This window comes from Amblyomma americanum, chromosome 1 (assembly GCF_052857255.1).
Source record: "Amblyomma americanum isolate KBUSLIRL-KWMA chromosome 1, ASM5285725v1, whole genome shotgun sequence".
In the NCBI taxonomy this organism is placed as follows: domain Eukaryota; kingdom Metazoa; phylum Arthropoda; class Arachnida; order Ixodida; family Ixodidae; genus Amblyomma; species Amblyomma americanum.
Window position 1 is genome coordinate 112,542,538 of NC_135497.1, and position 72,089 is coordinate 112,614,626.

Sequence of the window (72,089 nt, forward strand, 5' to 3'; positions counted from 1 at the left end):
CGCATAGAAGGCACGCCTGCCGATCAAAAAAGTCGTCACCGAAGATAAACTCGGAACCGCAGAGAGAAACGGCCGGAGTGCAGACGACAGGGGGAAAGCGAGAGGCGTAACAAATGCGCGGCGATAATTATCTATAGGATATATGTACGCCGCAGTTATTCCTTCCGCCGCGTCTTTTGTTTCGCTACTCGCTCTGCAGTCGTGTTTTCGTTGGCAATTAGCAACCGAGCCGCGCACGCTGTCGGAGCCACTCCTCTGTTTTCGCTGCCGGTGAACCTAATTCGGTAACGATCGCCGAGCGGCGGCCGGCCCTCTCTTCGTTTCCTTTTCGCGAAAGGCGTCAAACGCCTTCCGTAGCGGCACGGACGCCACACCCGGCGGCTGCGAGACGCGAGAACTGGCGACTACCTTTGTGCGCTCGAACGGGTCGAAAAATAGTCATGGGAGAGCGCCCCCCCGGCTGGCGTCGCTCTTAGTACCACTCTCGTTTTTCCCCCACTGTTTAAACGGCACGCGCCTGCTGCATAATTTATAAACTCATTCGATGCTCGAAGCGCGCGGCGGGCTACACACGAGGAAAGTCGTGGGAGAAAAAAAAAAGCAAGTCGGAATCGTGTCAAAAAGGCGCGTCCGCCTTTAACGCGGGGAGCGACGGGCGAATCGAGATGATCGCGATAAAAGCGGCTGTCAGGGAGGCGGCAAGGGAGAGCTTACGTTTCTCGGTACACTGCGCGCGCTGCTATACGAGCCGCCGAAAGCGAAGACAGGGAAAAATGAGTGCGGAAGGATAAACATGAAGACACTCATAGGTTTCGTTTTTTGTTTTTTGTTTTGCTGCATTCTTGCGTAATACCGAGCGCCCGGTATTGCCGCACAGACTGCGGGCATTTATTCCTGAGTGTATATAGTGCTCGCTCCTCTGCGCAGTGGAATGCCAGGCACTCTAACTACAGCGCGGAAGCGAATGCCCTCATGCTGAAGAAGACGAATAAGGAGTCCGCAGAATGTGCGTAAAAGCAGGCTTTACCCTGATGTCGCTGAGGGGTTTTCCTTTTTTTTTTACGTGTCACTGGGGAGCTGGTTACGAAACGGCCGCGGGGGTAACGTCGCTTTCCGTGTTTCCCTGCTGAGACTCATTACCTGGCGACGTTCACTCATCGAAACCAGCAATTAAGCGAGACTTCATTGCATTGCTAAGCACGTACTGGTGGGCGAGTTGGTTCGACATCATTACGAAAAGGCGCCAAAAATAAACGGTTGACGGAGAAGAAAAACACACGAGGCACACACGTAGGCGCACTAACAGCTGAAAGTTTATTTCTTGTTGTATTGGGCGCTTAAGAATAGAATTATCGAAAAACAAATTCGTTGTTTCAGAACACACCACACACCGACAAAGTCCATGCGTGCCTTCCCGTTGTCCCAGCGAGGCGTCAGTGAACCGTACCTGAGTACGGCAAAGGTTTTGAGCGCGAGATTCGCCGAAGGCTGCGTGTAAACTATTCTGGTCTGACTATTGGTTCACTATGCCACTGACACATGACGCAAACTTACGCTGTCAAATTGGCTACTAGGAAGGCCAACATATGGGCCAATCTTGACTCATTTCGACAGAGGGAAGGAGGGAAGATGGAAGCGGTTAGAAGTGGTCTTTGATTTTTCCTTGGCATTTGCTTGCTCAGAAAGTTGTCATCGTTTATCAAGAACATGCCTGCAAGGTTGGCATTGTGCTTCAAAATAAAAATGCGCAGAGTGAGTGGCACTCACAAAATAAAAACTTTCAAAAATAGCTAGAGTTAATGTCTGTGTCTGCGTACTTCATATTCTAAACCCACTGCGGCCGATAAAGATTGAGTTCGAGATCGCATTGAGCCGTCAGTAAAACGTGGTGACGAAGAATCTGTCATATATCATTTGGGGAGCGAAGAAAAAGAGTGGCATTGTCGGAAACAAGTCTGCGGCTGTTATATTAGAACATTGGCAGTGCATATTACGCCAACGACGCTAAGAGTACATTTCTCTAGACAGGTGATCTTGCGGTGGCAGGCAGAGAACTAGGACGCGAGCTTGACATTTCACGGACTACTGTTTCTGACATTTAGATAGGGGGTTCAGGCATTAGGTAACCCTAGCTGTAACGGTCCGGTTACCGGCAGCTCTGTCACGACTAACCGCCTGTCAATGCACATTTCGTGGACAGCTCCCTCCCCCCCCCCCCCCCCCCCACCCTTTTTTTTGTAAGTCATGGCGTCACCTAGATCGGTCACTCCGCCTCGTATACCCAAGGGAGAGCGGGGCAAAACAGGAGACAAATTTATAAACCTTCGTCTTATTTTTGTTATGCACAGCTACGAACAAACAAGTGTTACGAAATTATTTGTTACTGTCATGGCATCGCGTTCATTAAATATGAAAAGACCAGCTTAAACGGAACGTAGTAAATTTTCATGATATTAAAAAGGTCAGAAGTCTCGTTTCACCCGACCCCTTGGCCAAAATGAGGCAATTCACGGACCAAATGAGACCTCTTTCAAAAATTAACACATTGCTCATATTCATCCTAGCAGTGAATGCACAAGAAGCTGGCTCCCTATGCACCGGCACTATCTTTATGAGCCTGTCATCTAGACAAAACAGGTCACCGTTTTGTTGCATGACTCACTGCAGAGTAGGCAGTTCTATATACAGCCAGGCTTTGCGTGTGCCCTGGCTACGCGATGCTCTTGAATTTGCTGCCTTCTACTTTTCTCTGCGTTAGTTTCGCAACTGCTGCTCTTTCGTTTGGGCGCACTCGAATGGCCATGCGATTTCGTTCGATTCGTTGTACGTGAACGTGAGCTTTCGAAAGTGATCGTAGGTCAGACCGGGCTTGCGCCATGGCCAGAATGCGTTGTACAAGTAGCCGCCCTTGAGCGCCGGAAAAAGTGCGCCGTTCACGTTTAGAAGAAATGCAATTCCTGCCCTAATCTTGCTTCACTGTTCTCCAGGTGGGCGTCTTTAGGAACACAAAAACGAGTAATTCCCTCCGGAGCTTTCTTTATTTTTTTTTCGCACCAATAGGGAAAAATAAATGTTCTCTATTCGTACGTTCGGTCGATCCTAAAGAGCGATGAAACAAGGCAAGAGCTTTGGAGCAAGATATGAAACCATTATCTTTACTTTAGGTCCATGATGAACATCACGATGACGCGCTTTGCCTTGCGTGTAGCTCGCTGCTAAAATAGTTGTCCCGTAAGAACGCAAGGCGCGAACATTCTTAAACTCTGCGTAAAATGAGACCAATAACCATTCGTAATAAGTAAAGGCTTATGTTGATCCGGAGCCCTTGGACAGTCGAGCTGCACTGTACAAAAAAAAAAAAAAACGCATGGTGTCAGAAAGTCGTGCCTTTTGGCCGCTGTTCCGTTCACTAAGGCCCATTTCGCAATTTTGAAGCGAAAAGCTTCACTACGCGGGTCAGTGCCGAGCTTCGCGTGAGCCGAAATGGTGAGTTATGCGCATGCGCGAAAACGAGTGACGTCACGCGCCGCGCAGGTGGTCGCTCCTCGCCGCTGCCGCAGCCGTCGCTGCCGCCGACTCCGTCGCCTGACCTTTCGGCGCAGCCGCATGCTACTGCACATGTGCGTCATATGCATGCACAATGAGGCTATATAATGCGCTTGCCAGAGAATAGGCGTGCGCACTCGACATGGAAGGGAAGGAGAGTGCGGCTGCTGCTAGGATACGCAGAATAGCTGAGAAACTAAATTCGTCCGATCCAGAAGTACTCGCTTGGGAGTTGGCTGCACAACAGCGAAAAAATGATAAAGCCAAAGCTGCACGTGCAGCCTAAACGCCTGAACAACGGGAAATACGCCTTGCTAAACGACGTCGGAAAGAAGCCGAAAAGCATGTCTTGGCCGCACCTTCTGCCAGCAGCGTAACTCAAGCCTTTCGCTTGTACATCCAGGCTTAACCAGAGCTAAGCCACTGCCTAATTTTTTTTCTCTGCTTGAAAAGAACCCATATTGTCAGACTTATGTGGAGTTAGTTGTATGGGTGGCCATGGGAGATAAATATCCAATTAATTTGATAGCACATTTATATGTTAAATGGCGCTAACTACCAAAATGTCGCATTTGCGTTTTGCCCCACGCTCCGCTCCGCCCTCTACAACTGCAGCTATAGTCCGCAGGCTTCAATAGGCGCGACATTCCCGACCACTGAAGGGATAAAAGACGACCATCCCACCCTGCGGTATCGTTGGAATTTGAGGCACGCTTCAATAAGTGAGGCAAACGCTGGGTGGAGTGCGTGAACTCCCAAGAGGAGTACCTTGAAGGGGAGCAAGGAGTCACTGCTGAAGGTTTCCAAATTTTACAAAATACAAATTTTACAAAATAAATCATTTTCATGTAGTACTTCCCGCACAGGCCTCGTGCACTCAAAGTGATGGGCGTGCGATATGTTGCAATCGATGCTCACCGGACCAGATACCGAACCAAACCTAACTAAATCAGCGTTAGGATACAGCTTATGTCTAGGTTTCTGGATCATCACAAGTGTGAAAGAAGAAACAATTACATATAGCAAATATAACTTTTGTCAAAAATATACAGCCTCCACAGATGGGATACCCACGGGATATCATGTCTACGCCGAAGTAAACCCGTGGTGGTTGTACAAAAGCTCTGGGTGTATAGCAGCTGTTTTTTTTTAATACTTGTGGTGATCCAAGAGCCGAGACGTGCTGTGTACTAACTCTTATTTGGTTGGCGGAAGTAGGCGGAGTGGAGCACCTTTGTGTACACTCGAAGGACACGGGTTGAATCGTTAACTCGAAACCTTTTATTTTTCTTTGAATGTCAGATGGTCAAGTATACGCCAGCTTTTGCAAGAATGTTTTGTGACTGAGTGTTCAATATACTTAGCCGATAGAAAAATACGTTTATGATTAGAAAAGCGTCCGCTGCTCTTGTATCCGTGTAGGAGGAGACTCCGAATAACATCGTGCAGTACGTCGGACTGCTTCATGTGACTGTAGAAGAAAAAAAAAACGGCGATATTTTTTTTACCTCAGTTTTCTGTGCCGGTGTTTTTTTTTCTGTCCAGGCAATCTCAGGACCAGTTGATCTACAATGAAGAATACTAATCTATTTATAAGCTCAGAAGGGCGTGCTGTCGGGATGGTTGGTGCTGCATATTGCAAAAAAAAAAAATTAGCGCAAAATCAGAGACAAAGCAGAAGGAAGGAGACACATATGACAGTTAACAAGCGGTACTACCAACTGTTTTATTGAGTTGAAAAGCAGAGAATATAAAGGAAAATAAAAGCATGCGCAAAGAAGGCGAGCAGTACAGGCACACGCTTCAAACAACCGCAGTTTGATTAGGCAAATAAAACCGTGGGTGCGTGATGTGTGTACCTGTACTGCTCTGCTTTTCACCTCAATAAAACGTATAGTAGCGCTTGTTAGTCGTCATATATGTCTCCTTGTCTTTTGTCTGTTTTTGCGCTAATTTCTTTACAATATGTTCTTATAACCGCACACTGCAACCCACATGGCTGCGTAGGTAGGCGGAAAGGTTATCTATTTTATCGAAGTGAGCTTAAAATAGATAACCTTTCCGCCTACATATTTTATCGAAGTGACCTTGTTCCCGGGTTAGAACCCGACCGCGGCGGCTGCGTTTTTATGGAGGCAAAAGGCTAAGGCGCCCGTGTGCTGTGTGATGTCAGTACACGTTAAAGATCCCCAGGTGGTCGAAATTATTCCGGAGCCCTCCACTACGGCACCTCTCTCTTCCTTTCTTCTATCACTCCCTCCTTTAACCCTTCCCTTACGGCGCGGTTAAGGTGTCCAACGATATGTGAGACAGATACTGCGCCATTTCCTTTCCCCAAAAACCAATTATTATTATTATCGAAGTGAGCTTCGAAGAATAATGTGACCGTTGGTAGGAGGAGGTTATGCCGAAAGGAGAGGCGCGGTAACTATCGCGCAACGCGCTAACTGCGCGCTCGGGCACTCAAGCTCGATGGTGCTTAGCGTTGCGAGGAGGAGGAGGAGGAGGTTTAATCTCGTCGAGCACTCACGGACATTTCTGTCATTTTTTCGTTGTAAAAAAATTTAACGCTCACATACTCTCCAGCTCAACAATTTCTGAGAAGACACCAGGAAACGCAATAGGCTGGTATAGTTGCTTGTGTTTACAGGGACCTTCCTAATTAATGACAACAGTGGCAACTGTCGTTTAACAAAGTATGAATAAGGGCCTCTAAAAAGCTAGAAGGTTTAAAAAAAAAAACTATCCCGTCGCAGTACGTCACAAAAGAACTGCGTGTGTTATAGTGACGTTGTGGCGCCTTTAGCTTCACTTTACGTATGCCACTGTCCCTGTTTGTTTGTTTTAAACAAAATAAATTTTGCCGCAAGGGAATCTAAAAAAAAATCAGAAAGAAAGGGAAGTTGAAGAATAAAACACCACGAAGTGGAGGCGGCCATGGAATTTGTTTTTGAGAGCAGGAGAAGGACCGAGAGGAAAGTTCGCAGCCTTTAGCACGACGAAAGGAAGTGCTGACCTCGGCCGCACAACAGCACGAAAGAAATTAAACTTTTTGCCTGATGTGCTCGCGAACGTGTGTATATTGTTACGAGCAATTCGAAGGATAACCTGCGGATAAGACACGTAAAACTGCGGTGGTCCCGAGCGCGCGAGGGAGAGAGAACCATCTTCTTTTTCTACGAATGCAGGCGCTTCTTCTTCTTCCACAGTGGCACGTATCACTGCCCCCTCTTCTGCAGAATCGCCACGATGCGGCTAGGAGGGAAATGTCCGCGAAAACACAGCTGCAGTGAACCGCTGTTCAGTCAGGTAGTCTGTCGTGGTTAGGCTTCATGCGAACAATGTACACGACTTCAGTACGGTGCGACCGGCGCGATGAGCAAGCCGCTTAATTGTGCGGGAGCAACTGCATAAGACACATCACTGATGCGGCGCACTACGTAAGGGCCGAAGTGTCTGCGCAGCAACTTTTCAGAAAGGCCGCGGCGACGAACAGGTGTCCAGAGCCACACCAAGTCGCCAGGCGCGTAACTGACGAAGCGACGTCCGAGGGTGTACCTAGGGGCGCCAGTCTCCTGTTGACGGTTAATTCGCAGGCGTGCCAATTGCCGCGCTTCCTCAGCACGCTGAACGAAGGCGTCTGCATCGAGGTCAGCGTCAGAGTCGCAGTAGGGGTCAAAGGGCAACGTAGCATCCAACGAAGTGGTCACTTGCCGACCGAAGACAAGCTGAAAGGGGGTCAGTCGGGTTGTGTCCTGCAGGGCGGTGTTGTTAGCAAACGTTACGTACGGCAGAATGGTGTCCCAAGTTCGATGCTCGACGTCAACATACATAGAAAGCATGTCGCCTAGTGTGCAGTTGAGTCGCTCTACCAACCCGTTTGTCTGTGGGTGATAGGCCGTAGCACGTCGATGTCTGGTGTGCGTCAGAGTCATCACGGACTAGGTTAAGCGGGCAGTGAAGGCAGTTCGCCGGTCAGTAACAACAACAGCGGGGGCTCCATGACGCAGGACAATGTTGTGGGCGAAGAACTGCGCCACTTCAGCATCAGTGCCTTTAATAAGGGACGTGGTCTCAGCGTACCGTGTCAAGTAGTCGGTGGCAACGACGATCCAACGCTTTCCAGACGAAGACTTCGGAAAAGGGCCAAGGAGGTCCATGCCCACTTGGTGAAGAGGGGTCTTCGGTGGATCGACGGGGTGAAGAAATCCGGCTGGTTTCAACGGAGGAGACTTCCGACGTTGGCAGTCACGGCATGTTTTTACGTATAGGCCCGCACCGATGGGAGTAACCTGGGCCAATAATACTTTTGTTTAATACGCACGAGTGTACGACTTACTCCGAGATGGCCGGTGGAGGGTGCATCATGACAGGCACTTAAAATCTCTGGCCGCAACTGCGATGGTACGACAAGCAGGAACGCTCCTTTGTTGCCGGCAAAGTTGCGCTTGTAGAGAACACCAGATTGTAAAGTGAAGGTGTGGAGCCCACGACGAAAAACACGCGGGATGCGAGCGTCGACGCCTTCGAGGTAATTGATGAGCGGCGCGAACTCCGAGTCCGCCCGCTGAAGCTGCGCCATTCGGATGGTACTAACAGCGCCCAGGAAAGGAAAATCATCGGCGGGTTCTTCGGGACCGATTGTGATAGGCGCGCGGGACAAACAGTCCGCATCCTGATGCTTACGGCCCGACTTGTAGACGACTGTAAAGTCGTATTCTTGCAAGCGTAAGCTCCACCTAGCCAAGCGTCCTGGGGGGTCTTTGAGGCTCGCCAGCCAGCATAAGGAATGGTGGTCGCTCACCACACGGAAGAGTCGCCCGTAGAAGTACGGCCGAAACTTGCTGATGGCCCATATCACTGCAAGGCACTCTTTCTCCGTCGTAGAATAATTGGTCTCGGAGCGCGTAAGTGTTCGGCTGGCGTAACTGATGACTCGTTCGGCACCGTCTTAATAGCCACTGTATCAGTACCGCACCAAAGCCAACATTGCTGGCATCAGTGTGGATGTCCGTGGCAGCGTGTTCATCGAAATGGGCGAGTATCGGAGTGCGTTGTAGACGGCTGCGAAGCTCGACAAATGCAGCCTCTTGGTCGCTTCCCCGCACGAAGGGCGTGTGGTCGCGAGTCAGTGAGTCTAACGGTTCGGCGATTTGCGAGAAATTTTCAACAAAGCGCCGATAATACGAGCACAGACCCAAAAAGCGGCGAACGGCCTTCTTGTCAGTTGGGCGCGGAAAACCTGAGACGGCAGCGGTCTTGTCAGGGTCCGGGCGAACACCTCATGCGCTGACAACGTGACCAATAAAGCGAAGTTCCTCAAAGCCAAAACTGTATTTCTCAGCTTTGATGGTGCCCGGGTTCGAACCAGACCGCGGCGGCTGCGTTGTTATGGAGGAAAAACGCTAAGGCGCCAGTGTGCTGTGCGGTGTCAGTGCACGTTAAAGATCCCCAGGTGGTCGAAATTATACCGGAGCCCTCCACTACGGCACCTATTTCTTCCTTTCTTATTTCACTCCCTCCTTTATCCCTTCCCTAACGGCGCGGTTCAGATGTCCGACGATATACGAGACAGATACTGCGCCATTTCCTTTCCCCCAAAACCAATTATTATTATTATTATTATTATTATTATTATTATTATTATTATTATTATTATTATTATTATTATTATTATTATTATTATTATTATTATTATTTTGATTGTGAGTTGTGCGGATTTGAGCGCCTGTAACACAATGCGCAACCGCTCCAAGTGTTGGTCAAACGTGGTCGAAAATATAACGACATCGTCCAGGTACACAAGGCAGGTCTGCCACTTCAAGCCGGAGAGAACGGTGTCCATCATGCGTTGGAAAGTGGCCGGTGCTGAGCACAGATCAAATAGGAGCACCTTAAACTCATAGAGGCCGTCGGGCGTCACGAAAGCCGCCTTCTCCCGGTCTCTCTCGTCCACTTCGATTTGCCAGTACCCGCTTTTAAGATCTATAGTGACGAGAAGTATCGGGCGCCCGCAATCGGTCGAGCGCGTCGTCTATCGTGGGCAGTGGGTAAACGTCCTTTTTGGTCATGTTATTAAGTTTCCTATAGTCAACTCAGAAACGCAGGGTGTTGTCTTTTTTTTTTACTAGAACCACTGGCGATGCCCATGGGCTGGTGGACGGCTGAATGACATCGTCCGCAAGCATTTCGGCAACCTGATTCTGAATGGCTTCTCGCCCCATCGGGGAAACACGGTAGGGGCGCTGGCAGACGGGTCGCGTAGGCTCATCAGTGATGATACGGTGCTTGGCGAGTGGAGTGCGGCCGACGTTCGAGCACGTAGCGAAACAGTCCGCAAAATCTGCCAAGAGGTCCGACAGATCCTTCTAAACCGATGGCAGGGCCGGATTTATTTTGGCTGACTGAAGAACGTGGTGTGGGCCAGCATTGTCTCTAGTGGGTCCTCCCACGGTGCACAAACCTGGGACCGGGACCTCAGAAACGTAGTGGAGGAAGGCAATAGCCGTGCCTTTGACGAGGTGCTGATATTCGTTGGAAAAGTTGGTCAGAAGGACATGGGTACGGCCGTCACATAGTCGAACGAGACCTCGGGCAACGACAAGGCCCCGCTCAAGCAGCAGTGGAGTATGGCCGTCCGCCAGGCACTCGTAGTCGTGAAATAGATCGTTCCGCACGAGCACCAGGACACTGCAACACGGCGGCACCATGACGTCATTCTCGACAATGCGCAGAGCGTTGCTGCAAGAATCTCGGGAGCCAGAGCGGGCCACGGCCTGTTTGGTCGAGAACGTGACACGTGCGTCCTTAAAGTCAATCACAGCACTGTTCGCCTGCAGGAAGTCGATCTTCAGAATCAAGTCTCTGGAACACTCGGAGAGCACGACAAATTCACCAACGTAGGTGAAACCACGAATTCCAACTCTAGCCGTGCACTTGCCAACAGGGGAAATTAGGTGGCCACCAGCGGTGCGCACGTGGGTCCCCGTACACGGTGTCAGAACCTTTTTAAGGTCTCCAGCAAAGGCACGGCTCATAACAGAATAACCAGCACCGGTATCGAGCAGCGCGGTAATTTCAGTGCCATCTATTGTCACCCGCAAATCGGATGCAGCGTATCGGGTACTGTCGCTGCCGCTCTCTGTCCAGGTATCGTCGGCTCGATGGTTACGCGATGCAGAATCTTGACACGTCTCGACGTCAGCGGCCTTGCCTGCAGAGGTCACTGGTGTTAGTTTTCCCGACGCGGACTGGGCGAGCGACGGCCAGCAGAGCTACTCTGGCGGCCGGGGCTGGAAGCACGATAGCGGAGAGGCGAAGGCGAACGGGACTCGCGCCTTCCAGAGTAAACACGGTTCTGGCGCGCCCAGAGATGCTCCGAAATCTCTTGCGGTCGTTCACCGTTCTGAGGACAAGGTGCGTCGGGACGGAAACCTCGAGGACCAACTTGGCGGTACGCGTAATAGGCTCGGTAGAGATGACCGGGCTCCCCACAGTGGTAGCACAGAGGCTTACGGTCCGGTGTACGACACAAATCCGACTTCCGAGGACGTGGCTCAGCTGCAGCAGGTGCGGTTGCGTGACATGTTCCGATGCTGCTCATGTCAGGCGTCGGAGTAGGGGGACCGTAGCTAGCCGTGCGACGTACAACAGATGCGTAGATGGGTCTGGAATCGAACTGGGGCGGCGCTTCGGGAACAGGAGGTGCCTGCGCAACCTGCCGCACTTCGTCCCTGACGACTTCTGTCAGCTCTGCCAGCAGTGCAGGCGCAACCTGGGGCAGACGGAACCGTTGGAGTTCCTCCCGGACAACTGACCGAATCAGTTCGCGCACGGTGTCTGCACTGCCGCCGAGGCACGACGAAAAGGTTTCGGGCACAATGCTGTTGAAGTCCCGATTGTACTGGCGGGCCCGTTGTTGGAGGGTCGTCTTCATGGTGGTCGCCTCGGTGAGAAATTCCGCTACAGTGCGGGGTAGGCTGCGTACGAGGCCTGCGAAGAGCTCCTGCTCAACCCCTCGCCTGAGATGGCGAAGCTTCTTCTCCTCCGCCATGTTGGGGTCGGCCCGCTTGAATAGTCGGGCCATGTCCTCGATGTACATGCGCACACTTTCGTTCGTGCGCCGATTTCGGGAGTGCAGCGCAGCTTCAGCCTTCTCCCGGCGGTCGGCGTTGGGGAATGTAGCCAGGAGACTCCGGCAAAACGTCTCCCAGGTGTGAAGGGTAGTCTCGTGGTTTTCAAACCACGCCCGGGCAGACTATTCCAGAGCAAAATATACATTGTGGAGCTTGCGCTCGTCGCTCCAGCTGTTGTAGCGGGCGACCCGCTCGAAGGTCTCCAGCCAATCCTCAGCGTCTTCGAACACGTCACCGTGAAAATATGGCGGTGTCTGCGGTGGGTGGCAAAGGATCGGCGCCAGGGGCCGGGTGTCAGTGGCCATGCCAGTTGTACTCAACGGGCTAGGCTGGGTCGGCGCCGGGGACCTGGTGTCAGTGGCCATGTCGGTTGGAATAGGTGGCCGAGGCTGCGTCGTTCTGGTGGGCGGGGGAAGGGGCCCAAATTCAGGCGACTCTCCGCAGGTACGGCGGCTGGGTCACTGGTGGACAGGTGTGAGTTCGACAGTGATGTTGTGTGGAGTGCGGTAGTCGGGAAGCGTACTCACCACTGCTCCACCAAATGTTACGAGCAATTCGAATGAGAACTTCCGGAGAAGACACGTAAAAATTCGGCGGTCCCTAAGTGGTTTATATATAAGTGCTTTGTATATATATATATATATATATATATATATATATATATATATATATATATATATATATATATATATATATATATATATATATATATATATAGCACTGTGATGTCACCAGTTCCTTTCTCAGCTACAAATAAACCGTTTATTTGTTACTGAGAAAGCATCTAGCCGTGATGGCATCGCCACTAGATGCTGTCGCCCACAGAGACTTTGAGAGGATATGGGCAGCCATAAAACATTTTCGTTGGTTTATAAGGTCTGTACTGTTCTCTTGGACTCCCAACTAGCAGAGTAGAGTTCACATAAACCGTGTTTAGAAAGACCACTGTCGACGCGATAAGAGCAGTATACTTGTCGAAACGTTAAGCATTATTCTTAAGTTTCTGTCTTGCTGAAGCTCCAGTTGTACTAATAACTCATCTTTGCTTCCTTCTGAGTTCCGTGGTAGTGACGTCCGTCGGGGAAGGAGGGCCGAAAATGAGTAGAAAACCTGGAGGTATTGTTCAGTAGGCGTGAGCGAAAGCTATAAAAATAAACTGACACATTTTGAACAGCCAATGCCGTCTCAATGGAGAAGAAGGTATCCACACCCGGCCCGCTTGACGCTCAGTCTAGACAACGTGTACGATCGTGTATGTGACATCACTCGTCTCCACGGACAATGATGTCACGTTCATTCACCGCGTCTGCACGCGAAGGACATTGTACGCATCGCAAGATATTTACCAGCGATCTTTTTAAAGGAATGAGGCCCATGCATTGATTCGCGCGTTTGCATCAACAAAGAAGTGGGCATTATAGTGACGAGTAAGGTGCCTCTTTTCGCAGGACCTGCGGCGATGTTACAGAACTGGCCCATTCAGCGTCAGGGCTTCGCTTACATTCATCGTAGCTTACCTGTGTTGACTTGATTCACAAGCTACATTATGTTCGCTGAAGTAGTTACCCCAGAGGAAGCAGCCTGCCAGCGGCATCATCGCAACTCGGTTCTGTAGAGAATCTTGGCTCATTGCAGCGTAGGGGCGACGATTCCAAGGTGACCTAAGGAGCTGGAGCTGCTCACAATGATGAAACATCATCCACCACCCACAAACCCAGCTCTACCCTCCACAAGCGGCACCCACCACCAGATCACCTACCTCCACCCACCACAGGCCTCTTCTCACTATAGAAGCCCGACGAAATGCAATCCATAGACGCAGCTGGACAGTCAGCTGCCCTCCAGAGGCACCATCCTTAAGCCACCACCCTAGCTGCAGGGCTGACCGCCCACCAGTAGTCACCCTCAACCCACCTCCGCCCACTTAATAAGATTTGGTTGTTGGGGAAAGGAAATGGCGCAGTATCTGTCCCGTCCCGTATATCGTTGGACACCTGAACCACGCCGTAAGGGAAGAGCTAAAGGTGGGAGTGAAAGAAGAAAGGGTGAAAGGGGTGCCGGAGTGGAGGGCTCCAGGATAATTTCGACCACCTGGGGATGCATACTGTAAAGGTTGGCGCGGAACAACGAGGACAAGCGAGACAAAGAAAGACGAGCGCTACTCACAACTGAAGGTTTATTCCAGACAATGCTCGAATAAATAGTGAAACCAACAAGAACAAAAACAAACAAACGTCATGAACACCACATGTTACCCCGTGAATCCCAATGATTTGGTTAGGAACAGATACTCCATATCAGAGAAGCGGACGGAAGTCTGACTAATGCACTTATCGCCACTGATGCGCATATGAAAGGCTTCCATGAGCTCACGCGTGAGTTGCTAAACTCCGACCTAAACTCCGGGAAACAGAGCGACCTAAAAAGTCGCGACCTAAACTCCGGGAAACACAGCGTCGAAATTTTGCAGTCATACCATATACGTGCACAGATTGGCGCATGGACTGAAAAATGTTGCCGGACGTTATCAAATTCCGATTGTGTTCTCCGCCCCTCGGAAGTTGGGAGCAATCTGTTCACAGGTGCACAACCGGATGGAAGAAGGGGGCGAAAGAACGGTACGAAAAACAAGAATTAAATGCAGCATCAAACACAAAGCCCCGTTCGTTACCTGTGCCAGGGGGGTTGTGTACAGATTGCCGTTGTCGTGTGGTGCACTATACATCGGCCACACTGGACGATGCGTCAACTAGAGATTAGGAGAACACCGAAGATTGCTCGGGGGAGATTCTCTTGATAACCTCCCTAAACATTGCCGCACGTGCAGTACAAACGACAAGGAAAAGAAAATCCAGTGTAAACCGCTTTTCGAAAAAACGACCACCCTACTCAGGCACAGGGAGCAACTCACGCGTGAGCTGATGGAAGCCTTTCATATGCGCATCAGTGGCGATAAGTGCATTAGTCAGACTTCCGTCCGCTTCTCTGATAGGGAGTATCTGTTTCTAACCAAATCATTGGGATTCACGGGGTAACATGTGGTGTTCATGACGTTTGTTTGTTTTTGTTCTTGTTGGTTTCACTATTTATTCGAGCATTGTCCGGAATAAACCTTCAGTTGTGAGTAGCGCTCGTCTTTCTTTGTCTCGCTTGTCCTCGTTGTTCCGCGCCAACTTTTTCAGTATGCATATCAACCAACTAGCCCAACTTTCTGCTCACGTGGGGATCTTTAACGTGCACTGACATCGCACAGCGCACGGGCGCCTTTGCGTTTCGCCTCCATCGAAATGCGGCCGCTGCGGTCGAGTTCGAACCCGGGAACTCCGGATCAGTAGCCGAGCGCCCTAACCACTGAGCCACCGCGGCGGGTACCTCCGCCCACTTCACTCTCTAGAAAATTTCTGTCGCGTGTGTGAGGACTCTGCTTAGAGTAAAATAATTCAGTACAGTAAAATCATCAAAGTAGTCAACGAGGGTAAATCCTACTGCTTTCGCAGAATTGCCGCGTCAGATGTCTTATCGTACCGTAACCATATTTTTTTATATTTGAAATTCATGCCATTGCCATGATACTCCATAGCACGCTTCGAAGCACTGCATCAATGTCGTTAAGCTTTACAGATCATAGAGCTGAGAAAAGAGCAAAAAAAAAATGTTTAATAGTCAGGAATTCTATTCATAATGTGAGAAAGAAGTGTAACTTCACCTCCAGAATTTAGGCTAACCATGCGTACATTAATTAACATACTACAAAGAGAAAACGCAACTTCATTAGGGAACTATGAGTCACTTCCACACCCGCGGTTTTCCCATTGCTTCCTTTCCCAGGAGCACAATATAAATAAAGACCCCACCCATCAGCACGTCTGCATAGTTTCATTTATCTTTCAGCTTTGGGAGCGCTACATTTCGATGACTTCAATGTCCCGGACACGCCTTTGCTTAACGGCCGGCCGTATACACGAAGTGCGCCGAATTTACAAGTATACGAAGCGTGAGAAAACGGCCGGCGTTCAGACGCTTCCAAGGCGAACCTGGACCGCATTCGTTCACCGTGCGCCTCCGAGTGGTCGGAAGAAACCCGAGCAACTCCCCACCGTAACGTTTCAACCCTGACCAGCTGCATATCGAATCAGTGTCTCGCGGTATCTGCCACTCCGGCGGTCGGTCCCAAGGTCGCGGCCGTTCACGATCTCGCGAAAGGCGCGTTGTTTGTGTTCGCGCGCGCGCCACTCCCTGGTGCGGAAGAGAGCTGCCAGAATTGGCTGCTCCGTCCTTGCTGCCACAATGCGAAATGGCCCCACCGAAGAATGAATGCGAGGCTCGCGTTGATCCTTATCGAGAAAAGAACCGCGGCCCATGAGGAGCCGGTAGGGGAGGCATTCTCTTTTGCTCTGTTTGCTCCGTGGACCTATCCGCACCTCGTGCCCTAAATGCCTTTGCGTGTGCTTAGACTGGAGTTGTATAGATCTGCTTGTACGTGTCATTAGCACTGTAAAAAGAATTAAGCGTTGCGTTAAGCTTACCCTGTCCTTTCATGCGCGTCATTCGTTATACACAAAGCACGCTTCTTCCATTAGGGCATTGCGCCTTTGTCGGAGGCTTTGTTGCGCCACCTAACTTCTTACCCATTCATCTCTCAGCTAAATTCGAGCAGCGGCCGACAGTTCGCAAATTAATAGTATAGCCAGAAGCAAGCGTGGGAAGCGCCATGATTCACGATCAACTGGCCGTGGAACGGTCTGGATCGCCCCAAGGTGAGATCGTATACTATACACGATCCAGACTTCTTAAGCGGACGATGGCATTGCGAAAAGTAGCTTTTGCATCGCTCTTCTAAGCGCCATTCACGGTCTCCGTGGGAAGTGCGTTCCGAGAAATGTGTGACCATTTGCCTGAGCCGCTCTTCTCACGGTTGCCTTGAAAAAAAAAATGAAAGATAGAAAAGGAGGCAAGGTAAAATAAATGGGAGCCCGCGGCGGCAAGAGCCAAAGTGCGCGGACGCTCGTGTTTCTGCCTAATTCCTGGGAAGCACGACCGGACCGAGTGTGCACATCCTGCAGAGCGCGTGGTTCTTCCGCGTTGGTAGCCCCAGGAATGCGCCGCTACCAGGACAGTCCCATCCGCCACAGGGCTGCAACGCGAGCCAGCCGTAAACGAGGTGAAGAGCGTCGGCGCAACGGCGTCGTGTGGCACGCCTATCCGAATGGGCTGACACGCTCGGGGGGATGAATGCAAGAGTGCGTTCATTGTTCGTGTACTTTGATTGCCAGGGCACATTAGGGCTTAAAGGTCGCCTTGGACGCGCGGCTGTACACTACTCCTGTTCCTTGGGACCAGTAATATCCGACTACTTAATACGAGAAGGCAAGGACAGGATTGCTGCTCCAGTACTGTCGTCTTGGGAAAAAAAAAAGATCTGACCAGGGTATTCGCGCATATGGCTCCTACGAGCTGTAATGCGTCGATATGATGCGAATTGTACGTAACATTACCGTAATAACTAGAACGTTTAATGCACTCACGCAACCACAGGGCCCTACCCGGTAAGAGCTGCGCCTCTTTCTCCCAAGAATGAAAATTAAAAACTAATGTGAAGATTAACATTTTCGCCTGCAGAGATGACCGTATCTTTCGACTTTTTTTTTGTACTTCTCAGAACCGCGGTGTGAGCTATAGGAAGGCTCAAACCGTGTTTTTCAACGGGGTTGCTTAACGTGCACTGAAGTCACAGTATACGGCCGTTTTTGCATATCGCTTCCATAGAGATGCATCCGCCGTTCCGCCTTTGAGAGTTTGTGCTCATCAGCACAGAAAGCCACAGAAGACTGATTCATTGCTAAGACTTTGAACTGGTACCATTATATTCCCTCGTCAGACCAGAGCAAAAGTTCTGCTTGTCAGTGTTAATCCAAATACATATCTCAAGTCTTGGCGGTACCATGAATATACACAAAAATTCTGCAGCCGAAGGTTCAAAGGTTCTTTTTTTTTCTAAGCGAAATTTATTGCCCCAAGGCATCAATGATGGGTGAAAGTGTGATGAATGATGCAGTAGAGATTAAATGAATGGAAAAAGGCTAGCTGATTTGATGAAGTCCAGTAGAGAGCCATGGTATGGTCCCTGCGTCCAGACAATATATGAAGCAGGGTTGCTTGGTGAAAGACCGGCTACCTTCAGGTGCCGGATCCTTGTAGGCTTGAGAGATGGGCAGTCCCACAGTAAGTGATGAATGTCGGCTTCAACGGTTCTTCCTTTTTGACTTTTCTCCATGTTCTCTGCTGTGGGCCTCTCGGCCTACATAAACATGAAACAACGTCTTATGGCGCATGTTTAGTTGAATACATACGCGGAGAATTACGTGTTCAAATCAAAATTACAAAATACATGATGGAGAAGCACGAGAAACTTGGCAACTGTTTGGCTGCTGGGAGCAAAAATCTGGTTTAGACAAATCAGGCAACTTGGAAAGCTGCTCAGAGCGCCCTTATTGTTACACAGTTTTTGGAAAGCTTACTACGTGGAAGCACGCTGAGTACTCTGACTTCCAATGACACTTAGGTTACGGGAGTGATGCGTTTTTTGTTTAATCCCGTAAAAGACAAATGCGAATTGTAAGACGTGTCTGCAGAAATGCAAGCTGGCGCACGGAAACGAGTACGAAACATAAAAGACAGGACGAGCGCCAACTACCAACTGCGCTAATTTTTTCGGAAAAAGCCACTTTTTAATCAAACAGGAATACACACGAGAAGAAAAGATTGAAGGCTGACTCACGGCTCAAAAGCAGAAGAGGAGCTGAGATTAAATGTGGGCATCGACCAGTTCAAAAAAGTAATCTCTTCGTCCGGGAGTGACAGGGACGGCTTTCTTACGCGAGTATATATAGGGCCTCTTTGTTTGACAAAATACACTTCGATTATTTCTCTTCAATTACCTATCTTTAGATCTACAAATTAATTTTTTTTTCCGGAAATCGGGGAACATCTGGAACGTTTGCAGTGAATGGCCATGTGTTTACCATAGCCATTTTTCTCCAGATTCTTATGTTTCCTTACTCTGTCGTTATGTAGCATTGGCCTGCCTGGCCGACGTATTCAAGGTGGCAGTTTAGTTACACGACGCACACGGCATCGGCGCTGGACTCCGTAAAGAAAATCTCATGATTCTTGCTACATTGCCTGACTGCCGTTACTTTGTCGATGGTGCAGATCTGCGATAACTTGCTGCGAAAAGATAAACATTTAGGCTTGTGTCTCTTCCTCGTTTCCTCGTGCCTCTTCGTGTTTGTGGAGATATTCCTCTTAACGACCAGCTGCAGCTAGCTCCTACCAAAGTCTCGCACGTGAATTATAATTTACGCTGTGTCTAGCGAGGATATAGTTAGCAGAAAAATATGTCACTTGACTTCCAAACGGGAGCTTATACCATAGAGATTCGTGCCTTGTTGCGGTTATCTTCCATGTTACGCCCTTACCTTTCCGTCCACATGGCAGCTTAGCGAATAAAGAAATACAGTTTGCTTTAAAAAAAAGCTGTCAATTACACATGTGTAATAGCATTAACTACTCATTATTATGCGTCGGGATCTGCCAAAGCTTCAGTGTGCGTTGTCCCACGTCGATAAAATACTCTGCGGTTTGTGTATCCGCGTCTAGGCGAGCCTGTGAACTGCTCTGAGGTTGCCGATCTGGCTGTATCTAAACAGAAGCTTTGTGATTCTACTCATAGAGAAAAATAAAATGTGCGGGAAAGCAATGCGCATGCATGCATGCGCGCCCCCTAAGAACGCGCACGGACAACATGGTCGGCGGGACCGCTCTATTCTGCCTCGCTAGCTTTCCTCGTATACGCGGGGTTCGCACGACCACCACACATGCATGCCATCGCACGCTGGGCTTGGAATCCAAGTAAACACAGGCGCACTCGAGGGCACTTTTGCCGGCTGCCCACGGATATCACACGCTGTCAGCCTCGCGATTCCAAATTTCCCCCAGCGGCCCAGTTTTCGGAGGCCGCTCTCTGCGAGCAAGCTTGCGAGCAACGCTGGTAGCGCCTGCGCGCGCTGCGCTCACAGCACGTGCGCTACGTGTTCTCGGCTCCTAACGCCTCGTTCCCACCACGCGGAACCTCGATCGCTGTGAACACGGAACGCGGCCGCAACTCGCCTCAGGCGTCAGTATTGCAAGCGCAGTTTCACAGCTGTCACGGTTGCGCTTTTTTTTTTTCTGATTATACGAGCAGAGCTTATGCGCGATGATATCTTCAGCAGCGGCATAGGCGCTGTCTCGATACGACGGGACAATACGTATGCTACTTTTGTTTTTGCTTTTCATTCGATCAAAGTTTTCGCCTGAAGCATTAGGACATGTCCAATGAAGCGGGCCCGAGTGAGACAAGGAACGATCTAGTCCGCAATTCCGCCGCTACCGTTACTGAACCGTTTCTGCAAATCACCTAATCACAAAACTGAATCACAGCCAAAGCGCTACGTTCCTGCGTGAACTGCACCACCAAGGAAATCTTTCACCGCAGTGTGGCTCTCCAGCTTTTGATATCGTCTTAACCAATCTACGTGAACTATATGCATATGGCACAAGGGGCAAATGAACGGAATGCTACATGCAGCCTCTTCAGCTCTGTTCAGTTACAGAGCCCGCTTCCGCCGACTATGCCAATTTCACCTGTGAAAAATTTCGTTGGCCGTTTTCGCTGCATCTTCGTTTAGGTCAAGTTTTGGCCATTGTTCGCTATGGCTGGCAGAAGCGACGCGAAATTCCGCCCACCCCTTTCCTATTTTGCTTTGTTAGAGACTGCCAGTAATGCGGCTGGTGGGTGCACATCTTCACTCTCCTTATTCTCGTATTCGGGCCCTGCGACGTATACGTCAAATGGAGTTGCTTAACTCGATCCATGTGTTCCTTCTTGCAGCATGTCCGAAACCACTTGCCAAAAGCAAACGCGTGCTCATATATCTGCGCCTAGCCGAAATACACGATTCACAGGAAAGATCGACCGTCAAGTTAAGCGTCAGGAAATAAAATATCAGGTCTTCGACGCATGAATTTTCATTTTTACAGCCCGTGACACTCCGGTGAAGTGAATCCACACCAGTTCTCTTAAGATGATGCTAGGTCACGCGTGTCAGGAAAAATGGCTGTCTGTATACCTCCCAAAAAGCTCATAAAAGCTTAGCATCTATAATACTCTTGTCGGAGCGGTATCTGCAGCAGAATAGGCGTTTGAAGGACACATGCAGAAGTCTTTTACACCTGCTCTGCCTTGCCAAATGCCGAGTCCGCACCGCAGACGCACCGCCGGTCCGGATATCCTCGCGTTCCGCTGAGTTGAAGCGAACGCGACAGTAAACCACCACCTATGTTAGTCCGGGTCGTATGCTCCCATGCTTTTTTTTTTTCGTGCGCTAGCGCTGTGCAACTAAATGCAGTTTCTTGAATAGGTTTCGCAACAAATCCTTCAACAATTGTTAATTCGCTAACTGTGGACGCACAATCAGTGGCTTTGTATTTTCATCATGTGTTGCGCTGATGAACGGAAGCAGCGGCATTCCCCATGAATAATACGGGCACCTCTCGAAGCTGGTACCAGACGCCGGACATCCATCACAAAAGTGCTGAGGTGTGACCCTAAAATGCCAAGCGTTTAGGGAGAAAAACAATTTTTAAAATCTCTTTTCACTCGCGCGGGATTCGGCACACCTAAAAGATCACGTATTGTACTGGGAACGAACCAGCCGCTGCTGAACAAGCGAGCGTCTTTGCATAGTTAACCCATTTGTGAGAAGACAGGTGTCTGTCCCACGTACGGGCAACGGAGGATAGCGCCGCCTACGATTCGACCTTTAAGACTTGAGCCGTTTGATCCGCGACCAGGTCGCGCGCAATCCATCACGCCCAGCGGATGTGCGGGACAGCCGTGACGCGCCACGCAAAGGAAGGCTCGTTTGGCGTCCTCGCGTTTCCACTTGAGAGGCCTGCAGAAACCGCGCAAATTGAAATGATAAGTCCGGAGAGAGACCAACTGCGGGGCTTTGGAGGGTCACCGAAGCGCGCGCAAAGGAAAGCGCCGGCACAATGCGCCGCGCGGTTCCGTCGGTAGCGGCCGCAGCAGGTGTGGCCGGCGGAGAAAGTTCCGAAGGCGTGGAAGCGCTTTCCCGGGCCGCCGCCGCCGCCGCCGCGGCGAAAGCAGGGCTTCCCTCGCCACGGGAGCACATGGCTGCTGCCGCTGCGATGACGACCTACATCCAACCCTCGCCCGCGACTCTTCCGCGCGACGGCCGCTCGGACTCTACGCCGCGTTCGCCACAGAGAAAGCGAGAACAGCGTGACGTCACGGCTGACGCTAGGCTTTTTCTTCCTTTTATCTTGCTGTTCCTCCCACCGTGAGAGAAAAACGCTCGCCGGCGGTGGAGGGTTTCCCCCTTCCAGCCCCGAACCGAGTCCGGCACCGCGTGCGAGCACCGCTTGCTACCGGGGTATATATAAAAGTTGACCGGAAAGGGAGTGTAGAGCGTGTTTGTGTGTGCGCACAACGACGCCTCGTCAAGTGCTCCGCGCGATCCCGGGGAGTCGTGTCGCATCTCGCCTGCTCCGGTGCCGGATTATCTCTCAGCATCCCGCCAGCCTCCCGTAGAGAAGCCACCATGAACCCGAAGGCAAGTCTTGGGTGCCCATCGGGGGATGAAAGTTGGACGAATGTGGCCCGCAATAAGTTTCCGGTGCGATCCCCAGTCCCGCCCGTCTCTGACCGCAGGCTGGGACTCGGAATCGCTCCGTTGTTGAGTGTCGTCGTTCGCTTCCGACCGAAGCTTTCTTTCGCGCTTATGCCGCTTTCTTCGCGCGGACGGACATCACGATCTCGGCGCGTCGCGATTTTTTTCGGGAAATGAACCATTACAGAATTGAATGTGGGAAACAAGCGCGCAGAAATTACAATCTTCCTGATGGGGATCCTATTGTACGCACAAAGTGTGCGAATAACCTGCACTTTCCTTAAACTGCTCCTAAGCAGTCAGGGTGCAAATATTGGCCAGTGAGGTTTTTATCCACTTCTTTATTCCGTCCTTTAAAGTAAAGCGAGCTGCGACTGAAAATCTTTGCATTGCTAATGGTAGATTACGTAAACATACCTCCATAGCCACCGAGGAAATGTCCATTCTGCCAATTCCTTGCACCCGATAAAACGTGATGCGCGGGTTAAATACTTAGGTCGTTCTAAATGCATAAACGGGAGAGGCCTTAGTCAGGGAGTCTTCTGCATTGCACTTTCATTCGAAGGAATTGATGCGTAATAACTTGGCATCCGCTACTTCGCTTTTTCGGATGAGTTGGGCATAAAGAAAAACGTACGTATTTTTCATGTTAATGGCGATGCAAAAGGCGATTGCAAAGCATATCCGCTCTCTCTGTTTGACGCACATTTATTTAAACAAAGCGTTTGCGTTGGGGGTGACAGTGAGTTTGCAGGTCTTAAGCAAAAACAAGAAAGTGGGATACGAATCTACCATGTAGGTTGAAGTTGTGAATGCACTTTAGAAGGATACATGGTGTGGACCCATAACTCAAAGCTCGTTGCCTTCACGACGAGTCACTTTCAGATCGATGACGGCGACCACGCAAATGACTACGAGGAGCAGCGATTGGCGTGCCCGAAGAAGATGTCCAGCGTTAATACTGTCAAATGTAGACGAGCAATACCGGCAGCATGGCCGGGGCAGTGTTTATCGCTGCAGGAGGGCCGATCGACGTCTCAGGTCTTCAGAGCACCCCCATGCTCACAAGCGCGCCGTGGGAAACCACCTCTGTTTAAGGCAGCCAGAATCTTGTCGTATACTATGCAATTTTAACGATCGAATGAGCACGAAGACTAGTACTGTCCTCATGTTTCGTTTGTAGAGGAAAGGATTAAGACTTCAAAGGAGGTGTACCTGAGTGTTAAAATTCTGCTGTAACCGTACGTTACCCTTCGGCAAACATTTCCTCGTTTTCTGTGTCGTTTTATGGATGCATATCACTATCAGCTCTCTTAAGTCGCACTGTCACAGGAAGGGTATCTTGTAAACAGCGCTGGCCTGAACTGTCATTTTGTTCTACATTACTGAAGACGAAAAGTAAATACGCTTGCATTTCTTTTTCAATAAAGAAATCATAGCCATCATTCATTCATGCGCATTGCCGGTATGATTCCGTGATCGGTTCGATTTATGATACTGCACTCTCCGACCTCAGGCAGCTTTAGGCCATAAATACTGCGGACAGAACAAAAGCAAGCCATCGCGAGTTTTCACGGCGGAATCAGTTGTGTGGGCTGCCCTTTTATGAAGGTGAATACTGCGGAAACTCCGTTAATACTTAATGGAATTAATGCTCATTAGTCCCTCAACGAGCAGAAATGGATGGGGCATGACAAGTGCCGTATTTTACCCTCCCCTCTCTCTCTCTCCTTCTCTGCCAGTTTTGCAGGAAATCGTGCTAGGTTCCTTTAGTCTGCTGTGCGTTTACGCGTTTACAGGAAAAGCCCGTATACCATTTCCTCCGTTATAGGCTCGTTCCGAAACCTAAAATTAATCCCTTTCCTAATGGACTGCAAGGAGCGAAAACTACAGACGGAGTGTGCCGAGCTTGGGCGGCAAAAGCTGGCTTCACGCACCAACCGGCGGGGATGCACGTTCCATTGTCCGCGCACTTCTGCCGCCTGCATGCTGTACAGAGAAGCCAACCGCGCAGAAGGTTCCGTCAGAGTGGGATGTTGTGTCCGTGTGCTAAAATTGAGGTTTAAAAGGTGGCTACGAAAGGAAGAGAAAATAACCAGAGATAATTCGAAATCGTTACCTTACACTAGGGGAGAGGGATGAGGAAAGGGCAAAGGTGCTATATGCGCGTCCAGGCGAGAAAATAGGCGACACATGCTCTGTCTGCAGAACGAACTGTTTAAGCTCAAACGTCGGCGCAGCACCTTTTAAGTCGACTGGGCCAAAAGTAGAATGAGCCGGCGACGGACGTAAGGGTGCTGATACAAGCGAGTTGGTCCATCAGCTATCAGAACATTCATGTTTAGACGTTACGCTGAGTATTTGTGTAAAGTGGCACGAATGGTTTTTCAAAACAGTTAGCTGCGACAAAAATTCACACCTGCGCAGCCCAATTAAGGCTTGGAGTTCGCTCCCAATTATCTTCAATCTCGGACTTTATAAATGATAGAGATAAAGCCTTTGTACAGTGCGTGCGAGTCTCGCCTATTGGGGTAAACAGTGTGATTGACTTACGCGTATTTTAGACATCCTTCTTAACCAGGTATTGATATCGATACTGATACCGCTTTTAGCGTGAACGGACGAGACACAGTGTGCACAGCAACACACAGGTGTTTTGCGGGGTACCGTCGTTACTTGGTTATGGTTCTTCCGGTTTAACGCCCAAAAGTGACTAGTGGTCTACTGAGGGACGCCATGGTAGAGGGCTACGGTAAATTTAGTTCTTTAATGTGCACTGACAGCGCACAGCACACGGGTGTTTTTTACATCTCGACTCCACCGAAATGCCAACTGCCACGGCCGGGATGCGGCGTTGTTATCGCCATTGCTCACGGCAGCTGGCACGAACAATGCGTTTTTTTTTTCTCGTAGACGCTGAATTGCTTAGAAAAAAAAAACTAGAAAATAAGCCTTGGGTTTCGTATACCTGACTCGAAATCAGCGGGGCTTTATCTCTTTTATGTCTCGCTAGCGTTTTCAGATGTACAATACATTGTTTGCTGATCTGGGGAACGACTACGTCAACTAATCTTGTGAAAGTGTTGACTCTGCAGAAAAGAGCTACACGAACGATTGATAATTTACATTACAGTGAGACCACGGGACCTTCCTTTCTCAATCATAGATTGCTTACCATTACTGCCTCTTACTTTAATAAACTTGCTATTTATGTTAGAAACCCACGAAAGAAAGCAGGCCGACTTTTGAGACCAAACAGCGTACAGTTTTAGGAACCCTCAATACCATGCATCCATATCTCGTACGAACTACGGGTTCCATAAACTAACGCACGTAATTCCTCATACATTAAATATTTACCCTTACTTAACTGAATTGTCGCTACAAATTATGTCCGAGGCCAGATATAGGAAAACTGTTCACGAATATTTCTGTGTAGATAATTGTGGTGTCTTCGCGACCTAACTAGGTTAGTTGTGTTGTTCTTAGCATTATGCATGACTGATATCATCATTTCGTAGTCTCTATGTCCGCTGCATTGTACTCTGTGTTACTTATGAAAATTTTGTACCATTGCCATGTGTCACCTTGTTTTATTTTACATGAGGAGGGCAGGCCTTTGTCAGGTGTTTCTAGACGCCTTTAGCTTGCTCTCCCTCGATTTGCAGTCTGTGTACTGTAAAAACGAAATATAAACAATAAATCAAATCAAATAATAGTGTAGCTTAGGACACCAATGAGTTCAAGAGTGCTGTCGGCCTCTGCATACCCATGGTGATAACAAGAGAGAAAGAAAATTCCAGGACAGATTAAAATGCAAGAAAACAAAAATAAGGCACAAAAAGAAAGGCGCCATAAACGCTAGAAATAAGACTAACACCTGCAACAACACAGAGTGTTGAAACGCCCGAGGACGGTGAGGCAAGGTCCATCCACGAGCATTGCGTGCGTGCGGCTGCGTTCTTGGCAGGGCCGCCAACCATGCGCGACACCTCGTACATAATGTATTAAAGTGTGTCTGCTTTTGCTTTCGCAATGCGCTGCCTTCGCGCCGGAGGTAATGTGCCGGGTGCTTTGTTCGCCCCGTGTCTTGATATAAAGTGCAGTTTTCGCGTGTTCGTGAAGTGCGTATCCGTCGTTCTATCCTCCGGCTTCTCCATCGTCGCCCTTTTACTGTACGTCTGCGCGAGGTTACTTTATCCAGAATGTGCTATATAGGCTGCTTAACTAACACACATAGACAAGCGGTTTTACATAACTGCGTCTCATGCTGGAACGTCCACGTGATACACGCCATTATATTTCAGTTTTATCCCCTGCTTGACTGAGTAATTGAATGGCAACAGCTTGGCGCAAGCAACTCCAAGGCGCCGAGGCAGTCAACAGCGCGGCCGTCTCAAAAAACGGCCCGTTGTCACCTGTCAAGTCGGTGTGTGGTTGGGAACCACAACTATTAGCTGCACGCTGTATGAAAAACTTGGTAAAAGCGTTCATTGGTGAACTGAGCAGGAAACCTGGTTTGCACCAGACGCCTTGTTTGTAAACAGGAAGCTTTTGCTTCTTAAAGAGGCCACATTGTTTCTCAGTGATATGCGTCGATTTTTAATATGAGACGTGTCCAAGAAACAGGAAATGCTTTAGTTCACAACTATAACGCCTATTTTAAACTTGGTTGTCGGTCCGCGTCCTATAGAAATAAGCGTATTACAATGCGCCACATAAGCAGAACAAAGACGCGATCAGAAGAGCCGGGGTGTCTGTTTTAATGACGTGCGAATCCATGAATCCAGTGTACTTGGTGCAAACACCTAATATGGCGCACTCAAACTGACATTAGTCCTCGGGTCTGTGCTTAACGAATTAATCCCCGTTAAAAGCCTATATACTATGGCTATAGGGGAGCGCAGTTCTAGCAGCGTTAGGATCTCGAATATTTGCACTGGTGCCTTATCCTCTTCCCGCTCTACTATCCCAGTTTTTAGTTCTATTCTGGCAATGCAAACTTATTATTACTTAGCCTTTTTGCTTAACGTAAATTTTTTTCCCTGTATAACCTTTTTCCGTTAATGACGCTCACTTGGGTACTTTACTATTGGTTCCATTCCAAATCAACAGGCAATGAAGAAAACCTTCACGGCATGCTTACATTCTACAAGACAACTTGCAGGTGCGCATCACAGTCAGGCGTGAATGGAATAATACCCACAGTCGCGGGCTATCAGCTCCAATAGACGCACTCGCAACTAATGCGAGCCCGCGCTAGTAGTCTTGGTTCCTCAAGATATTGTAACACTGAAACGATAACCTTCTTTATCTGGCTTCTGTGAGAGCGCCGTGGTTGTGAACGCATTATATGACAGAGCTAGCGCCACTTACAGTGTTCTGCGTGCAACTACGTACTCGCTTATAGGAGTACACACTGCAGAATTTCCGGCCTACTGTCAGTCTAGGGAGGATTTAAGGTGAGGGGTCGGGGCCGTCCCCCTCGTCCCCGCCGTGCAAGATTTTTTTTTCTATTGGAATATCACAGCTGGCCTGATTTATTCAATGAAAAAAGAAATGAAGTCTGTAAGAAAACCTCCTCCCCCTCCTTCCCACACACACACGCACCAACAACTGCCTCCTTCAAATGCTGTCTATAAAATCCGCCCTTGTTAACAGTGTGTTGTTGATTGTTTGGATCCTGTTTGTCATAGACAGTGACTCTTGAAGGCATTGTGGTCAGCTATAGAAACATTCGTAGAAATGGCACTTGCTGCGCCATCTGATCTCAGTGGCACAGTTTTTAGTCATTTGGGAAGACACAAAACATGATCAGTGCTGAATGTCTGCAGCACGCCATGGGAACATACTCAACAGTTAGTGCCTGTATATATGTCGGTAATCTTATCTTTGCCGTGACAATTCTTGTGGCGTATTCAGCGCGAACGAGGCTGGCTCCTATTATTCACATAGAACGCATTGTCGCACTGAGAAGGAAGAAAAAAAAGAGCAAAGGCAAAAAATGTTTTTGCCCCAGCCAGAGGAACACAAAGGAACAAAGCCATAAACAGCGCGGCGCAGCACTCAACGCAAAATCGGCAGGTCCGTGCTAACGGTCATGAGCAGCGACCTTGATCCGTTCTTAGTTTCTGGCGCAACCTCTTCAGATCTGGCGCCCTGGCTTCACACCCCCATCTGGGCGATTGTTAATGCTGCAGACAGGCCGTATGTATACGCACCCCAAGTTCCGGCGTTGAGCGGTCTTTTTTTTTTTTTATCGCCCACCAGGAATCCTTTCACTCGAGCGACTTGTCGACAGGTCGATTACAAGCACTCTGTTATACGGGCCCGAAATTTCTTTTCTTCGTGGGCGGCACCTTTTGCGCGAAACGTGCAGCGTTTCCACAGCTTGTCTCCGGAGCAAATAATTTATGCTCAAAAAGGCTGCCGCGCTCGTTTTTTTTTCTGCATTATTATTTCAGTTCTTGTGCAAATAGCCCGTTGTTTCGAAAGCGCGCGCTGCGCGCAAGCTGCGAAGTCTCAAGGTGGCGATTAAGGGGGCCGGTATAGAAAAGGCTGGACACGGAAGAAGGGGGGGGGGGGGGTGGCGCACGTTGCACGCTGTTGCAGGGCTGCCTCAGACCAGCGCGGACCGGCGCCGCACCCACGCAAGCCGTTCTCGTCTCCCCGGCGGCAGCCGACGCGTCAGGCGCACGGCGTTCACGCCCGTGCGTGCGCGAGCGCGCGTCATAATTCGCGCCAGTGTCAATCCACCTCAATGTCCTCAACGGCAGGCATAATGGCGTTCCCCTTCGCAACCAACGGCAGCGGATGAAGCACGCATGTCGTATCGCGTACGTGTATCGCTGCACGACCGAAGCGCGCCTTGAGACTCGCTCGACTCGGACGCCTTTCTTAAATTCAAAGCGCGCTCAAAAGTCGGACGTGGGAGAGACTTAGGTTCTACAAGAAAGCTGTGCGAGCTGAAAATCACGCTTTCTCCTTGAATGGGATACAGCGCGGGACGGTATAATATTGAACGAATATGCGTCAGGAAATGTTTCGCGGTGGTCGGCCTGGAAGCCGACCGCGCCTCCATCGGGGACAGCCTGGTTGCTGCCGCTGCAGCAGCTCCGGGGCGGCGCTCACAAAGCGGCTCGATTTCCATACGGGGCTGGCGCGCTTGAGCCCTGATAACTGACGCGGCCCTTTGTTCTCATGGGGCGAAGCCCCTGCGCGGACACTCGGGACCAGGAACTGCGGGCCGCCTTAAATACGTCGGCCTATGCGCCCCGCTTGTCACGAATGTGTATACGGTGCGCCCTGGCTCGTTATTTGAACCCACATTCGCAGAGGGTCACCCGGCACACATTCCGGCGTGCACAACAAACGCCCTGCTTTTTGAGAGCAGTTAATTAATGCTGGCTTTGCGATTCAGAGGCTTTCCATAATACTTACCGAGAGCCAAGGCACGCAAAATCTCGCTGGAGTGCAGTCGTAGGTAGAAAAATGGCCGCTTCTGGAAAACACAGAAAATACACTTTCATTTTGTACTGCGGAGCTAAACAAGGGAGCAGAGCACGCGAATATGGCTTGAGTCCCAGCCGTATCGGCCGCGTTTCAATAGGCGGCAAAAAAAAAAGAGGGAGAGAGAAAAGATTAGCTTACACATATCGCAATCATGCATTCTGACACATGACCGCCTGAAAGAAAGGTCGGACGTGCAACGCAGTGAGCGTTCTGTCTGAGCGTGATGTAGGGCACACGTTCTTCCCTGTAAAAGGTTTAGGTTTATGGGGTTTAACGTCCCAAAGCGACTGAGGCTATGGGGACGCCGCAGTGAAGGGCTTCTTAAATTTCGACAACCTGGGGTTCCTTTACGTGCACTGACATCGCACAGCACACGGGCCTCTAGAATTTCGCCTCCATCGAAATTCGACCGCCACGGCCGGGATCGAACCCGCGTCTTTCGGGCCGGCAGCCGAGCGCCATAACCACTCAGCCACCGCGGCGGCTCCTTTTTTGTAAAAGAGAAAAATAAAATGAAAATGGTTTAGAGAATGGTATATGCGTTCACGTAACCCGGTTCTCCACACGTGTTAGTTACTTGTTAGCGCGTACCGCTCCCCACCCCGTTTATTTCTTCCTGTATCGGAGGTGCCTTGCCGGGCGCAAGTCTGAAAATTCAAGCCAGCGTTTTCTGGTCCTCGGGAGGCCTTGAGTGAAGTGATGCTTCGTTTTAAAGGTTTCCGCAATTGCCTTGGACCGCGGCGTCTTTCATGAGATGCTGCGAGGGAAACCAGTTAACCGTGCTGCGCATGCTAAACGCGCTGTCAGCTGCCACGTCACCCCCCCCCCCCCCCTTTTCTTAGTTCCACTCAACGCAGAAACGGCGAGCTGTGTAAGTTAAAGTTAAGGGCGGTGGCTCCAACACCAGACACGAGGAACGGCATGATCGAGTGGCACAAGAATGGTGGTTCGGCTCGTCCATGGGACTCCCCGTGGGCAAATGTATTTCCGCGAAGACTATCTCTCCAGGAAGTTTTACACACATAAGAGCTTGTTTGCTCACTTTGCTCAGTGGCTTGCGCAGCATAGAGGCGGCTGCCCCTTGATAAATCCTTTCTTCCATGACGGGAATGCAAAACAGGTTCTTTAAAAAGTTAGCTCGACGGCGCAGTTCCCCAGGAGCACATCGTAACATGGATGCCTTGCGCACCGGGAACCATAATATTCAATTTAGCGGTTTGTAACTGACTGGCCCTGTCGGGGTGCAACAACACGTTTAAAGACCTCTGGATAGTGCGTAAAAATGACGGGCCATTGATCACTGCCTGTTCATTTATTTTGTCTGCTTGACAAGACAAATGACCGGCGACACGTTTCAGTTGACGCGAAGGAAAAGAAGTACACTGACCGACTAAGTTTTTCCGAAATTTGCTTCGTTTTGGTAGGTGTGTACGTTTACAAAGTTAGCCAGCTATGTAATCGACGCAGCTATCCTTTAAAAAAATCATCTTTCAATTTTACGTCAGCGCGAGTTTGCCGTAAGAAATCAGGCGAGTGATAACCAACATCAGTGAAAGCACACGCTTATTGAAGCTATACTGTTCACTCCTCCTCCTCATGTTAGTAGCACGTGGCGTGCTAAATTATTATCGGCAGAGCCACAGTATGAAACATATATAGCGCGAGACAGTTTCGACCGCTAACTTGTATTCCTAACGCCCTCACAGCGAGCCGATTCGTTTTCACATTAATTTGTGCGTGAGTGGAACGAAATTCACAACTCTCAAACAGCTGTGCTGCACTCCCAAGAATACGACTGTTTGATGAAATGATGTAGGGAGATGCGCAGACAGACCGATCGTAGCGTCCTGCGAAATCGCAATAGAGAAACGAGCTACTGACCAAGGCGGATTTAAAGTGGTGGCGAAGGCTGGGCCGAAAAGTGGTTTAGCGCGACTGCAGCACAACCAGAGGATGGGGGGCAAAACACTCATATAAAGAAATGATAAAGCTACAAAATTGGAATGTAATCTGCCAATAGAAAAGAAAAAATATATTAGCACCTTGTTTTATGAAAGAGGTAAGTCATTTTATTAAAACCTGGCAAATTTTGTATTTTTGCAACACTCTTGACCTGCCCCCTATTCATGAGTGTGCGGTGCATTACAGCGCGTCTTTGCAGGCCTTGTTTCGATACCCGGCTAACCCGGCCACGCCAGTGTCTGGAAGTGTTGCTGCCTTTCTATGCTGCCCCTCCTTTACCAGTCACTTTCATTGCGTTCCCAATTGCACATTAACAAGGCCATAACTAGCAGGAACTCGAGCACATTTGACTGGCAAAGGTTGGGGCGCGCTGAAAGGCAGCAACCTTCGAAAGGTACGGGCTCGAAAACGCGGATTCTACAGAAAGACCGCTTTATAATTCGCGCCAAAAGCATACGTATGCGTGACGTCATTCTACGTCACGTTTGCGTAGTTTGCCCCCCAAAATCCAGGGGGCGCTGGAGTGCCCACGAGCCGCCATTTTTTGGACCAATGGGCGTCTATGGAGCCTTCGCTACCAGTGTACATCTACCTTGTACTGACCGTTATAGTAGCGATGTGTGCGTCTTGCTCGTAGCCAGCAAGCTATGCTGCGCCTTTCAGCTCCCCTAGATGGCCTGAAAGGCATTCAACAAAAATGCAAGGCGAGCAGTGGAACCCAAATTGAATGGTGCGCAACGTATCTTCATGCTCGTTTTCACAAATCCCGTAGCAACCTTAGCACAGTGCGCTATGCACAAAAGACACATACATCGCTTTCGCCCCAGTCGGGGTTACACAAGCATGCCGCAGTTGGTGCACACTACAAGTATGGCACATACCCTGCATGGTTAATTCTAGTCACCTCGGTACACCGGACCTGCTGGACTGCGTCCACGTCCGCCTAGTATTTCTGGTCTCCTCGGCGCTTTGCAGCAGCGTCAGTACTCAGACTGTTCGGCGTCTAAATGAGCGTGCACGTCGTAAGTTCAGGGGATTAACGTTGTTTGTGCATGACTTAATTTTCTGCATAAAGGAAGTGCCACTATTTCTCTCTTTTTTCTCAGTTGTGCGTTATTGTCAAAATATCCAACTTACCCGTTCCTCTGTGTAGACATAGAAACAGGTAAATCATCTCAGTGAAATGTTTTTACCGTGATAGCGGTAACAGTTGCACTTGGCAAAAATGCCCGCGCCACTTGCGGGAAGACTCTGCGAATGAAGCCTCCACTATCCTGGAGCACTGTCCACTAGCCACCTCCCCACTGCACCCCCTAGCTAAGGGGCTGCCTATCCAACCTTCGCCACGCTAGATCCATCTCCACATCCCAGCCTCATCTACACCCTCCAGAAAAATTCTGTACCATGTGTGAGGGTCCTGCTTAGAGTAAAAAGCCTTAATTAAGTTTAATCAAATCATCACTGTAATCATCGAGTGTAAATCGTCCAAATGTTATCGCAGATTTCTAAAATTAGGCTTCATGATCGTCCTGTCAACTTTTTTAAATGCGTAATCAGTAGGCTATCTTTACAAGTTTTGTTTTCTTTTTCGGGTCTCGCTTTTACCTTTGTTATGCGCTGTGTCACGCTCAGCGCTCAAAACTACAGTGACATTCAAAGGTGGCCAGTCTAGCGATCTGTATCTGACCCTGTTCCAAATCGCTTTCACGACGAAAGAAACTGGCACCATACGCGCCTGGTGACAGACGCGGCCGGCGCGATCAGCAGGAAGCTCTGTCGCTCGCGTTCGACCTGCAGCGGAAGCGCCTTCCTTCTGGACACCCGTAAAGTACTTCGCCGGAGAGCTTTTTTGGGACGTGGGCGACAGATAAAAAATCAGAACAAGGAAAGCATCAGACGCACTTTTTTTTTCTTCGAGAATTCGTTTTGGCGCCTGCCACAGGTTGACAGACACTACGAGTCAATATGGTGCATAGCGTGCAACATGCTTTAATCGTTATTACCCGACCACCAGAGAGACGTCATACCAAAGGAGGCTACGTTTTTCCTCAAAGGTGCCCGAAGCTCCACTTTTCAACGGTGTCATTCCTTTATTTATTTATTTACAGATACCGTACAGGCCTCCGGAGAGGCATTGTGTAAGGGGGGTCAAATACAGAAGTTTGTGCAAAATAGGTTAGAAATAAAAAAAATATATAGTAAAATACAGCAAAACACAAAAAACAGGTGAGTTCAGATACGATATCGCAATTTACAAAAAGTGATAAAAGTAAAAATGGACCTTAGCCCATTATCGCTATCCGAACAACTGCCATCCGTGAACAGAGGATCCGAACAGCGGAACCGAAGTGAACACCGAACTGCTAGCGCACCTAATTCACATTTGGCCTAAGTACGCAAATCGGCCAACATTTTTCTTTTGTTTTTTTTAATCATACGCTTTCATCAAACGCTTTTGTGCAAGGCAACCAACCGGTGGGGACATTTTAAGGGCAGGACGTAAGTCATCCTGTCGCATGCTTCAGAGACGAAGGTTTGGTTTATGGTTTATGAGGGTTTAACGTCCCAAAGCGACCGAGGCTATGAGAGACGCCGTAGTGAAGGGCTCCGGGAATTTCGACCACCTGGGGTTCTTTAACGTGCACTGACATCGCACAGCACACGGGCCTCTAGAATTTCGCCTCCATCGAAATTCGACCGCCGCGGCCGGGATCGAACCCGCGTCTTTCGGGCCAGCAGCCGAGCGCCGTAACCACTTAGCCACCACGGCGGCTTCAGAGACGAAGGATGGTCACGTTTTGAAAGAAATGCAAGAATGGGGAAAGCAGGAATGTTTCAAGGGGTCTTTATAGTTCATAGAGTTACGGCTACCGCACAAGTGAGATAACGCAGTAAAATGCAAGCTGGGGAGTAATGCACGCGGCTCAGGTCCGTGCACCCTAAAAACTCGCGCGCGTCAGTTGCCTCACTGAAATGCACGTGAGCTTGTCGAAAAAAGCGTGGCACCGCTTGCGACATCCGCTGCCTCCGCTATTACGAGCCGTCTGTGCCGCTGGCCCTTGTCAGGAATTTTCTCCCCCTCTTCACTTGGCCCGACAAAGCCGAAGACACCAAAGGCATTAGCATATCTCGTAATAAGTAGCGGCACTCGTTTGAAAGGAATAAAAGGTGTGAAACTGTGCTTGTCAAAAGACGCCGAATGTTACATATGCGCATTTGTAATGGTTAATTGTTGCTGACGTAATTGCGTTTGTCGGTATATGATACAGCTAAGAAGTCATGAAAATATTGTTCATTCAGCAACCTGGAATGCTGTGCCTTACTGCTGTCTTTCATACGATTTCAAGGCATGTAAAAGCTGGTGCAGTAGAGCCCACTTATAACGGCCGCACATGTAACGAACGCTCGCTTATTACGAACGAGTATGGTGCTACCGTCACAATATGCATTAATGCAGTGGCAGTTCGTCTCAGATACAGCGAACAACTTTAGCCGCATCGCTCGGTTATAGCGAACGAGGAAGCTCCTTAAACTCGATTCTACCCCTGGAGTTTGGAGGGGTAGTGTTTCCAGCAAGAACGAAGAGGGCCCCTCATCCCTCGACACCGCGCTGGAAAGAGCACACCGGCCCAAAAAAGCAATAAAGAGGCGGCACTGAAACAGCAACTACATCCACCGGTCAAACGCGCGGCGATGTTCTGCAAGGGCAGTCATTGCCGCATGTTCGTCGGCTGGGCAAACCACCTCAAGTGGAAGATGAGGGCGGTGGGTGCGAGATGCAGGAATCGTGGGAAGCGAGGCTACTGTCCATGCTCGCGGATTTGCCCTGCAGGCCATGCTGGTCATGTGGTGTGCGTCGCCCGCCCGGTCGGCCCCACCTTTCGTGCTGCTACCACGTGCGGGCAGTGTCAGACCGCGGCCAATATGCACGCAGCTGATACATTCTGTGCCACGAGCGCTGCGCTACTTCCGTCAACTAGGAAACGTAGACGAAGCTCTCGAAAACACACGGCATCAGACGCGTGTTGATTTGTTGCAACGCGTCGTTGATTCATTAACTGCCCACGGATGACTACGTTCCTGCAGACCACCACATCACAGAGCCGCGTGCTCTGCCTGAAGCCTTTGAACGCCAAATACGAGCAGTTCCCTACCGCTAGGAATCTGGTTAATATGAACGATCTGCCATCAGCTGCCGGGGCGCTTAAACCACGGTTAGTTATATCCCGTCCCTAAAGTTCGGTGTTGCCGGCAAGGGTCTCGGTAAGGAGACGACCGCCCTGGAGAGCCTGGAAAGAGCAGCGCTGTAGGGTCTGCTTTGTATAAGTAGACGCGAATAACGCAGTTTTTAAGAAATAAATGCCACTTCTGGCGGTCTAAATATTTCTGGCTGTTATATGGACAGTCCACTTACTACGAACATAGGATAAAACGAAAGGAATCCGCGTGACCGTCGGGATCGCGCTCGTTATAAGTGGGCTCGACCGTGCATGGTCCGCAAGAGAGAGAGATAAAGAGAAAAGTCAACTGCATTGTATGAGCTCTGCAGCAGAAATATTTTTGTTCCTTTTGCGGCGTTAGCAATATGAGCGACACTGAAAACGGCGACGCCTGAACCCCCGGACGTGTCAAGCCTCGGCTAGTGAAGCATCCACCCTCCAGAAACGCCGCCTATCACCCCAACCCACCCCCATAGCTAGGGGGCTGCCCACCCACGGAAAAGCGATGGCGAAATCAAATTAAATGACGGAATGGGAAGGCGATCAATCGAAAGGCGAAATGTACAACCACTACTGCTAAAGCAGATTTGTCGCATCACATCGGATGATCGACCGCCAGTTTTTTCCATTTCTTCCCTTTCGCCTCGCGCTGCCAGCGCCCTCTCCTCATTTCACGTCATGCAGTAGAGCACGCAGAGGCAGCATAGAAATCAACCATGTTTTTCAATAAGGATTGCAAGCTGGGCTATAGTTGGCTGGACATGGTTTTGGAGGTGGACGGCGCGAAAAACACAGCGTTCGTCGCGTGTTGCCTACCCTTGTTAGTGTTTCTTTGCGATTTGCACCACCCAAAGGAGATTTTTCAGGCTTACCTATCGAGACATGAGGTCTTTTCATTAGACCCACCGTCCGAAAGACCGAAGGCCGAAAGCAAAAACAAAAAAACGTGGAATGACACTCTGGGTTCCTCAGTACAGCGCTGTTCAAAGTTCCTAGAGCATTTCATGTTCAACCGGAATAGAGCCACGTCGCTGTGTGTCGGTGCATGTTACGCGGCCAGACGAGACAGTTGCACGGCGGGAAGTTTCTTACTGTGTGGACCAATTTGAGCTCCGGCCATGTATGACATCATGCCTGAAGCCTTGAAAACGGCACAAACTCAGCAGACGACACAGCTCGGCGGCCAACGAAGACTTTCCCGCGAACCCTCTTAAAGCCGGTGCACGAGCAGTGAACATCGCACTTGGCCAAATGGCTTGCCTATGCATGCGCTTTCACGTTCATGCCGTGAGCGCGCTTCTCGTGACGCGAATAAGAGTAAGCAGAGCCTCCTGCGCCGTCGAAAGCTCGTTGAAGTCTTCCCCGAAGGCGAAATTAATATCCACTGTGTTTTCACGCACTACCATATCAAGTGTACGCTGCCGCGCGCGTATGAACGCCACGCCTCCCCATTTGGCGATGTGCGAGGGAAGTTGAAAATTCCCACCGCCTATAACCCTTCGCTTCCGTCTAAGTGCACTCATTAGTGACTTTGGCTCGCCCTGTTCGGATTATTTTATTAATATTTCTCAACAAAAACGTTTGTGAGCCCAATAGTGATTGCATTATACTCATAACTATATGGTCACAACGTTAGCATTTCTATTGGCATAAAGGAATGATGCCGCGCTATAGGTTAACGAGGTGCCCACGGTTCAGTATGCTCTAAGGACTCGTCAATTAAAAACAGGCTCAGGGACTAAATGTGCTGGTACCGTAATCAGGCACAATGAAGGTATTTCGCCACCCATTTCAGCACCGTTATTTTTTCTTATTCTTCTAAAACTTGCCTGTACAAGTTCCCTTAGAGAACAGTAAGTACCCTTTTTCACCCATTCTGATATCAGCACTTGGCGTTGGCTCGTGCAATTCAACACCTACCCCATCACGCTAGCACAGGACCTGATGGCATCATTGCGAAACTTAAAAATAACCTGCCAGCACACAGCTTTCCTGCTCTCTCTCATTTTCTAACAATCACTCGATGCGACGCGTGTGCCAGAAGATTAAGTAATCGGGGTATTTAGATCTGGAGACAGATCCGTTCCTAGTAGTCACTGCTGCGAGATACTCGGACGCATGATATACTCTCACACTATGACTCATCTTAACCAGAATTCATTGCTTCATAATAACCAGCATGCCGTCCGCAAATATTTATAGTGTCAGGCACAGTTATTCGAGTTAATAACGGACCTTCATCAAACATTGGATTCTTCCCTCTACACTGACTCCATTTTTATTGATTTCTCGAAAGCTTGTCATAAGGTGCCTCATAACCACCTAATAATAAAATTATGTAACCTGCAGCTCGATAAAGGTACTGCGCAGTGGATTAACGCGTTTCTAAAAAACCGCTTTCAATCAGTTAAGCTTGTGAATTTCTAATTAAGAAGTACAGGCGTTGCTTCCGAAATCCCTCAAGGTTCGGTGCTGGGTCTACTGTTTTTCTTAATTTATAGTAATTACATTACGTCTAATATAGCATTCACATCAAGATTATTTGCAGATGATTGCGTAATATCTAACCCTTCTGACATCATTGCTCTACAGGCTGACCTCGATGAGCTAACTCATTGGTGCGGCAGGTGGTAATTAACGCAAATAAAACTAAGCATGCATCTCTAGTTTACTTCCGTTGCTAACATGATTCATAATGCCTACACAGTAAATAACACAGTAATTTCAACTGATGCTTAGGTAGAATACCTCGGTGTGAATTTTAAGTCTAATTTATGCTGGAGCACTCATATTGAACTGATCACTTCCAAAGCCTTAAAAAGACTTGGGCTTCTTAAACGCCGATTGCATCAAGCCAACCGGGACACAAGACTACACGCATTCAACACGCTAATCAGACCTGCCATAGAATACGCATCAGTCATTTGGAATACTCATCTATACCCATCTTATTAACATGTAGGAATCTATTCAAGACAAAGCTTCGCGATTCACCCTTTCCCAATGCACTCGGCATCAAAGAGTAGCAGCACTGAAAATGTCGCTCAATCTCCCGCCACTGGTCGTGCGCAGAAAATTCAACCGTTTGCCCTTTTTCCGTGCACTTTACCACAGCAGCACACCCTTGGCATGTTCACATAATCTTCCGGAACAGCACACATCGCCCCTGTAGATGATATCAAGAAGATTAAACCCATTTTTGCTCGAGCAGAATGATACGAATACTCACATTTGTTCCTGGCTATTAAAGAGTGGAATTCGCTTCCTTCTAATAGTGCGGTTACTGCTGAACCATCATCCTTTCATGCAGTTATTTTGCCATGTTTAGAATCTTGCAACCTGGAGTGATGTGAGTTTTATCTACTTTGGTTCGTTTTGTGTGTGTGTGTGTGTGTGTGTGTGTGTGTGTGTGTGTGTGTGTGTGTGTGTGTGTGTGTGTGTGTGTGTGTGTGTGTGTGTGTGTGTGTGTGTGTGTGTGTGTGTGTGTGTGTGTGTGTGTGTCAGCCAGACAAACGAGACCTAATGCCCAAGTTGTATCGCATCACCACGTGGCGGCACCTCTAAACCGCCTAGACCGACGACCCATGGGCAGCGTGTCCGTCCCGCAATACAACGGTCGTGGGTTCGAATCCCACCGTGTCCGCCCCAGTTTACGCTTCAGCTCAACTACTTTATTTTGCATGTATAGACGTCCTCAAGAGGTTCGCGATCAATACGAGCACGCTAACACCAATTTTCTTTCACCGTGCCGGCACCGCTCGCTGACGGAGCAGCATATTGCCGCGAATCTTTGCAATGTTTGTTATTCTTCAAATCTGCCGCCACGCCGCTTTATCGCTGTGTTTGCTTTGCAAGACGCGACCAGATTTATCTCGATTGATCGCATCCAGGCAGAGCTGATTCTAAGTTGTTCCAGAATGTTCTCGTAACTTTGCACGCTTTATCTCGAAAGTTCGCTATCAGCTTTACACTGAGCACGGCCGACAGCGACGGGCATTCTGTTCGACGACCGCCGAGCACGCTTGTTGCTACGCCGTCGCCGAGTGATTCAGTCCATTGTGGGCGCAAGTCAGCGCAGATGAAGAGTTTTGTTTAGACGCCATTTTCGCTGTCGTTCTGCTCCCCGGATTGCGGTCACCACAACGTGACAATATTACATACACGGAGCGAGTGGGCGATCACACTAGTTTTTCAAATTACCCGCGCGAGGTCACGTGGTTATGGCGTCACGATTCTGTTGATTAGGCAGTCTTCGCTCACGCCGCCGGCGACAGCGCCGCGCCGACAGCGGTTTTTCTGCTACACGGCCTTTAAAGCCAGCGCGTTGTAAGAGAGAAGCATAGCGAGTTTAATCGCGCGTGTCAGTTTCCTTCCCTCCTCATTACGGCTCGTGCATGGCTTGATGTTCAGCTAGTCTTACTCCAGTCTCGGCGACTCCACTGACGCATTACTGTGAGAACGAACTGCGTGTAGCGGGCAAACATCGGCCCACCTATACACTTGTTTAGACACGCGTGCGACACACAGAAGGGAAGTTGCCCACATATCGTTGTTTTGCTCGCCTAAAGGGGCTAACGACAGGAAGCGCTCCGATCGACTCCGTGTACCCACGCGGTGGTCCCCATCACGTGTACTGCGACACTCCATAGAGCTAGCGATTCCGCGCTCTCCCCCTTTCATCGCTCCGGGCGGCTATTTTTGACGTCGCGCGCCTCGGAATGCCGCGCGCCCATGTCTGCGGCGCTCCCCCAGCGGCGATTGTACCCGAGGGGCGGAGGATGTATTCGGTTGCCGCTGTGAAATTGGACTGTTTGATCTGGCGCACAGCGGACCAGGCTGCAGCAAAGACCTTCCAGACGAGCTTTATTATTAGGCTGTGTAGGAAAGCCGAAACTGGCGTGCCCGAGGAGAGAGGGGAGAGCGCGCGAGGGACTAGTGTATCGTGTTCATAGTTACGGCCCTGTGCGTATGCGCGCCCCTGTGCGTATCAGCTATTACGCGCGAATACGCGCTCTTCTGCACAAGGACGTCCGCAGGCACGCACCGGGCTCGAAGCGGCGCACGCGGCATCTATCCCCATCAAGCGGGTGCGCATACGCAAGCGCAAGAACTTAATCGCCGATGCTAACGATCGACACCACGCCGCCTCGTTCCTTAGCGAGCGATTGGCGGCGCGGCGTAGAAGCAGGAAGGGAGCGCAGCATCCTGGCAGCGAGGAAAAGCGCCCTCTCGCGGATTGATCGAAAAACGGAGGCGCTGAACGCGGCACCTGCATTGCCTGCACCACGGGGCGTCCGTACGCTCGACTTGCGCCCGACTACGGCCGACATGAGTGCAGCGCTGCCGTGTATCGGAGAGGAAAAGCAAGCGCCGATAAGGATCTGTGCTGCGAGAGGCTGGCCAGGCGAGCTCGGCGCGCTGCGCATGCGGCCACGGGTCACTGAGGCGAGGAAAGCCGCTTCCTCGGCTCCGTGACAAGAAAAGCCCGGAGCTGCCCAGATTGCGATGCTGCGAGGCATCCGTTGACAGCAATAAGGGCGCTAATTTCTTCACGCCACTGGGCTAGGCGTCGCTAGGTTCCGAGCTAGCTTGTGTGTTATCAGCCAGTGGACGCCTCCCTTACGTCGTCCCGGCCGTTGCAGCGGGAGAGACACCTGTTTTCGACTAAATACGCGGCAGGACTTGTTACACTCCTGCCGTTGGGGACACACAGTAGAGATGTCGTTACTTGTGGCCGCGCGGCCCTGTGACCAATATGGTTATGAATGCTGCAGCTGTATAGCGTTTTGCTCGTAGTGATTTAAACATCGAATGCGTGATTCAAAGCTCAAGTCGTAGAATGTCCTGCGCCACAGCGTTCCCCCATAAGACCCAATATTTTCACGGCCGCTTCACACTCGCATCGAGGTGAACAGATGTTCCAACGGCTCCCCGTTCGGTGGCGCCCTCCTCACGCCGCCGGACTACGGTCGGACAGCCATATCGTTTGCTCCTTTAAGCCGTGTAACGGGCCTCTGGCTGCGTGCTTGGCTTTCATTTCAAATCGCGCCATGTCACAACCTCGGCTCTGCGCGACATGGAAAAGCAGCGAAGCAGGGCTTCTCGCGTCGGCGCCCCTTCTTATTTCTTTCCCCGGGCACGGAACTGTTCGCTCCGCGAGGCCCGCTACGGCCGGTCAGCTCGGCCCGGCGTTGCGCCAGGCACCCTGCGAGTCGGCCGGACACTGGAAGAGGGAAGCGAATAAGATGGTCTCCAGTGCGCGCGCGACGCTCGTCAGCGGGAGGTAAGTGGGGGGAGGTCCGGGGCTTCCGCCAGAGCGGCTGCATGCCCCCGCGGCCCACGCCCAGTGGCACAGTTGCGCAGCGGCGCCGTTTCCCCGAAGTGGGCGACTTATTAGGGCTGCGCGGGCCATTGTCTCTGGGAATCCGTTAGGGACGCCGTCGCGCAGTACTGGCGCGGCCCGAAGAAAAGATAAGCATACCGACAATGGTGGCATTCCTCCCGTGCTCTCGTTGCGCGCTCTCCCCCGGCGCACTGTTCGGCCCATGCAAATTTCGGTGCAAGCCGCGTGCGTCTGTCCGAGTCACACGTCACACGGAGAGCGCGACCGCCCAACAAAGGCCTCATTGTTGGCGTTCGCGGCAGGGTCAAGCGTCGCGCGCTCTGGGGCCGTTTAGGGCTGTCAATGTGCGCGGCCGAAACGCTGCGAGAAGCGCGTGCTTGCGCGTCGGTGCCGGATTAGTTGGTTCTTTGTCGTCACCCGCGCAGCTTGCGGGGTGGAAGTACGGATACCGGCACCGGAAACGACTGCTGCCCCACGACCTCTTACGGAAGCTCCTATCCGTGCGCCCACCTGTTGATTGCCGTTTTGTCCTATAGCACTGCGTGGAATGGGCAGACGCAGCCGTAAGGTGGACCAGATGAAAGCCGCCAACCAGCATTACTCTCCAGCTGTACTACCAGGCTGCCGGCTTGAACATTCAAGCATCGTATGTGCTGCGGCATCAAGGCGATTTTGTTCGCAGTCGTCTCCGTCTCACGTGCAGCCCTGCAGCCCATAAGACCGTGCTTCCAACTAGTCTGTGAAGTTCCCCTGCTTCAGTGGATTCCGAATCATCGCCTAGTCACTGGTAATGTGCAGACTGCAGCGGGAGCTAAGCTGGCCTATACTAACGGGGATTTAACCAGAGTTTTGTTCTTGAAGCTAATGTTGTGAGCTTACTGCCAAATTTTACAGAAGTCGCCGTGAATTCCTCTGGAATCATCCAAGCTATTGACAGGACCACATTCGCAAGCTAAATGCGGTTGCTGCTTCTCTTAAGCAGCCCTCTCTACTGTCTACAGTATATCAGACCATTTTCACATTCCTGGCTTGCGTCCTCACTGCGCGAATGAGAATCTGACTGTCGCTCGCCTGGATTCGCGCCCCCTCTCCGGGGACGTAAATTCTAATGCGATTTGAATGTAATCACTTCAGGCTTGACTTACTCAGATTAAAATGTTCCTACACTATTTCCAGAAGGATGCTGCAACGCTGCATGACCTTATCAAGTCGAAGGATTCCTCTACCATGCACCATAATGTTTGTTACGGACTAAGTGACCGTCACGCCAGGAAAAATTTCTTGGTCCGTTTCGGCCGGAGCGAATGCTGTAGCAATCAAATCGTGCCAGACTGTACCCTTGGCCGCCTGGGCGGAAGTATATCAAGCGTCAAGTTCGAGGCGTTGTGAAGGGGCACCCAATGTCTCATTAGACCGGCATGGACGCCAGTCTTTGAAGCATTACCGAATGCTGTTGTGTGCATGTGTGATGAGTACGGGCATGCGCGTATATGCCTTGAACAACGCGTGTTTAGCTCATTGTATTATGACATCATCATCATCCAGCAACTTCACTCCCTCCCCTTTTCTGTCCGTCTTCCATTCCTTCCTCCAGTGTGGCGGAAAAGTCCTCTGGCAGAATTTTTCATCCTTTTTCACATTAAAAGCTTTCTCTCCTGTCAGCACCTTCTCATTTCAGGCGAGTAAAAATAATAAATGCTCTAAAAGGAGCTATACTGTCCACTGAAGAACGAGACGACGATAATTGTTTTTGTTGCACGAAGCGTGTAAAGTGCGCTCTCAGGGGGCTTCGCACTTTGCCTATTACAGTCCAAACAGCTTGTACTTCTGGCCCCAAATAGGGCACAGAATCGTGGGAATTTCCTTAGAGCACGTTCCATATTTCAGGCATTAATTTTGAACAGGTAGTTAGCTTCATTATTGTGTGCAGCGTCGCCTGGTACGCACTTATAGATAGAAATCTAGAAAGCGTGAGCTTTATCACAGGCGGAAGTGAGGCTTTTTGCTTTCATGTGTGGTCTTTCGGAGTGGTCAGTCTTGCTGGTAGGCGTGCTGTCATGAAGCTATAAACAAGCAAACGAACTAACTGCAAGGGAATTTTGGAGAACGGCTTATCATTGTGAAGGCGGAGTACCACCCACGCAACCGAGACCATAGAACGGTTATCACGTATATATTTGTATATATGACCTCTACATTGGTTATTTCGCAGTGCATGTAAGCACATGTGCCTCGCTTGTCCGTCTGACAACGTCCGTCTTGTCGCTGAACACATAGATGCTATAGTGTTGCAAGTATGGAATAATTAGAGCACTTAATTAGTGGCACTTGTAAATTTGACCATTTCACTTCTGCAATGCAGGTGAGAGCTAACATGAGTATAGGGTCGTCGTAAGCCTCGTGTAGCAACTCTATATGTCACGTCAATTAGTGATGCCAAGTCCATGTGAGATCGACAGTTGTCTGCATTCAACACGGCCGTGTATCGGTGGCCTAAGCACCCTGCCACATCATCCTAACCAGAAAAAATCCAGGTCCTTTGTCTTCTTTGAGCGCGGGAGCGGTGACTTTACGCGTTGTCGGCTCGTTTGCTAATAATAATAATAATAATAATAATAATAATAATAATAATAATAATAATAATAATAATAATAATAATTGGTTTTGGGGGAAAGGAAATGGCGCAGTATCTGCCTCATATATCGTTGGACACCTGAACCGCGCCGTAAGGGAAAGGGGTAAAGGAGGGAGCGAGAGAAGAAAGGAAGAAAGAGGTGCCGTAGTGGAGGGCTCCGGAATAATTTCGACCACCTGGAGATATTTAACGTGCACTGACATCGCACAGCACACGGGCGCCTTAGCGTTTTGCCTCCATAAAAACGCAGCCGCCGCGGTCGGGTTCGAGCCCGGGAACTCCGAATCAGTAGCCGAGCGCCCTAACCACTGAGCCACCGCGGCGGGTGGATCGTTTAATAATAATAATAATAATAATAATAATAATAATAATAATAATAATAATAATAATAATAATAATAATAATAATAATAATAATAATAATAATAATAATAATTGGTTTTGGGGGAAAGGAAATGGCGCAGTATCTGCCTCATATATCGTTGGACACCTGAACCGCGCCGTAAGGGAAAGGGGTAAAGGAGGGAGCGAGAGAAGAAAGGAAGAAAGAGGTGCCGTAGTGGAGGGCTCCGGAATAATTTCGACCACCTGGAGATATTTAACGTGCACTGACATCGCACAGCACACGGGCGCCTTAGCGTTTTGCCTCCATAAAAACGCAGCCGCCGCGGTCGGGTTCGAGCCCGGGAACTCCGAATCAGTAGCCGAGCGCCCTAACCACTGAGCCACCGCGGCGGGTGGATCGTTTAATAATAATAATAATAATAATAATAATAATAATAATAATAATAATAATAATAATAATAATAATAATAATAATAATAATAATAATAATTGGTTTTGGGGGAAAGGAAATGGCGCAGTATCTGTCTCATATATCGTTGGACACCTGAACCGCGCTGTAAGGGAAGGGATAAGGGAGGGAGTGAAAGAAGAAAGGAAGAAAGGGGTGCCGTAGTGGAGGGCTCCGGAATAATTTCGACCACCTGGGGATCTTTAACGTGCACTGACATCGCGCAGCACACGGGCGCCTTAGCGTTTTTCCTCCATAAAAACGCAGCCGCCGCGGTCGGGTTCTAACCCGGGAACTCCGGATCAGTAGTCGAGCGCCCTAACCACTGAGCCACCGCGGCGGGTCCAAGGATCGAAATGCTTCTTTACGCTAAGCAGTGTAAAGCTATACCTATACAAGGCGTTGTGACTGCCTTTTTTTCGATTGTTGCCAAAAAAGGGTGCACCGCAAAGTTGGTTTGTTCCTTTATATTCCCTTTTAACGACTTAAGTTGAAAGCGCATATTCTTCTGAAAAGTCTTGGCATTGAAACAAACTCCATAGTAATGAAATTAGTCTAACTCATGAACAGTCATCGCAGCACACGCGCACAGAGCGCACCCTTTGTTCGCTAGGTTTATTTTCACGTTAGCGAAACTTTCAGATGTTAATTAAATCTATCCGAATGTTTTGTGGTGCCACTTGTTCGGTAGTGTAGTTGCAAGAAGAGCATGCTTCTGTTCCGGTGCCATCATTTTACTACGCATTTACTGCTCTAGCCTGAATTTAGACGGCGGACTGTACGCTGGAAACGCCGCCACTGTTGAAAGATGCGATACTCAAGGCTTCCGCAGTGTCAACGCACACAGCATGACTGTGAGTTTAGTATAAAATGTCATCTGACCAGGAGCCAATGCAAGGGCAATCTCGGGCACTATTTTGTAATGTTGGTTGCAGAAAGGTGAGCGCAGCATTCACTTTGCAGAGGATGAAGTGAAACCTTGAAATCGGTGCAATTACAGCTGCTCGTGATGCTTGGGACGCTTGCCGTGGTGAATGCTGGCGTTCCGCTGCTGGGTGGTGAAAGCACACAGCACAGAGCTCAAGACGTGAGTACACGCATTTTTTTTTCTTCGCTCAAACGTGACTCGCTTCCTTTTCAACGGCGTGCACGAAATGAGGCGTACGTGATCGCGTGCTCAGCGCGGCGTCCCGGCCAGGCTAAAAAGCGGGTTTGGGAACGTGCCGCATGTATACAAAGACATCTGAAGTTCGCGCTTAGCAGTCGGCTGTTCTCGCATGGCCAAGCCGCAGAAAGCAGCGACGTATTCAAGTTCGTGGTATATAAGCACGGGTTCGTTAACGAGACCATTTGCAGTCTATCTAAACTCTTATCAGCTTGCATGATGCTACATTAGTTAGCATTAATGATGTTATGATTTCATGATGACATTCGCTTTCTTGGGGTATACTGTTTCATGAGTGAACGTACTTACTGATCTTTTGAGTGTTGTGGACTGAAGTCATATATCCTACCCAGCTTTTATCGTCTTCAACAAGCGGAGCTGACAGGCCATGCGAATGCGCCGAGAGGAAAATTTCGGGACAGAATGTTACGCTTATAGGAGGGCAGGGTGCGAGCTTGGAAGCGGCGCATGGATGAGCGCAAATAAGCAGCGGTTCCGCGAGTACCACGGCTGCCCGTCGGCGCTCCGACGTTCACGGCTACAAGAACAATGTCCTGTTCTGTTTTAACGGCGTTAGCTATACGTGACTCGGGTGATTTAGGAGAGAGGCATCATGCACGTGACTCGCAGTGCTTTTGTGACTACCAATGTGTAAACGACAGACCTCTTCCTTCCTTTAGGATACTCGAAAACAGCAGGTCCTAACTACTGTTCCTGTCCTCATGCTGCAGTTTACAGCTTTACTTTAGAAGGATGGGAAGTTCTGAGTGCATCACAAGAAAGCCTTGGCACTCGAAGCAGACATACGTGTTGTATCCCAAAAACATGCGTTTTTCAACGTTCCCCGCTTTGAGAGCGTGTTTTCTTGTTCTTTTTTTTTTCTATATTGTTACTGCATGGTTTCCTCGAACAGGTTGCGTACCTCCGGTTTAAAGTAAGAGCATGCATTCCCGTTGTTGACCACCGCATTGCTTTGACAGCCTCTGTATAGTTAGTGACAGACGTGCAGCCTGGTCGCCGCGGCGTGGACTGTGCAGAGCCCTTGACACCAGTTCATGCTTTAACGCAGGACTACGGCAACTACCAGTTCAGCTACGACATCGTCGACCCGCTGGGTGCCACCAATGGCCGCTGGGAGGTGGGAGACGCGTACGGCAACAAGCGGGGCGGCTACACCATCACCGACATCGACGGTCGCCAGCGGCGCGTCGAGTACGTGGCCGACGCGTACGGCTTCCGCGTCATCGTCAACACCAACGAGCCCGGCACGGCGGCCAGCGCGCCGGCCAGCGCCGTCTACAACTCGCCCTACGTGAACGTCATCCGAGGCCTGGCGCTGGCCAGGCCCGTGGTCGCCGCCGCTGCCTCGGCCGCCGTGCCTGTGGCCAGCGTGCACGCGCCCTATGTCAAGCGCGTGCGCAAGGTGTTCAAGGTGCCCGTGCTGCAGGCCCCCGCGGCGGCCGTGCCGCCCGTCGTGCTGGCCGCGCCGCCGCTGGGCGGACAGTACCCGGGATACGCGCCCTCTATCCACGGTCAGTTCGGCAAGCGCATCGGCGCTGCGCGGAACTTCTACAACTACTACTGACACCCGCAAGCCGGCTTTCGGCGCACCCGTAACATCTCCGAGGTGCGCGTGAAAGATGCAAAACGCGCAGAGCTGTCTTTTGAAGCGTCCTGAGACGCCGCGATCGATATCTCTTGCCCTTTGTTTTGTTTTCAGTCTTCAAACCAGCGCCGATGCTCGGCGCAAGCCCACCTATGCTCATCTACTTTTTTTTTTTTCATGGGTTGCCCTTCAAATATGAAACCACTCGCGAAAAAAGAAAGTTCGCACAATCCGGTTAAACTACGTTACAGTACAGTACGCAAGAACGCGGCGAGGGCAGATAGTCGAACTTTGGATTTGAATAAGGCGTATTGTGCGGTCGATTTTCCAAAATTCGCCTATCGGATGTGCAATATGAGGGAATGTTCTTGTGTGAGCTGCGAGAAAATCGTGGTGGCAGGCAACTGGCGATGAATGTCGGTTTACTGAGGTATGGCCTCAGGCGCAGCACTTGAAGGCATTAGGCGGATTTTGAAAAAAAGATTCTTGATATTTTAAAACAATCAGCCACTGCTGCGCACAGAGTAGTTCTGTCCAGGTCGCTGGCGTCTGGAAATCTCGTTGCCTTTTTATGATTTCAAATGGTTTATTTGTGTCAGAGTTGTAGTGCAGCTAAAGAGGTGTTGTGCAGTAGTACTGGAGACCAAATTTAAAAATTCCTCCTGACAACACCTGTTAACACAGACTAAGATTCGATCGCAAGAATTGAACACCTACTTAACGCTCAGCTAGTGACTATAAACCGCAACCATCTTAATGTGCGTGCATTTGATTGGCCACAACAAATGTCTGAAGCATTTGCTTCCGACTGTGAGCAGACAATATAAAACTTGAAAGGCACAAGTCAGAATGAGAGGAAACGTTAAATAACGTCGAACTATTCGAATAGAGGTCTCTTTTCTTCATCTGCGCATTATTAACGGTATCACTAAGAAAACTATTCACCAAATTTACCTCTATCCGCAGTCATCAGTATCCTCAAATGTAGCCGGTTCTTTCGGTGCCTGCACTGCCTGCATTGCATCCTTGAACGTTGAGTATCTTCCTGAAGGTGCTGTTTCTTTTTGCGTGGGCATGATCATGTTCTCTTTCATAACAACACAGCTGCTTTGGTTTTATCTTTTGCTATTAAGAATTAGTGTTGGTTTTTAAGAGACATGCGGATTCAGTGTTGAACCTGACTACAAATACAGCATCCGTTGTCAAGGTTATGTATCGCGCTGAGTAAAAAAAAAAATGGGGGGGGGAGTGTAAAAATGTCATACCTATAGTACTGTAGTACAAAATTCAAGGTTATGTATTTATTCTCCCGGGGAAGAAAAAAAACAAAGGAAAACGTGTCCCAATATGTATATGTAAATTTTCGGTATCCTCTAGCATGTTTGCCGACACTTAACCAATGACTTTCCACATGTTCTCTCAGCACGAACAGTTGTTCTTTCAGTTGCTGTTTCGCATCTTCACGCCATCCGCCATTAAACATCAACCATAACCTTTAATCGGTTAGCAGGTGATGAGCTTTTCTCTATGTGACCTCACGTTATATAGACCGATATGCCTGTCTGTGGTTGTTCGCACCTACAATTTTCTTCTGATGAAGAAACCATAAGATATCTGCCATACAGTATATGTATAGACACTGTACGTGATGGGTGCCTGTTTGCAATACGCTTCTTATCGTGCGTTCAATTATAATGTCGCTTTTGTATAGGCGCGGACATAAGCAAATGGAGCACGCTGTTGCGTTCTAAGTTCAATGACGTCTTTCTTATCGGAAATGAAGAAACGTTGTCCACCAGAAAGCGCACTAGTGTCAACTATACTAGCATGCCTTCTACCCCTGTCCTCTCTCCCTGTCGCTTCCCTTTTTCTTTCCCCTACCTCTGTCCTCCCTGCTCTTTTCAATTCCGCTAGCTGCAGCTTAGGTAGTCCAGGCTTCGACAGCAAGGGCCGCGGAAAACAAAACTGTTTTCCTTCCGCTTTTATTTTTGTTTTTGAATGAAGCACTAAAAGACACCGTATCTGGAAATTTCAATTAGGTAACATGTGAAAAATATTAGAAGGCAATAGCGTGCTCCATTTACAGTCGAACCTCGTTATAACGAAATAATGGATATAACAAAGAAATGTCGATTCCTCTTGGAATATTGGTTAACACGGGCTATAACGAAGCTACAGCTATAACGAAGTAATGGCCAGGCCTCTTCAACTTCGTTACAACGAGATTCAACTGTACTTCTGTCTGCACCTGTACGTCTCGTTCTTTGTGTTGCGTTCCGAAGATTGGCCCCTTCGCCTCTGTGCTTTTTTGTTGTATCTAGTCCGACGCTCAGAGTTATAATGACGTAGCGCTATGCAAATAACCCGCGACTATGCCTCTACGGAAAGACAAACGTCTTCCATTCAGCGACATTAGTATTTGTAAAAGGCAGCCAAGCGGCCGCGATGTGCGTTGACACTCACTTCTGCCCTCCGCCCTCTCTCCATCAACTCTGTATGTAGCTCTGTTGTGAGCACTAATCACAATTTCAGCGAAACGTATTCATGTTTGCAATGGGCTGTAGACATCAGTCTGCAAATGGCTTTCATTACGGTATTATACTCCTTTTCTTTTTGTGTCATTAACTTTAAATGTGCGCGTGTTATGCACTATCTGTTTCAGCGAAAAAGCTCACATTGTCTGTTTGCATGAATAGCACCTCTTTACGCTGCAATCTTCATTCCATTCTCATTTTTCATTTTCTCTTTTGCATTACTTTTCAGCCTGTATTTGTTGCTTAACTGTCCTTCTCTACGTGATGTTTGCTGCTCTGCGTTTAATGTTTTTTGTCCGCCGTACTCAGTCAATGGTCCCTGCATGTGTCTTTGAATGTATTTAATGTGTTTTTCTTGTGCATAGAGAAAGCAGTGACATGCGATTAAGAAGAAAATACGAGATACGCTGTTATTTAGGATGCAGAGTAGTTAATATGAAAAAAAACTAGATGTAGTCTGCGTGTTCTTTCTGGGATAGATAAAAATATCTAACATAAACATCTGTCTCAGACCATTATCATAAGTGTATTACAAAAATCACGGGCACATCAGTGTGAAACGCAGGCAATCTTGACCTCGTTTATCTTCAAATTATGTTATACCTACACTTTCAGTCAGTATAGACAAGTATCATGTCCTAGCTTGGCAGCTAACCTTTCTTTTAGTTTTCGTAAATGCTACTGAGATCTTAGTTTCGTTGACAGCTATCTTAAATGGAAATATGTTATCGCATCCATGAAATGACATAATCTGTAAGAATAAAAACAATATCTGGAAATGCAAGTAAGTAAACGCTTCTGCGTTTCTAACCATTGTAAATTTCTTATTAAAATGCACCTCTTGCGCCGTTACGTTGCACATGCGGGTTGCTGGCTTCCATTTTAAGCGCCATAGCAAGTACAGCTACGTGAATATTTAATAGCGCGCTCGTGGCCACTGATTACACTGATCACAGGTCATATTGAGGGGGCACTTCGTACATGTGATCCTTACATAGTGCGACTTACCCTGTTTTACTTCGCAAGTATACTGCGTATTTTCTGCGCGGAAGTTTAACCTTTGTATTTAGCGCCCGTAGAACCATACCGCTTAACATTACATTCATAAACAAACTATATATCGCGGTTTTAGGAACTCACTTAACGCAACTGCCATTTGAACATTGCTAGTTTATTTTTCATGCGTTTATTATGATCATACTTCGTTTCATCGAGACGCTAATAAAAGGTGAAACAAATGATATAAGAGCAGCGAATCCGTCGTAGCGGGAAGTGTACAGCGAATGTGTAAAATACGTTCAAGTAGGTATACATGTACCCATGAAAGGCTGCTTTCTTGATTAGATTATCTTTGTCGTTTGGTGGTCTGGCGTCTCATTACCATCATCACGTGACCAGCGTCCGCATCAACGTTGGCTGTGCATTCCTTGCCACGGTGATCTCGACCTGTCTCAGATCAAACCTTGTTATCGTTTTTGTACACATTGTTCTTGTGCTTTGTGTGTAGCGATGCCTACAGTTTGGCTTGCATTTCTGTACTCCCTGTGCACCTGCCAAATGAATAAATAATTTCGAGCAGAACAGGTGTGGTGTTCTACTTCGTAAAATTAGCACACAGTCACTGAGGTGATCGCCTTTCATTATTCATTCTTCTTAGGTTTTTGGCTTACTCTTGGCATTACTGCCTATTCTTTCTTCTTCGGTATACTTTTTTTTTTTTTCAGGGAACCATTCACTTTCTTCTTCTTCAGAACAAACTTGTGACTTTAACAGCTGTTAAACCATGACTTTCCTCTTGAAACGAAAAGGCTGGGAGACAAAGCGAGGAAAAATGCTGTAAAAAAGTATGTCCCCCCCCCCCCCCCCTTTTTATAGGGAACCTTGGCCACGCCTATGACATCAAATACCTTTCCAACTGTTTTCAGTGCTTTGTGTGCGACTACAGAGACCTTCACTGCACGGCACTCGTAGCTGTTTTGTGTATCAGAATAAAACGCAAAGTATTTCCCTGCATCTGTATGAAACAGAAATCGCGCCGTCAGGGCAGTAAATGAGAGAGGGTGGGAGGTGGGGGGATGATGGAGTGGAACAGCTCACAGTGAAAGCTCATACGAGTTCCTTCGCATGCATTCCCATGCAAGAAGAGTGAACCGAACTGAGCGAAATAATCGAGGTTACAGCTTTTGTCGATATTCGAACGCGCCGCAGTGGAAGGAAGAAGGCTTTCGTGTTGAGAAATCATTAGCCACACGCATCGTTGTTTCCTTAAACGCTGCTGCTCCTTGCTTTCCACTTTGGTGGTAACTCAACCGTATCGCGCGCGCTTTCTGCACGGAACAGGACAATAAAAACCCGGAACGTCTCTTGTCAGTGTAGAGCCAACGAACTCTGCAGAGCAACCTATCTCTGCACGTAGCCTTTTCTTCTTTTTTTCTTTTTTAGAGAACGGCAAACCAAGACCATCAACGATTCTCGCACGACTAGCTACGCGCTATAGGTTTAGGAACCCATTCTCGCGTTTGTTTTGTCCCACCCGGTGCGTTTCACGGCAGCAAACGCTTTAGAAACAATGGCCGTAAGCAAGAACCGTATTTAGATTTATCAACCCTTGCGAAGCGAAAGCGCGGCGTTACATTTCTTGAGCACCGCGTCTAATGCTTCCGCGTGGGTCGCCGCGGCGACACGTGCTTCGGTAATTTTCCTGCTCGGCGCGCTCTGATCGCCCATTGTACGCGAGACATGGTTTCGAAGTTAACGACGTGTCGGCGAGTTGTTAGCTTGCACCTGCATGAAATGGAAACACCCCCCCCCCCTCCCTGCACCACCCATTCACTGGCATTCGCTTTCTATATTTTACCCTGTGGCGTCTTGTGTGTTCCCCGTTTGATTTCCTTCCTCCTTGAAACTTCGCACGTGCGTCTGGGCAGAAGTTCGCGAATCGAAATAGATTAATCAGGAAGTGTGAATGCCAGACGTCACGCTGCCGAGAGATCACGCCGTTTGTGAAGAGAGCGAGTCGGTCGTGGCTTTATTCAACGGACAGCGGATCAAACGACGAAGATACAACGACGTGCTACGCGCACACGCGTCCAACATCCAGGACATCCGTATTAAAAACCAACCAAGCGTTGCTGGAGTATCGCTACACTGTAAGTTCGTATTGTGCATTCGCATGCAATCCCAACGAGGCGTGACCTCACACCAGGCCACAGAAAACCGTTGGGAAAAAATTATTCTATTTCTTGCACCCCGGCACCATGTATCGTCAGATACAGTTTAAATCTGCAGTGAAGCTCCAAGCACATTCACGACCGCTGCACAGAATTCCTCGACGACAAAAAAAAAAAAACGTCCGTTGTTAAAACTTTTCTTTTTACCAAAATAAGAAGCTAATCCCAAGAAAAAAAAAGATAACCTCTAAAATTTTGATGCCTGGCTTGTCTAATATAGTCAGACATTGAAAAGCTGATTTAGTTTACTGTTGCGACTGGCCAGCGGAGTAATACAGAACGCAGCGGACGGTGGCCCAGTGTTACCAACTGCGGTTTATTTAGGTTGTACCCTACTGCAGCTTGTTTATACTCGTGCTGTTGTAAATACTAATAAACAAAGCAGCCGTCCTAATTATGCATTAAATCCATTCTTTCACCTCTGTGCCTGCAATTACAGTCAACATGTAGATACAATTATTAGGTTAGCCTTCGTCTTTTTTTCGGCACAAGGGGACGTCACTCAACAGTGGAATTAGCGCAATTTTTCGAGTGGAGCAGAACGCTGCCTCGATTGGCCTCTGATGATGGTAAACTAAAATAAAATTTGCATTCGTGAAGGAAGAGAAAGGATGAGACCGTTGCAAACAACAATTTGATTTTTTTTTTGTATTGAAATTTTGGAGATCGGTCGTCTGGCCGACCGCCCTGGACACACTTAACTGGTGGCATAGATGACACAAGGGTACGTATATATTACTCGCGCAAATACTATATCTGGCTTTTCAGGTGCACCTAGATGAACTGGTGTTGTAATTCCCTAGAAAGGCCACAATTATTTCTTTACTTTAGTGAAAGAATGTGAGAGGGCTATTTTGTGAGAATATTTCACTACGGGGAGCACGTGAATCATTGCAGTAGTTCCTCTTCTATGAACAAAGATCTCACAACAAATGCGTGAACCCAGTAGTCATTGCAACGGTGGAGAGCAAAATGCAGTCGAAGTGCAGTGTTTACGTGAGTGGGCCATTAAGATATTTGGATTGTAGATAAGCCGAAGAAATGAAGACACCGATGCACAAAGTGGGCTATGAAGTGAGGCCCCCTGTTGGCCCAATGTGGGTAGCCCATGTGAACCTCAGTGGGACCAATGTGGATTCTGCAACGCGGGCCCTCGTCGGTCCATTGCAGGCTGCGCCCAAACGCCCCAATCGGTCCAATTTGGGACCGATGCAGGTAGTACACATTCGGCCTGCATTGCCTGGTGGGGATAGCCCACCCAGCTCTCCCATCGGTCCTATTTTGTTGAGATGTGGGCCGCCCCTGAGGTTGGACGTTAGGTTTTCATCTCAGTTAGCCCCTCCATAACCGACATGGGACCGATTCGGGTTCTAAAGGGGCAATTCATAAGTGGGCCTGCCCACAAAGTCCCCACAGGGGGCCGATGTGGATACTTTAGGGGCAGATCCAGCCTGAACTGTCACCATTTTACTCTCAAGACAAAATATCATGCCCTAATTATTTTTTAAATGTCAGCCTGACCTAAGCAGCCCACCAAAATTTTATTTTCAAGCACGGGGGCAATATGAGCAATATGGACATTGAGCCCATGTTGCATCTTGTGCAGGCAGGCCACCTTATTGTTGGACATTGTGCGTACAGCCCGTAGTTTTGTTCTATGACGTTTGGAGAGTCTCAGGTATAGGCCAGTGTATCCTGGTAAGTGGACACTGTTATTCCTGCGCATGGTCTGATTACTTTGCACAATTTAGTTGAGTGCGAGAGCCCAAAGCGCTGTATTTTAACGAATCGAGTAAATAAGCTCAGAATTATATTAAAAATTATCTGCAAGAGTAACTTATGAGTGCGTATAATACAAATTACTGAACAGAAAAATGCATGCATAATACGATGGAGGCACGTCGGTCCGTTCAACCGCACTGTAGCCGATGTTGGACCGTCTGCAGCAATGCATCGGCAGACCCATTTAGGCTTGACGCGTTTTTTCTCGTATAGGTCCCGCATTTGTGTAGTATCTGCCCAGAAGACCCAGACAAGGGGCCGATGTTGGCAGCTTGTGGGCATGCCCGCTTTAAAGTCCCAGCTTCACTTTATGTTTCACTTGCCAGCTTTATGTTTCACTTGCCCCCAAGTACCCTACAAGGGACCAGTGTGGACAGCATGTGGGCGCACCCTTTTTCCAGCCTCACCACTGCCTTAGTGGGACCTACGGAAGCTTCGTGTGGGCAGACAGCCCTTTGGGCTAGCAGAGGTTGTTTCAGCATAGAACCCGTACTGACGTTGCATATGCCTTCAAGTACTCTACAAGGACCGATGTGGGACCACTTAGGGGACGCGTCAGGTTCGAACTGGAGAAAATGTAGCGAATGGGTGTAATCTGCAAGGTATCTGGGCCAACATACTGGTGCGCAGGTATAATACCAGTGTTAAAGCCGAACGGCGACGTGAGGGTCTCTGTAGATCTAGCACTACTGAATAAATGTGTTCTAAAGAGAGAGGCTTAAACTCCCCACTGTGGATCAAGCACTGCTTTCCATAGCAGGTGCGAAATTTTTCTCTGAATTGGAAAATTAAATTAAGATTTTATCAGCTACGGCTAAGCATGGTCTCGAAAGAACTTATTGCCTTCATCACTCCGTTAGGGCGGTACTGTTTTACCAAGTGTCTTTTAGAATTAATTCGGCATCCGAATACTTCCAAAAAAGGATGTCCAACACCCTCCAGACCGGACCCGCCGGGGTGGCTCAGTGGTTATGCCGCTCGGACGCTGACCCGAAAGACGCGGGTTCGATCCCGGCCGAGAGATTGCGAACACGGGCTTGAAGGGCCGAGTCCACAAATGGAAAGCTGTGACAGGTGGCATGATATGACTGGCTAGGCTTAGCTGGATAGAATAGAATCACCTGAGTGCCCTCTCTCTGCTATGGACTGCATATTTTTCAGACACAAAGAAGGGTCAATCCATGCATATCGACTTCACATATTCTCGGGCACTAAGACAAGATTAAAAGTGATGTTCGTGACAGTTTTATAGCAAATCCCTCGCAAATCAGTCGAAACGTGGGGTTTCACTTTAAGTATAATAGTTAATTTCTTTTTTGGTGTGTTTCCTAAAGCAGCGATGACATTATGATAGAAACATACCGCATTTCTATTTATGAAAGTGAACATGATACCTTTACTGCGCATTGTGCTTGTGTCAGTTAACAAATTCATTCCCAGAGGAATGAATTACCCATTACCCAGAGGTGCACTATGATAATGTCTGCATGTAATCTTGCCATCTGAGGTTAAATATTCCTGATCCTTTTTAAGCCGCATGCCGATCATTTTAACATCTGAACACTCAGTGTTCTGGTTCCGTAATTCACTTGACCACGTCGTTATAAAGGTGATCAGCGGAAATAAAAGATCGAACATAGTGATGCACTATTTCTTTTATTTTAAAATTACTTACACTGTACCCTCGAGCGCTGTGCTGTTGCAGCGGGGAGGGGAGGGGGTGAGAAGTTGACGATACAATAGGTAATATATTATCAAACGACAAAAACAACTCAACAGCAATATATTATCAACAGTTCATGCCCGGAAAATATACCTTCATCTCAAGGTGACAAACCAGGAAACTACAGATGACATCCAGCTTTCTGCAACCAGGGCCAGTAAAAGTCTCGGACTGGCATCCAGCTTTCGAATAATGGTATCCAGCTTTCGAACCATGGCATCCAGTTTTTGAGCAATGGTATCCAGCTTTCGAACACCGGCACATGCAAAACCGGCTGCTGGTTACCGACCAGCATTTTCGATTTAGTCTTCGAAAGAAACCAGGCTGCATGGCTGGCATCTTGCTTGGAGTGACAAAAATGTGTAGAGTAAGAACCCTAGGATGTCCTCACAATTAAACACTCGTCTCTAGGGAAGGGCTGCCCTATACAACGGAGATGCAAACCTTGCACCCTGGTTACTTTTCGCAAACATGGTACTATTCCACCTACCAGCCCGCAGGAAGGTAAGCAAGAAAAGAGCCAATCAAAAGTATTAAAGAAAAGATCTTTATTCAAAGCAGCTGTGAGGCGCTTGAGGTGATGTGCCTATAGGCAGGGCTCGGGCAGGGGTCAGGACCTGGAGGGGGGTGCCGGGCTTTTGTTGGAGTGCTGGGCAGAACTTGTGTTGGGGTACATTTATTTTCATGTTTGCTGCGTGCCGATAATTCAGGTTAGACAACACAGCTAGGCAATCTGCTGTAGCATGGCTAAGAGATCCATAAAGTGCTTAACGAAGCTGTCCTTCTGTAAACTGATCACTCATATCTGAAGTAATCGTTGCACTCCTCTTGCAAAAGGACTTTTCCACTGCACTCAAATTCCTTGTCCAGTTCTTGCACGATGACCTCACAATGCGCCGAGCCTGCAAAGAGAGGCATGATGTCTTGGTGAACCTAAATATGGCCGTCACAAAACAAAAACAGAAATGATTAAATAACACTGAATTTTTTGAGGCGCAGTCGGCGTGAAAACACTCGACACACATTTTACAGGATCATTTGTAACAACTCGCACCGCATTTTTCGCACAAAAAGAAATTTAATTTGCCTTGTCCCAAATTGGTGATTTTTAGTTAATTGCGACCCGCCGCGGTGGCTCAGTGGTTAGGGCGCTCGACTACTGATCCGGAGTTCCCGGGTTCGAACCCGACCGCGGCGGCTGCGTTTTTATGGAGGAAAAACGCTAAGGCGCCCGTGTGCTGTGCGATGTCAGTGCACGTTAAAGATCCCCAGGTGGTCGAAATTATTCCGGAGCCCTCCACTACGGCACCTATTTCTCTTTCTTCTTTCACTCCCTCCTTCATCCCTTCCCTTACGGCGCGGTTCAGGTGTCCAACGATATATGAGACAGATACTGCGCCATTTCCTTTCCCCCAAAACCAATTATTATTATTATTATTAGTTAATTGCGCTCCAGTAAGATATTCAATGTGAAAAAAAAACAAAGTAATGTAATATTGAAAGGAAGTAAATGTTTTATTTTCTTTTATTTTCATAACTACGTATCTCTAAATTGAGAGCGCATTTTTTATTCAGGTAAAGATGCATAGGTTGTAGCATCTCCTCCATATGGACGTCAAAAGAGGAGTTTTGATCAAAGCTTGTTTGTTTGGATGGGGTTAAAAATAAACACGCTGGACGAGAAAAACTCAGAACACCTTTGTTTTTTTTTAATCCAACAGTTTATCTTAGTCGCTTCCAATGCATGTAATAAAGATTCGAAATTGACTTGAAAACCAAACAAAACACCCGTCTGACAGTCCAGAGTAGTGTATTTTTTTTTCATTGAGAGTTAACTTGGCAAAAGCTCTTGCCTTAAATTGCGGATTTTTCATTGCACCTGCAAATGTGCTAACCACAGAGAAAGAGCTCACAAGTAGTACACATATCCTAACCGACTGGTCTGTAGTGGAATACAAAAGAGTTCCGATTCCTAGCCTGCATAAGCTGTACATGACAAAGGTAATCCTGAATGAATTGGATGAAAGGTAAGAATTGAAACCCGCTGTTCGACAAAGTAGTGAATGTTTGGTGAATTCATTGCACCAAAGACGAAAAATAAAATTCTTACCATTCGGGCAGATCTGCACTGCGCACGACGGCAAGCCAGACATTTGGCAATGAGAGTAGATACATAGAAATCGTCCTCGTGCTTTGCCTCGTTCTCTTTTCCTGCCGGAAAAAATAAAGCCGCATGTAGTCAGAGCAACACTTACTCCCAAAATCACATTGATTTCCGAACGTATCTCAAGATAAAATATTTGTAGTACTTACAAGTAAGGTATTGCAGGCCAGGGCAGTGAACCACGTCGGAGCTCTCGGATGTGGGTTTTCGCTTGCGCAGACTACGAACGGAGCCAGCTCGAGTGCGCAAGCTCTTTCGTCGCGTTAAGGCGCGCTCACATTAGCGGGAAAACGCGCAACGCAGAACGTTTTCCGCGCGCCGCTTCCCGCACAAGCCGGTTTTTCTCCCGCGGACAGCCTGCTGTGCCGCCCCGCAGAGCGATGGGTCCGGTACCTATTTTTCCCGTGCCGCTGACGAGAACAGCCAATGGGCGCCGACCGTGAACCGTGACGTCGGTCCCAGCTCAGTGACCCCGTCGGCGGAGGAGGAGGCTGCGCGCGTCCGGCCGGCCGGCCGGCCGGGCACTCGGCGGCTGCTTTGCCAGCATGGACATGCTACTTGAGACGGTGCAGAAGCGACGGTGCAGAAGCAGCGAACGAACAAGTATAAGTACTTAATAGGGTGGAACTTTGGGCTTGTTGGTGCATCACTTTTGAAAAAGACAGCGCATGAAGACAGGGCGCCCGTCTCGGCTCCGGAGGTGGATGGTTCGAAGCCCACCGCCGGGCACCCACCGGTAAAAATGGGTACAAGCGTCCCCTGGCCTGGCGCCCGGCTTGGCGCCCAGTGTATCCAGACGACGGACCACGGACCTGTTTTGGCCCGCGGACTAGCGATCACGTGGGGTTTCGCTTCCGGTTTGCGAGGTCCGCGCATGGTCCGCGGGCCGGATCGCGCGAGAAATGCGAGAGCATTTTTTCTGGCGGTGGACCACGGACTTTTTAGCCTATTCGCACACATCGAGTCTGGCAACTACACCACACTGGTCTTTCCCGGCTCGGTGCTCCCGGCAGTCGAGGCGACACCAGCGAAAGTAGTTTTGTTTCCACTGTTAACCTGTCAACGTGGTCGGACGACGCTACGTTTCACTTTTTAGCCTTAGTACAGCTTGATGGCTCGTTCATAATCGGGCATTCGGCGGCGACAGCAAGCGAAATTAGTAGCAACGGCGGCGCTCGCGACGTACACAGATATGGTTAGAAAAGAACTATTGATGCGGTCTACGTGCCGTAAGCGTATGCACTATCATATACGCTAAACGCAGGTATTTTTCGGCACGCTACAGCACTTCTCACATTTCCCACTTTTAGTTCAGCGAATGCAAACACACACGGAAGGATACGCTCAGCCTTGTGGCGCCATTTAGTTTTTAGGACGGGTAACTATTTCTGTCAACAAACATACGCTCCGCTTAAGCCTAGAAGGGGCACAATCGTCACTCTAAATAAAAAATAAAGCAAATATTTTACTCATACGTCTTCATATAGGCGAGGTGAGACCAAGCGAGAAATGGGTGCGCCATTTATTGCCAGTGAACGCAACAAAAAAGGCAGTAACAACGAGGAATCCAGTCCGAAGCGAGTGGTCCTGCTTGGAAGCGCGCCGCCATATTTGCCTCCATGGGAATGCTACCTCCTCCTCACCGCGGCATAAATCTGTCCCGTACCGATCGAGCTTTCCGCTGGGTATTTAGGCCGAATCACTGCCGCGGCCGCGGATTCCGCTTGTTCTCGCCGCCGAATGTCGAAGCGTGAGACGAGCGCTGCTGCGAGCTGATCAGAGGCTAGGCCCGCCTTGTCGTCTGCTCTTTTGGTCCGTCGTGTGGATGCTGTCGCCGGCCAGACCCGGCCGGGCCACGCACGGTCGACCCCACGTGACCGATCCGCAGGCCAGTCTGTGGCCCGCCGTCTGGATACACACGAAGGGAATGCCCGCGGACCACGCACGCCCGGCGGCCGGCCGGCCGGCCCTAGCGATTCCCTAGGCCCTCTAGGGACAGAAGCGTTTGCGGGTCGGTAGGCTGGAAACGCCGATTGGTCGATGGGATGCGTGTCTGCGTGACGTTTTTTTCGCTTCGCCCTCGTTCTCAACCGGATGTGGGCTCGCCCAACACCCTCTCAATGCTAAGGCCTCTCCACCGGCCGCGTGACGTCACGCCAAGGGACCGTGCAGGCCCCGCGCTCCGCGATTTCAGCGCGCCGCGCCCGTCTGCACTATTCGGGTACTGCCGTACGTAGCTGCCTTATAAGTGATTCCTTCATTTTCATTTTTGTCGTTGCTGCAGAAAAGAAATTCGCTAGTTTGTGCGCGCCTTAGGCTATCATTTTATCTGCTTTATATATTTTTTTATTGCAGAACACCTTATTGTCAAGAAAGTTCGAGCTGCTAATACAGTTTTTTATAATAAACAATTTAGCATACGGCCGCCAATTTCGCATTATTGGTCATTATAATAAAAAATTGATTAGTTAATTTCAATTAATCATCTAATTATTAGGTTCTATCACGTACATGATGTCTGCCGTGCGGTAAAATCCATCCGCACAGACCGCACATGCGTATATCTAGTTGTTAAAGTAGAAGTTCGTGAACATTGAAAAAAAAAACACCGTCTACTGCGCATTGTGTTAGTTTTATTCTGTATTGTGTTTTGCTTAAAGCTTTCACACACAGCAATAATGACACTCACAATAATGTTGCGCTGTTGAGTATTTGTACAGCTAATCTGACCCTTACAATAAAAAACGACGAGACACCAGCAATGAAGTGTGCGCAAAGCATTTTTATTGCTTGGGAATAAAACTTACTTCTTCTTAAGCGTTGCTGCTTTCCGGGCTGCGGCCTTCTGCTGCGCATTGTCTTGTATGGCATCATTTCTTAGTTTGCAAAAGTTGTTTAGAACAACGTTGGTTGCAACGCGTACTACCAAGCGCAGGAGAGTTTGTGCAGTGTGGCCATTTTCACATGTCTCAATGTCGTGTTCGTCCAGGAGGGAAATCGTCTGTGAAATCACGACACCACGTTGATTTCTACAGGAGAGAAAATCTTCCGCGGTTGCTCCAAAAGACAACTTCTCTGCAACTAGTTTAGTCATCAGTACCATGTGAACTGTGCATGGCTGGGGAAACTTCAGCCCTCCTCTCGACAGGTTAGCTATCATGGCAGTATTTTCCGCTTCGATCTCTCGATTTTCAATCACCAATGTGCTGAAGCAAGCAGAACATGAAAGCTTCTTTAAAGCAGCATGAGCAGCGTATCCTGCAATGTAGACAATAGCATCCATGTCAGAGTGGGCGTGTGTAATATCGTCGTCGCTGACAGCCACAGAAAAGTTGCATGGGACAAGATCCTCACTTACGTCTTCAAACTCTGTTTCCTCGCGTGGAAATGTCAAAAGTTTTTGAAGACGAAGCTTCTTCTCACATTCGTAGAGCTGACGCACGGAAATGTGGTACTGTGATCCTGCCAGCTGGCGGTAACGGCCGAACCGGTCTTCTAGCGCATCCGTCTGAAATTTGCCCAGCAGTACGTACTTGAAGTGAAGTTCTTCTAAGCAGTAGCGCGAGAGTTCTACCAGAGAATAGCATGTCAGTCGCAAAGCACTGTGAGTCTCTTTCCTCAGCGAGCCACTGGTGATGTTTATTCTTGCCCAAGCGTCCAACCAGTCCACAACGCCGCTCAGGAAAGCTAACTGTGTGTCATCAACAGACCTTACAGGGTCTTGCATGCTGTCCCTTAGCCTCTGGCCTTTGCAAGGGGTCTTAACATTGACTATTTGCCACCATGTGAGGATAACGTCAATGAAAAGAGCAGTCGACTCAGCTTGAGGAATCTTGAACGCGGAACCATGTGTCCTGAGGGCATTTGAAACAAACTGATTAATGACGTCGAGAGCGAGCTTTACATTTTGCCGCTCCATTGAGGTTGGATTCACGGCTTTTGCGTTCAGTCTGTAAGCAGCCTTCACAAGCGACGTCTTCTCTGAAGAATAAAGCTGCCGCACAGCTGCGAAAGAAGCAGCTTTCATACGAGGAGGCCCTTCGGGCATTGCTCCACTCAAGTCCATTTCAGGGAAATAGAGGCATGTTCCAGGGTTTTTCTGGTTAATCCAATTGTTCCTAATGCACTTCAAGAGATGCACAGGATCGACCACGTAGAAAAGAGGGCGAGCGTTATCGGCTGGATGGGGATAGACAATGCTCACCTGAGGACTTGTAGCAAATAACGACATCATCTTGCGGTTCAGAGCATTGTTGTCCGTTATCACAGCGATAATTTTGAGCCCCATTTTCTCAACATTAATGATTATGTTCTTAGCATGCTCGTGCAAAATTTCTGCGCTCAGTTTGCTCACAGGTAATATGTGAATGACGTCCTTGTTTGCAGAAAGGAGTGATTGTACCATGAACACATGGGCTGTTGTTGCTGGTTCCGTTGAATGAACCGACGATCCTACTATTGTGCCCCCTTTGTAGTCGAAGTATGGTTTTATGTGGATCTCATCGATCATCAGGGTCACTGTCTTCTCGTGGTCTTTCATTGATTTGACTCGTTCTCGGATGTAGGAGAGACAGTGCGGTTGATTTTGCTCCACAAGAGGGTCAGCTTTGTAATTTGAGCAAACACGGCGCAGTGTGGAAGGATGGGGCAGAATGATTCTTGATGCAGCTCTTGTGAAGTGATATGCGTGAGGAGAAATTGAATTCAAAATACTGGCGAATACCAGCAGCTCTGCGCTATACACATGCTGTTTCGCGAGGAGAAGCTCTATCTGCTCAACCAGAAATTTCAGCAAAGAAGACTGTTCTTTCGTCGTATCACTGTCCTCAATGAGGTCTGCAAGCAGTGAACCGACAAACTGCAATACTTTAGTATGTTTCGACTCTTTCGTCACCTCAGGTATATTATGCAAGCCTATCTCGAGTTCTTCTAGCAGCAAGGACAGGCTGGAGGTGTCGCATACTTGAGCTGGCAGAATCCTGCCTGAAGGAAGCGACAGAAGCTTCACTCCATTCAAGAAAACAGAAAGTGACAGATCAGGGAGAACTACCAAGGCGCATTTCACATTAGGTGAAGGATCATTCTCGATGAGAAGGAACCTAACGCACTGCTCATCGACAGAAACGGTCCAGAATTTCGTGTTGCAGATTCCAGGCAACTTAGATTTGAACTCCTCGTAAGATGAAACTTTGTTTCTTTTCTGTTCAAGCTCATTAGACTGAAGTGACTTCCTCATAGCCTCCTGCAAAGCAGCGTTTTCCCTTCTTGCTTTTTTCGTCTCTGGCGATTCACTCCGTCCAGGCGTTGAGGACAAGTATTTTGGGCAGTTTGGAAAAACAGAAGGCGCAGCATCAATCTTCAACTGTAGCCTGTCACGCTTCACCTCTATTATTTTCCCTGTCAGTTCATCTTGGTGTGACAACGTCGTAATGAAGTCGCCTGCGTGGAAGTGCAGTTCACACACCTGCACGAGAAAATGAAGCAAGGCCATTCGCCATGACTCTCCATTGCCTAAAACACTAAGTAAAAAGAGTCTGAATAGTGAACAGCTTTTACATATTTACACAGCTTTTACACAAGCCTTATGCACATCCACAGAACTAAATGCTTCCTGGACAATTCATACATAAGTGTAAGAAGTGATATCATTGCCTACAAAGACAGCATGCCTTTCCGGGAGCGACAGCTCACAACTAAGATAATTACCAGCGCCTATTAAGCAATATTTCAGAGTCTTACCCTCGAATGCTCTGTAGGTGTGAAATCCTTCCGTGGAATGGCTCGCAACCAGGCTTTTCTTCGTACTTCGTCTCTTGGGAAGCAATAAACACGTACTTTGGGACCATTCTGGTAGTTCCCGCGGCACCCGGGAACACAGCACCGGCCCATGTTTCACGAAGTTGCACTCGCTACACGGCAGGCAATCAGTTTCCCATTCGTGCGCTAGCACAGGTACGCACGCCACACAAGAAACGGCCACACGAAACAGACACAGCCGTGCGAGGAGCGAACGGAAATGCACCCAACGCCAGGCTGAAAGACTCAAGCAGCAGCTAGACGCTCACTGCAAGACTGCGTTCGTGTCTGTGCTTGCCCGGGCAAGCGCGAGCACATCGAGGGAGACAACCGAGCGGAGCGGAGCCGCGCTTGGTGAGCAGCCTGACCGGACACTTGGCGTGACGTAGCGCGTGTGGAAAGGAGGGCCTGGAGAGGCCTGAAGAAAGTATTTAGAGGGTGTTGGCTCGCCGCGCCTCTCTCGGCCTGTCCCTAGAGGGCCTAGGGAATCGCTAGGGCCGGCCGGCCGGCCGCCGGGCGTGCGTGGTCCGCGGGCATTCCCTTCGTGAGGTTAGGCGGCGGCGCGCGCGTTTCGGGAGCTGTCCAGGTATCGCTTTTTTGTGTGGTGCGCTCGTCGGCGACAGCCAGCTGAAATTTCTGTACAGTTCTTGCTTCCACGACATTGCGACGACCCCCAAAAGGCGCTGACCCGTGAGAAATCGCCAGCGACATAAAAGTACGCATTTTATCTCAAATTTCGCTTTATGAACTGCTGTACCGCTTACCTACATGCCTTGCGCATTCCAGGACCTCGTTTTCCTGCTGCAGGAGCACGTTGCTAGTGTCGTGCTGGTGTTCAAAATTTTTCAACTCCATTACGACGACCCACATAAGGTGCGGTTTGAGGACCGCCGGCGTCGCCATCTGAACCGTTGTCTGACAGCCACGATGAAGCGCTTGTCGGGCGTGCACGTTCTCAATCCCGAGGTAAGGGTTGAACAACGTTTTCGAAAGTTTTCTCATGCAGAACTCGCCAAATTGCGGCGCTTGTAACGTAACTTTTTTTGCAGCATCGTTTCCTGGATGCTTCTGGCGAGCCGATGCTGTCCTTATTTGCCGCGGACCGATACCACGTGGCGAGACGCCGGGGCGATTGAGAAAAACCTAGGGAAAATGCGTCTCCAACCGGACATGACGTCATTAAAAGTCACGTGACTATGACGTTACAAACGTGACGTCACATATTTTTGACCAATCAGCGTTTCCAGCCTACCGACCCGCAAACGCTTGTTCTGCACCCGAGAGGCCCAGTTGTGTACCCAACGTGGTTAGACGTTCGAGGTCGATCGTCGCTCAAGCTTAGCTCTCTGTGTGAATACGGATCTGCTAATCGGCCCTCTCGCTCAGGAACGTGGCAGGATCATCAAATTGTGATGTAATTAATGGACGCACACACACACACACACGCACACATTTTCCCGAAAAACGCCAAGCATTTACCACCTCGAATTTTAAATGGATTATTAAAACACCATTTACAAAGCCTACCCATTAGCTTAACGATAGCTACTGACGCCTCCCAATGTAATGAATAGGAAGGGGCGGAAATATATTGCCCGCTTCTAGATTGGTCTTTTTCTGTGCGGCTTTCCGACAACACCCCAATTTTCCAAGCGGAGTTTCTGGCGGTGGTGCTTGCTCTTCGCAAACTAGAGCCAGCTTCCTCTTCAGTGGCTGTCATTACAGACTCTCTTTCTTTGTGTTCGTCCCTTGTTTCGGCTGTAGATTAACCAATTCTAAACACCTTCCATTCCTTACTCCCTCCTCATTTGAGCCTTGTTCACATGATACGGGTGCCAGGTCATAGCGGTGTGCAGCCATTGAAGTTGCGGACTGCCTGGCAAAGGCGTCCCTCAATGGCCCCGTGCTGCCTATCGTTCCGGCTACAGCGTACATTACATCAGCGAGGTTCTGGCCACAATATTTGTTAAGAATGACCACTCACTCTCTTTTAAGGTCTGATGATTACCTGCACCAGAGGTATTCATGGAGCAGGCAATGATGCCATTCACGGCAGGTTGAGGGATCTCTATCAAGGCTTCGCTACCGGATCCAACCCTTAAATTTTTATTCGCACAGGTCTGGGTTGTGCTTAATCCCGTCTGCGTATTTTGTGGTGAGAATGAAACCATAGACCATTTTCTGTTTTGTCGCCGGTACACCATGATGCGAAGACGGTTTTTAGAGAAACCTCTACAACAGCTTGCCCTTTGTTTGAACAGCCCAGTCTTATTGTCGTTTGGAGCCGCCATACTTGGGTACAGCCACAAGTCTGTTTTTACTGCCGTGCAAAATTTTTTAATGGAATCAAGACGGCTACCTTGCTAATTTTTAAAAATTTTTCAACATTATTTTTATTCATACAATTATCGTTATCATTTAACTACTCGCCTATAAACATCAGTCTCTATCTCCTGCGTGCGTTATGTATTTCCTGTGTCATTTCGTTGTTTCTTTTTGTTTACTTCTTTCGTCCTTACCATTCATTTTAATTTCGTCCAGGAATTATTTACCTCAAAAACCCTCTGCGCCCCCCAATTCTTGGCCAATCCCCCTACGTGGGCATGTGCCATAGTACGTGGACAACAACAACAAAAACAGCTGGTGAGGATCAGCTAACAGCAAACTTCTTGAAGGCCGGAGGGGACATTGTGCTAGAAGAACTAGCCACCCTGTATATGCAATGCGTAATAACCTTGACAGTACCAGAAGCTTGGAAGAACGCACACATTATCTTAGTTGATAAGAAAGGAGACGCCAAGGAGTTCTAAAATTACAGACCGATCAGCTTAATGTCCGTTGCTTTAAAGGTAACAACTAATGTAATCACTAATAGAGTCAGTAGAATTTTTGCCTTCAATCAACCAAATGATCACGCAGGCTTTCGAAAAGGATATTCCACAATAGATCATGTTGACACTATCAACCAGATGATCTAAAAATGCGCAGAATATAACAAACCCCTATATATGGTGTTCATGGACTACGAGCAGGCATTTGACTCAGTTTAAACCTCAGCAGTCATGCAGGCATTGCGGAACCAGTGTAGAAGAGCCTTATGTGAAAATACTGGAAGATATCTATAGGAACTGCATAGCTACTATAGATCTCCATAAAGTCAGCAATAAAATTCCAATAAGGAAGAGTTTCAGGCAAGGAGACACAATCTCGCCAATGCTATTCACCGCATGTTTACAGGAGGTAGTCCGAGGCCTGAATTGGGAACCGTTGGGGTAAGAGTTAATGGAGAGTACCTAAACAATCTGCGATTCTCTGATGAAATTGCCTCGCTGAGTCATTCAGGAGATGAATTTCAAACGCTATCAAGACAGGCAGAGGACAATTGTTGGTCTAAAACAACCTGTAGAAAACCAATGTAATGCTGAACAGTCTAGCAAGGGAACAGCAGTTAACAATTGGTAGCGAGGTGTTGGAAGTGGTAATGGTATACGACCTTAGGGCAGGTAGTGTCCACTGATCCGGATCATCAGAGGGAAATAACTAGAAGAAAAAAGAATGGGGTGGAGTGCATATGGCAGTTTCTTTCAGATCATGAATGGCAGTTTACAAGTTGTACCTTGCCAGTACTCGCCTATGGGGCAGAAACGTGGAGGCTGGCGAAAACGGTTCAGCTCAGGTTAAGGACAACGCAGCAATCTATGGAAAAAATGATAGGTGTAATGTTAAAGAGACCAGAAATGGGCAGATTCTTGTAGTCTTCAGCGCCTGCCCAGTCCCCACTGAGCGAAGCCCCGGCAGGGCAATCCACCCCCCAGGCAGAGGCAGTGAAATCTGCCCTGCCAGCTCCAAAAGAGGTCCCGGGGACGGCGCAAGTGAACACAAGGTCTCTTCCAACATGGAGAGGCCTACCACTCCTACACCCGTTTCTACATGGGAGTCCAGTGCCTCCAGGGAGGTGATGGATACCACCCCCAGCCCGGCTGTTTAAGAGGGGCGGTGTAACTGTCTTGATAAAAAAAGGAAAGCGAAGAATATATAATGCCTTCTGAAATCTAACCTTCACCAAACACACTAAAGTATGGCATTGTTGCTTCAATGAAACTGTAGAGGAATGATGAGAAACTACACAGACATTGCAAACATACCTAAAACAACGTCGCCTATAGAGTTTTGCCTTCAGTAGACAAACGTGGGGTCAAAACACACAAATATATCTTGAAAAACTTCCAAATTTTTCACGAGATAGAGAAGAGGTGAATAGGCTCTCGGGCGTCATTGCAATCATAACGCAAAGCGCTGACCCTGCACGAGAAATATTATTTAAAACAAGCTTTGAGGCTGTAGCAGTCAGTGTAGTTACGCACAAAACAATAACAATATGCTCTGTATTGGATACCACCACACCTCACAGTTACTATGCGTGATTTGGAAAGGTTTTTACAGCAATTGCATGAACCATATGTGGTAGTTGGGGATTTTAATGCGCACTCCCTCTTGTGGGGCAGTGAGTGCACGGAAGTCAGACGCCAAATAACTGAAGACCTTATACTTAGAAATAACATATACCTAATGAATACAGGAAAAGCTACATATTTCTGCCCCAGCTCAGGAATAATGACCTACCTTTATATAACCTTCGTATCAATATCAGCTTTAATAATAATTTTGTTTGGGATGTTTCAAATGATGTTTCGGGATTGTGACAACTTAGCCACAATCTTATCACCCTCATTACAAATCATTCCAACACGACCTCAGCGCTGGAAACGCCAACTATTTGACTGATCACCGTTTGCTACAACTGCCACATTACATAAACAATTAGATGATTTACTAAGCATAGACGAAATAAATGGAAAATTTACCACCTGTAAAGTTTCTGCTGCAAAGATAGCGATTCCACAAACATCAGGACAAATAAGAAAAAATCAAAATGGACACAGGACTGCAGACAAGAAAAAAAAAGAACAAAACAAAGCATGAGGAATATTTCGAAGGTATCCAACAGTAGAGAACCTGTTATTTTTTAAAAGGGCAAGGGCCAAAGCGGGACTATTCAAAGAAATGACGAGAAAACGTCCTGGAAGAATTATGTATCCAGAATAAACAGTTCACTACCGTCCAAGAAATTGTGGGATGAAGTCCGGGAATTTATTGGCGACTATCCTCCCTACACTTTGCACTTATGTCCACTCCTGGTACACAAGAAACATTAGAAGATCCGTCAAAGATGCTAGATGAGCACTTGGCTCTTGTTTCCAGTTCTTCCAAGTTACACAGAGACATTTCAGAAATACAAAACTCAAGCAGAAAAACAAAAACTTCCCACAGGAGCACGCATGAATGAAGATAACCGGAAAAAACAATGCAGGAACTAAACAGAGTACCATCTGCAGGCAGACAGACAGCGGCAGGACTAGATAATATACACTACACGGTGCTTGCACATCTCTCTGAGGCCGCCGTTGAGGCACTCCTAAAATTCAGCACAATCCGGCTTTCGGGGAGACACTTGAGGCATGGAAAAAAGACAACCTTTCTAGAAGCCTGGAAAACTATCATCAAGTTCTGGTACTTATAGACCAGTTGCACTCACCAGCTGCCTAGCAAAATTGTTTGAAAGTGTGGTTGACATCCGACTAACCTTTGTTCATGAATCTAATCAGCTTCTCGCATACATCAGTATGTTTTCAAAAAGCATGCTGCACCATAGATCGTTTGTCCGTCTTGAAAACACAGTGCGGGAGGAATTCATACACAAACAGCATTGTCTTGCGGTCTCCTTTGACGTGGAGAAAGCGTACGACACTTCTTGGAGGTTCGGCATACCAGCGGCCTAGCAGATCTATGCATCCGGGGCATGATGCTGAACTGTCTGAATGACTTCCTAGCAGACCGGACATTTCAAGTACGTTAGGTACTGCTCTATCAGTGGATTTCATCCAGGAGACCATTCTCAGTGCTACACTTTATATAATCAAAATTAACTGCATAGCAAAAATTATGACCTGCAAATTGCATGTACATCTTACAGCATATCAGCATGTGAGAGACCGATACGTATTACTGTGCATAAATTGGCTAATTGGGCAGATAGAAACGGATTCAAATTTTCCCCACACAAATCTCACTGGCTGTATTGTTCTCGCTCTAACGAGGCATACAGAGAGACCCCACACTATACCTGAATGTAGCTGTGTTACCAGTAAAA

The 72,089-nt window shown here is 48.6% G+C and overlaps 1 protein-coding gene across 1 annotated transcript; it reads left to right on the top strand.

Moving 5' to 3' along the window:
• Positions 1 to 22,190: 22,190 nt before the first annotated feature.
• Positions 22,191 to 51,876, top strand: LOC144113475 (uncharacterized). Its single transcript, XM_077646565.1, has 3 exons — positions 22,191 to 22,357; positions 46,879 to 46,965; positions 48,113 to 51,876. Exons 1-3 carry the CDS (start codon positions 22,346 to 22,348, stop codon positions 48,626 to 48,628), a joined length of 615 nt encoding a protein of 204 aa, XP_077502691.1. The 5' UTR covers positions 22,191 to 22,345; the 3' UTR covers positions 48,629 to 51,876.
• Positions 51,877 to 72,089: the final 20,213 nt, after the last annotated feature.

Excerpts from the sequence above, each read along its gene's own strand:
- LOC144113475 (XM_077646565.1), top strand. Across the intron at positions 46,966-48,112 it reads CACAGCACAGAGCTCAAGAC|GACTACGGCAACTACCAGTT; the intron begins GTGAGTACACGC and ends GCTTTAACGCAG.